Genomic DNA, 72,089 nt, shown 5'->3' with positions numbered 1-72,089 from the left:
TTTTCTTAAAGGGATGGCCATGGTTCTTTTTGATGATGGTGTTGGTTATGACAATGAAGGCGATGACGATGTCGAAGACGACGTCGAAGACCTCAATTACGACATAGCAGCGAACTTTTTTATATACCTCCAATTCAATTGATTAATTTGGGGGATAGATTCACAATGAAAGAAATTAAGAGGATTAATCTTCAGTTCTACTGGCATTCTATTTCTTTGCAATAAACCCATTTTTGCTTTAATAAAGGCTAATGACCTGAGTCAATACAAAAATAAGGACCTTCCAACCACATACTCAACACATGCCCTTCAAACGTCTGCAGAAGATTAGGAATAAAATGCTGCCACATTTTTCTTTAATTAAAGGTGGGTATTCATTAACATCCAGACACAATTTAAATACATTAATGAAGTTTTACTGATCACAGTATAATGAAAATTCAAATGTTTTTAATATGAGTAATCTTCCAATTATTTTTTGACTTTCAAGTTTATCGACCTCATTGCCAATTTCGTTGTAGATGACAACAATGATATGAAAGTCCATATTGCCACATTTTCAAAAGGAAATGGTAAAAAAAATCCAAATACTTAATCAATATCATCTGAGTGACATGAAAGCAATAGATAATCCAGAAATATCGCATGCCTCCGCCATTTATGCACGGGTTCTCCCAACAGGCCTATAGTAGGCCTACATCTTGACAATGTGTGACAACAGTTTCACATAACTGGCAAAATATCAAAATCACATGTTTGTCACAAATGTGTTGTCCTGAATGTGCACAGTGTACTGATAGTAATAATGTGTGGTTGCTCAAATGTGTGTATGTATACAGATTGACCAGATTAGTGGAGAAGTTTCTATTTAGTATATATAGCTACAAAGTACATGCACGTGAAATGAAAGAGCTCACCAAATACAGAATGTTCTAGGACGTGCCTATACTCAGTATTTGACTAAGTGATGCAATACCTAGACACTGTCCTTGTAGCCCTATGTGATCGGTAGTCATTTTAGGTATTGATGGTATGCACATAACTAAACAGGAAGTCAGAGTTTCTGGAAGGCTCTTTAAATCACAAGTACAATGTATGTAGCCCAAGGTTGGAGAGAATTACAGAACCTTCGAGAGAGGGTGAAGGGATCTGTATAAGCCACATAAATTCTGAAGTAGGCAGATTACCCAGCACCTCTGCGTTAAAGAGTTACGTCACTTCTGGCTCCGAAGCCACAGACTTGTTATGGCCCGTCCTGTGTTACCTGCTGACCTGTTATTTTTGTGGAGATAAGGCCTGGGAGACATACTGCCTGCGGAGAATCGATTCATCTACATTGGTGACAGACTCCATTCTTATGTCCATGGACATTGCTATACGTCGATGCTGTCACGGGCTGATTCTTAGTCGGATATTCTGCTGGATTATAACTCACCCATTTACTGGACACGGTCGTGACAAGATCGGGATTCTACACGTGTCACCGTGGATTTATATTTTGGATTACAGTAACCTGTCCCGTCGGGATTCTACACGTATCATCATGGATTTATACAGTTACCTGTGCCCATTGATTTACGTTGGAGGCTAACCAGAAATCATTCATTTGTGTATCGAACACCATCAATTCCAAGGGATTCGTCTTGGACCTTGTGATTTTACATTTGATTGTACAGTAATACACGTAGGTGATTACATTTTAATTGTACGCATATAAGTTGTTTTTATTGATCACTGTCTGTACACGACATAATCACAGTTAACAAACCGCCTGAACACTAGTTTATTAGTTCTTTTGTGTGATCATTCTCAGTGTAATTTTGGACGTAACATTGTTGACTGTTCGCTTTCCTTGAACTACTATGGTAGGCCCTAGGTTTAATTGGATGAATGGCTATCATTGTTTAAGAGAGCAGGTGGATTTGAGGATTTTTACTCGATCTTTAACCCTTTTATATTAAGATTATGCACTGCGTAATTCCCAAAGTGTGGAAAAAGGTGTAATTTCAGCATTAGATAGTAAATTTTTGCATCTTGACCTGGCCTTTAACCCTTGACCTTTGACGCCATGACTGCAAAATCCTAAGAGAATCAGGCAAAGATACATGCGTAAATATGTAGGCCTACTAAGTCTCATAATGATGCCTTGAGTAACTACTTTAATGATATAAATGAAGAAATGAAATTTAAAATTTCACTTGACCTTTATTGACCTTTAATCTCACGGCCCAAAACTTTCTCAAGAGCATCTTTATCAGGTAATACATGTATAAGCAAAATTTCAAGAAACTACATTCAGGCATTGCATAGATTTGGGGGAAATAGTGAAATTTTGAGCATTTGACCTTGACCTTCCACCCACTTCTATGTGCCCATTTGTTTTGGGATACTGGCTAAACACTTGACCGGCGCATTTCTTTGTGTTGACAGCCACTAAGGCAAAGCAGAGAATTCATTTATAAAATCTCATGACTACATGGTCTAAGAACTTTCTCCCTTACCAAATTTGGATTGTCCCTCTCATAAATATTCAGCATTGTACAGTGAATTGATGATAATCTCTTCTTTCATTTTGTGTAAAGTATAATAAATTCACATGGTTAAGTATAAATGTCCCTGTGAACATGTGTTCTTGGTTCTTGTTCAGCCCGAACACTGGTGCTACCAGACCTCTTGCTACCCGGCAGAGGGTATCCTCCTTCATACACTCCAGCCCCGATTGGGAACAGACTCGAGGGAGTGTCAAGTATACTCGTATCAATTATCGTTGTATTCTCCGACTGTACATCTACTATATACGCATTTCTATATTCACTGAATGAAATACACGATGGCTGAACTGGACTTCATTCTTGTTGCTTTTCATCATTTTGTCATTAAGAACTCCTTCACAACTGTCTTATATAGTAACACTCGCCGACTTAAGTCCACGCTATACATACTTAACGACAACAATTAATTAAAAGTGTTACAATATTTACAGAGGATACTGTGTGAAATTAAGTGCTTTGATTTCCTCCACCAAAGGTAGCCATGGAATCTATTAATGTTAATGTTTCATCGATCTTCTTAGAATATAAGCGGACACTTTAGGCAGTCCACCAGAAGCACAGAATTTCTCATTCACAGCAGTAGACCCACAGGCAATGCTTTAGGATTTTCCCATGGCAGGCATTTGTCATTTCAACATAGCAGTACTCTTGGAATATGCAGTAGGCCTATGAAGTTCACTGAGTGTTCAAACATGCATGATTTTGCAGTTAAAAGTCCTTACAACACCTCATATGGAATTAAGTACCATATACTCTGGCAGCCATCTTGAATTAGTAGGACAGCTGCCAATCCGAATGATCCCCTATTGCAAGATGTGTGTATTTTGTTAAAGAATATATGCCACGATAAACATCAATATACTCACAAGTTGCTTATAACTAACTACAGATATTAGTCATTTGAAGTATCTGTTAAACTATAGGAGCCATTTTGAACTTTAAGATGGCAGCCTGTGAAAATGATCTACAAGAAAAAGACATGAGCACGCTTTAAGTCCGAAATTTGGACATTCTGCAGATATGGGTCAAAATGAACATTTTGCTATGGCGACCATTTTGAATTTCAAGATGTTCACCCAAATTATATCAAATGAAAAAAGGGATGTTTCAAAATATCTGTCATTATAAGCATGCTTTTTTGCCCCAAATCTGAACCGCAAGCAATGAATACAACAAATACTATGAATAACGCTGAAATAATTAATCAAACACACGGAATCCGTCATAGCAATTTACGGCGTAATAAAAAGGTATAGGCCCTATGTGTATGGACGTAGGACCTACGTATGATTTTTCCTGGTCTACTTCCATATACATTTCGTATAAATATATACAGTGCAACAACGGATTAAATTCAATCATTGTATAATGATGTTTAAAATTATCAATAATCGTACACCCATGTATTTAAAGAAACTAATTTCCAACAGACCGATATATTATTATACAAGATATGCTGCAAACAATCCTCTTTTTGTTCCGAAACCACGTACAGAATATATGAGGTCAACATTTTCGTATCAAGGCACATTGTATTTTCATATATTACCTATTCAAGTCCAAACTTCTGTGTCGTTTGAAAATTTTAAGAAACAGTGTAAATGTTTAAGTTTTGACTTTTGATTTTTAATTTTTATACATTTTTGCCATCTGAGTTTTTACCCAAACCAAACAGTGACTATTTATCCAGGGCTGCACACTAGCGCCGGTCCGACGGTCAAAGACCGGTAAAAGTCACTGTCGGACCGGTAACTTTTCAGGAAATCCACAAGTTACCGGTCCGACATGACCAGTAAAAAAAAAAAAAAAAAAAAAACATTGGTGGGGTCAGTAGAAAGAAAAAGAGCAGCCCCGATCAGGGAGAAACAGAATGCAAGATATCGCACTGTTCAACAAGTTTTACGCAATTTAAGTTTTCGTTTATGTCTACCGGTGCAATTTGTACAGTAAACGGGATTAGTTTTGAGCACTATAATTTGCAGTCGACCAGTTATTCGCGCTCGTTTGCGCATTTGGCGCTGCTCACGCACTGCATGCAATGCAATACATGCAAAGCATGTACAGTGTACTTGAGTAACTGCTTTTCGTTTGCTTGCGATCGGCGGTCATGCCAGACAAGAAGCACTGATAGAAGCGCACGCATTTCTGGGTCATTTTACTCATGATTTTTAACGCAAGATCGATCCGATCCCGGCTTCGCTGCAGCGTGGCAGTTATGTTAGAACTAATTTACTAGTGTCGATTTTCAGAAAAAGTAAAAACACATTCGATATTCAGCGATGCAGTAAATGGATTTGATTGCGTTTATTTTCATTTTACACAGTCATTTCACAAATGAATATTTTCATTCGCTCAGAATGGTCTCATAATGAAGATAGGCGCAAAAAAAGGATCACGAAATCGGCCCTTCCGTGAACTTTTTAAGAACGCATGCACAAAAAATGTGAAGAGATAATACTAGGGAGAAAAAAAATCATGAAATCATGGCAGTCCCGCTTACATATTTGGGGTAGAAATTGTCCCAAAAAGGATCATGAATTCGACCGGCCGCGTCGTATCTTTCAAAAGCTTATGATGTACGAAATGCGAAGAGATTGTAGAGGAGAAAAAAAAAATAAAGGGAACATTTTGGTGAGTGCATCATAAAAGATTACAGCCGAATAACAATTCATGAAATCGACGCAATCCCGTTGAAATTTGAGGAAATAATAGGCGCAAAAAGGATCTTGAATTCAGTCCTGCATGCCGTGTTGTTCATCAAAAACGCATGCACAAATGCGACGAGATTGTCGGGAGAAAAATAAAAAACACATTTTTACCCTTCTGGTGCGTGCATTACAAAAGATTACATCCGAAGTAATTCATGAAATCGCCACAATCCCGCTGATATTTGAGGTAGAAATAGGCGCAAAAAGGATCTTTTTTTTTTTAAGAACGCATGTACGAAATGGGAAAAGATTAGCGGGAGAAAAATAAAGGACACATTTTCACCCCTTTTGGCGATTGCATCATATAGATTACAGCCGAATAGTAATTCATGAAAATTTCGCAATCCCGTTGGAATTTGAGTAAACAATAATAGGCGCAAAAAGAATATCGAATTCGGCCCTGCATGCAATGAATAATTTTGAAAACGCATGCACAAATGCGAAGAAATTATCGGGAGAAAAATAAAGAACGTATTTTCAACCCTTCTGGTGAATGTATCACAAAAGATAACAGCCGAAATAATTAATGACATATCGCAATCCCGCTGATATTTGATGTAGAAATAGGCGCTAAAAGGATCGTGAATTCAGCCGTGACGTATAAGCATGTACGCAATGCGAAGACTTTAGTGATTATTGGGTGAAAAATACGGGACACATTTTCAACCCCTTTTGGCAAGTGCATCATAAAGATTAGAGCCCAATAATAATTCATAAAATCATCGAGATCCCGTTGAAGTTTGAGGAAACGATAGGCGCAAAAGAATCATGATTTTTGGCCGTGTCTTGTATATCTTTTAAGAACGCATTTACGAAATGCGAAGAGTTTATCGGGGAAAAATAAAGGACACATTTTCAACCCCTTTTGGCGCGTGTATCATAAAAGATTGCATCCGAAGTTATACATGTAATCATCGCAATCCCGCTGATATTTGAGGTAGAAATAGACGCAAAAAGGATCGTGAATTCGACCGTGCCGTACCTTTCAAGAACGCATGTATAGAATGCGAAGAGATTATGGGGGAGAAAAATAAAGAACGCATTTTCAACCATTCTAGTTGGTGCGCGCATCACAAAAGATTACATCTGAAGTAATTCATGAAATTGCCACAATTCGGCTAATATTCAATGTAGAAATAGGCGATAAAATGATCGTGAATTCGGCCGTGTCGTATAAAACCAAAGTACGAAATGCGAAGAGATTATTGGGAGAAAATAAAGGACACATTTTCAACCCCTTTTGGCCCGTGCATCATAAAGATTACAGCCGAATGATAATTCATGAAATCATCGCAATCCCATTGAAGTTTGAGGAAACAATAGGCGCAAAGAGAATCATGATTTTTGGCCGTGTCGTATATCTTTTAAGAACGCATTTACGAAATGCGAAGAGTTTATCCGGGAAAAATAAAGGACACATTTTCAACCCATTTTGGTGCGTTATCATAAAAGATTAAAGCCGAAGTTATTCATAAAATCATCGCAATCCCGCTGATATTTGGGGTAGAAATAGGCGCAAAAAGGATCGTGAATTCGGCCGTGTCGTACACCTTTCAAGAACGCATGTACGGAATGCGAAGAGATTATGGGGAGAAAAATAAAGATCGCATTTTCAACCATTCTAGCCGGTGCGTGCATCACAAAAAGTTACATCCGAAGTAATTCATGAAATTGCCACAATTCCGCTGATATTTGAGGTAGAAATAGGCGCAAAAAGTATCATAAATTCGGCTGTGTGGAACATCTTTAAGTTGAACGCACTTACGAAATTCGAAGAGCTTATCGGGAAAAAGTAAAGGACACATTTTCAACCCCTTTTGGCGCGTGCATCATAAAAGATTACAGCCGAAGTAATTTATGAAATCGTCACAATCCCGCTGATTATATGAGGTAGAAATAGGGACAAAAAGTATCATGAATTCGGCCATGTGGTGCATCTTTTTAAGAACGCACTTACGAAATTCGAAGAGTTTATCGGGAAAAATAAAGGACACATTTTCAACCTCTTTTGGCGCTTGCATCAGAAAATATTACAGCCGAAGTAATTATTTTATGAAATCGTCACAATCCCGCTAATATTTGAGGTGGAAATAGGCGCAAAAAGTATCATGAATTCGGCCATGTGGTGCATCTTTTTAAGAACGCACTTACGAAATTCGAAGAGTTTATCGGGAAAAAATAAAGGACACATTTTCAACCCATTTTGGCGCGTTATCATAAAAGATTACAGTCGAAGTAATTTATGAAATGGGCGCAAAAAGGATTGCAAATTCGGCCCTGTATGTCGTGTGCCTTTCAAGAACGCATGCACAAATGCGAATAGATTATCGGGAGAAAAATAAAGAACTCCTTGGAGCCCGTGCATCAGAAAATTTCACAGCTAAAATAATTCATTAAATCGTCGCAATCCAACTGACCACCAAGAGCAGGTTACGCAGCAAGTTCGTGCGCCGATGTTTAGAAAAAGTCACAAACGCATTTGATACAATCTAATTTTGTTCATTATCATTTTACACTGTAATTCACAAACAAACATTCTAGTTTTTCCTATCTTTTTTTTTATTTCTTGTGCAATAGATAATGCAAGTTTTTTTTTTTTAAATATTAATCTGTAAAATGTACATGGGTGGGGGGGGGGTACGTCCATAAAAAACAAGAAAATAAGTTTATTTTTTAGGTTGTCGTTGTTGACCGGTAAATTTTCTGTTCAGACCGGTAAAAAATGTTAAAACGGGGCATTTACCGGTCCGACAGAGACAGGTTGGACCGGCAGAAAAAATGGGTTAGTGTGCAGCCCTGATTTATCTATGTACAAATTTATGTGTAGTTTGAATATTTAAAGAAATTATGTAAATATGAGAGTTTGATTTTTGTTTTCATTTTAGCTGAATATATTCTTGCCGACCATAAAAATACACCTTTTTTTTAAACAAAAACATTTTGCCGCAGCAGCTACACTGTATTATCCGGAAAAGGGGGCGGGTGGGGAGGGGATAGGGGATAATGGATAGATCGCATTTGTTTGTTTGTTTTTTCAATCATGTGTGATATTTTACTGGTTATAATAAATGTATACTGTTATCCTGAATGTAAGACGTATTTCAATTTTACATTGTTTTTTTAACTTATATCATATTCAATTTTATACTTTGATTGCCTTTTTAACTTATCATATTTTGTATTGTATTTTATGTAATATATTGATATAGATTGTAACACTGAATTGTTTGAAATTTGTTTGAAATTGTAAATTGTATTTGAATGTTTTTATGTAATACAGGGCTCTCTTGTAAAGCACTTTTATTTACTGAAGAGACTACCCTGTATAAAGAACACAGAAAAAATAAATAAATAAATAAATAAAATTTTGTTGCTCGACTATAAAATCCAACTTATTTCTAGGCACTTGACCGTAGACATATAATCATCCTATTATATATATATATATATATATATATATATATATATATATATACATACATACATATATGTGTGTAATATGTATTATATTATATTATATACATATACATATATATATATATATATATATATATATAATATACACATACATACATACTACATTCATACGCTAGTCGTGGGACCTACATCGTCAAATGAATAATAATGGAGGGGGCGCCCTCTTTGTCCTTTAACGGGAATGTCGCGTGTCACAGTATACATCAAAATGTGTATTTGAAATCTGTGCAGCGAGATGTTTCGTGCGATTGATTAGCATACCATACAGTACTCCATAGATATAGTACCAGACTGGATAGTACACATACTCTAAGGATGTTAAGGCATATTTTTTTTTTTCAAACGTGCTTTGCAAAAAATAATAATTTTCCCTTTTGAAAGTTATGAGGAGGTAGACAAAAAATAAGATTCATGAAGTTATACAGGCAAGATTTTAAGGGATAGTACAGTATAGGTGGAGATGAGAATTGGGCTTTTAATTTTTTGCAAGATACCAAGAAAACACTTATGAAATAGTACAGAGCATACCGTTTTAAGAGGAATTCAAAGTTTATTTGATGAAATTCAGGTTCGGAATGACTGAAACATAAAAAAAAATAAAGTAAAACAAAGCGATTGTAATAAAGTGTGGGACCCACACTTTCTTGGAATCACTCTGTTTTGGATATCTCAGCCATTTCAAAACAAATTCTCGTCAAATAAACGTTGAATTCCTTATGGAATTATATGCTCTTTCATATTTCATAAGAGGTTTCGCCTCAACTAAAACTATACGATCACTTTAACACACACACACACACACACAAAAAAGGTAATGCTTGCGTATCCAATTTTTAACGATCATCCAACCCTGGGCCTCCAACACCCATGGTCCAAACACCTCAACTCCTGCCCTGGAGTATGGCCTACACGAAGATCGTAGTCATTACAGTAACGCGGTACACCCTTCTCGGCAATCCACACGTTTTTTCTCGCTGCCCCCATTTGCTGTCCAGCTTTTCCCTTAAAAAAAAAAAAGAAAAAAGGTATAAAACCTGCTGTGGTATAAATTTCCACAGGATAGGTTTCACAGGATATACCAAAGGGATATTCCTGTGGTATTTTGGGACATTACCACAGGACAGTTGCCATAGGTTTACCACACACTTTACACCACAGGATTACCACACAATATTACTACAAAAATACCATAGGAAAATCCATACACTACACTGTAAGTATACCTCAGGAGCATTATCACTTACCATGTACCCAGCTTTTAAAAAAAAAAAATGGTGACAATTAATCATGCGTAGTAAAGTAATACGTATTAAAGTCACTTTTTGTTTACATAGAGTAAAGAAGGATTTTTATTTGAAGAAGTTTGACTTCAAAAACAATTCAAAAGAGACATGGAAATTGAGCAATACTATTTTGGGGGAAAAAAGATTGCCAACAATAAAGAACAAACTTCGGGTTTTTGAGTTTCTTCAGTTTGTCTCCCTCTACAAATGAAAATGTGGTAAGATCGCAACTGCTGATCTGTAAATTAACAAACATATCGGAAAAAAAACCCCGAGCCTTCACCCCTCTGAATAATATCTTTCTGTCATATATGCCATGTCCGCCTTGGACTACTTAACATAGCAATGTCGGAATCTCGGAGCTTGGGTATTTGTTCCATGTTCATCGTGTCACTGCCGGCAACCAGGGACAGCCTGGTGGTAGTGTCGCTGCCCGGAAAGCAGTAGATGACAGGTTCGAGTCCCGATGGTTCCTTTTTTCCGACATGCTTGTTAATTTACAGATCAGCAGTTGCGATCTTAACAAATTTTCATTTGTAGAGGGAGACAAACTGAAGAAACTCAAAAACCCGAGCCTTCACCCCTCTGAATAATATCTTTCTTTCAAGAACAAACTTGTTCGTATAACGGAACTGATATTGATGATGCCGGTGAAATTGCTGAAATCTTTAATAAATATTTCGTTAATATTGGGGATCGAACATATCCGCTGATTATATGACTGATGCTAACAATGGAGAATTTCTTATTTATATGAATAAACCTGTAACAAATAATTTATTTTTTAAACCAGCCACAGTAGATGCATTTTTAGATACAGTGTATTGGAAAGGCATTAAAATCTGGAAAAAGCTTGTTTTACCTTTTATTGTTGAACCTTTTTTGTAATATATATAACACTTCGTATATGTAACTCTTCGTCAAGTACTGGTATTGTACCGTCTAAAATTAAAGCATCACAAGTTACACCAGTTGTTAAAAAAAGATGATCCTATAATATTTACAACTTACCGTACGATATTTCCTTTGCCTTGTTTTTCAAAAATATTAGAAAAAGTAGTTTTTACTCGTTTTAATGATTTCCTGCTTCAATATGATTTATTATATGATAGTCAGTATGGGATTCGGCAAAATTTGTCTACAGATATGGCATTTATAGAAATACAGGACAGAATAATTCAAGAAATTAAAGGTCCAGTTTACCTTGGGGAGCAGTGATTTCAAAAATGTTCAAGATATCACATTTGATGCATATGTGTAGGTTTGTTGTATCACAAAACATCCTGCATATAAAATTTTCGCAATAAAGCCTAAAATATAAGGAGATATCAGTGTTTTTCTCAATAAACCGTAACTGTAGACGGTTTAGTCTGGAAACATTTCTATTATAACTATTGTTCACATTTTGTGTATTTAACAACACTTAACATTGATTATACGGATTCAAATTTTTACACTGGTTGTTTCTATCAATAACTCACATATTAGAATAATTTTGAAGCATTAATGCTGGGTTTTTATTTCATCTGCAAATGGTAAATTATGCCTTTTGTGGTAAAGATGTTTTAGCAGTATTCATGGATCTTTCTAAAGCTTTTGACTGTCTTTCTCATGAAATTTTATCACAAAAACTACAATAACTGGTGTTCGAGGTGTATGTTTTAAATGGATTAGATCTTATTTATGAGGAAGAAAACAATTTACTGTGTATAATTCCTTTAATTCGTCTTTAAAAAAAAAATATTGATACGGGTGTGCCTCAAGGATCCATCCTTGGCCCTTTACTGTCTTTGATTCATACAAATGACATTGTAAACTCTTGCCATGAATCTTATTTTATTTCATATGCAGATGACACCTCACTTCTTGCCTCTCATTACGATATCAATTTTTTGATTGAATCTTTAAATAGATATCTTTTTCAACCATGATTGATTCAAGTGCAGTATGCTCACTTTGAATGTAATTAAAACGCAATGTGTATTTTTTTATATAATATGATACTGATGATAATGATTTTGAAAATAATTGGTGAAACACCTCTGAAATTTTATGAATCTGTAAATCTTTTGAGAGTCGTGTTAAATAGTAAGTTGAGTTGGAATGGTCATATTGATTTTGTTTGTACAAGTATTTCTCGTTTTATTGGAATTTTAAATCGACTGAAATATTATTTGCCAAGTTACATTTTGTTAGCTCTTCATAATGCTTATATTTTATCTGTTTTATCTTACTATAATTCTGTCAGGAGAAATACGTATTCTTGAAAAACTCAAAGACTTTTCTTATACTTCAAAAGAAAGCAATTCGAATTTGTACAAAATCAGATTACAGAGCATCAGCATCTAAACTTTTTAAACCATTATACGGCCTTAAGATGCAAATATGTCAGTGGCGGATCCAGAGGGGGGCGCAGCCGGCGCACGCCCTCCCCCCTTTATTTTTCGTTAAAAACAAAAGAAATAAAAAGAAAAAAAAAGAAATGAAAACCGGAAGTGGAACCAGAAATATTAGTTTCGCCCCCCCCCCCCCCCAGAATCCCTGGATCCGCCCCTGTATGTTCTTTTATGCAACGTTATCATGCTAAAACTCTCTCATCTTATTTGCAAAATATGTTTTCTGTGAACTCTGATGTACATAATCGTTATACAAGATCGTCAAATCATTTCATCGATGGCGTTTTTAACTGACAAATCTGAATATTCGTTACGTCATATAACTGATCCCGGGTTTGGTTTTTTTTTTTTTCTACTACTTTTTTTTAGCAAACTTAATATATAATTTGATAACACATATCATTTTCTGATCAACTACACACACAATGATAATAAGCTTGTGTTCTTTATGTATCTGTTTCCCCCTGTTTTGTTTTGTTTTTCATAATCTTCCCTTGTTTTGTCAATGTTTTCATTGTTTTATATCTACAGTTTTGTACAATTTGTTCATATTCAAATGTATTTAATATCTATATACTGAACTGGAAAAAAAAAAGATTGAATTGAATTAAATTGCTAATGAAAAATTCATGAGTTATGTTAAAACTTTCTACCACAGGAATGCCACAGGAGTACCACAGATATACAGGAAATATTCCATTACTATTATTCACAGCATAACTCACATGTATTTTTTTTAATTCTCAAATAATGTGGATGACTGTGTGTGTGGGTGTGTGTGTGCGTGTGCGCGTGGGGGACATGTGTGTGGCTTCTTTTTTTTTAATTCCTGCTGGTACTGCCGTGTGTTATTACTGCGTTGTGTGGTACTGCCCTGTGATACTTTGTGGTTTTGCTGTGTGGTACTGCTGTGTGGTAATTTGTCCTGTGATATATGTCCCAAAAACAAAACAAGACAAAACAAAACAAAGCACAGGAATATCCAGCGGTAGTTTTCTGTGGTACCTACTGCCCGGACCTTCTGTTGTATTTTCTGTGGTTTTGTTGTGTGGTACTGCTGCGTGGTATTGCTGTGTGATACGTGTTTTGTTGTGTGGTTAGGTATTGTCTTGTTATTTCTGTGGTAGGTGCTATATGTCCACACACAAAAAACAAAACAAAACACAGGAATATCTTGTGGCATTTTCCTGTGGTACTTTCTATTGTATTTTCTGTGGTACTGCTGTGTGGTATTACTACACAAGTAATTCTTCCTACAGGACAGGTAGGTTAGGTATTGTCCTGTTATTTCTGTGGTAGGTGCTATATGTCCGCAAAAACACACACACAAAAAAAAAAAAACCCACAGGAATATCCTGTGGCATTTTCCTGTGGTACTTTCTATTGCATTTTCTGTGGTACTGCTGTGTGGTATTACTACACAAGTAATTACCCCTACTTTTTTGTACTGGAGATACCAAAGCCAGCAGCTATGCACATTACCACATAAGCCTGTGGAGCTTATAGGCCTACATTACCACACAGTACCTGGTGCTGTAACATAGTATTCTTGCGGTATATTGTGTGGTACCACCACATACCGCAGGGAATATACCACAGGACATAAACACAGGTCACACAGGGTTACCCGCTTACATATTACCACTGTAATATATCAAATGTAGGAGCGTTGTCGCTGCAAAACCAAGCTTCAACCACTACAGACATGAGGGAAAACTCCTTCATTGCTATTCCCAGAATTTTGTCCACCCCGACTGGTCATCACATCCTGTGGTCAGTCTACACACCCTACCTCCCTAGGAGCCTAACCTCTCCCATAAACATTTCTGGATAACTTGTCTCCCCATTGTCTACCAGTGCTAAGTTTCTCCCCCATCATCCCCATCATGTAAAATGTGAGTCACTGGTGTCAGTGACCCATGGATTGACAGTGGTCATTACTAACCTACTCCTTTGTTTTATTATAATCTGAATCCCTCTATTTTGAATATTTGAATATTGTAGATTAAGCCCCTCCTTCGAGTATAGATGTATTATAAAAGTGACCATGTGCTTTGGTCAAGAGTTCTCTCTTTCACCCTCTTCGGGTAAAGACACAAGCGTTGGTCTCCCTTGCCATCCCTCTTTAGGGGCAATATATGGCCGTTTGATGGGGAGTACCTATTAATATATCATATTCCTGTAAAGCGTTATATCCTCTTGTGACTAAATAAAGAGCCTGGATTTGGATGCTTATATGAACTGGTCTCTTGGTCTCTTCTGTGTGCTGTCGAGAAACATTACCAATGTAACACCGCCGATACGCCATCGAATAACATCAACTATATACAAAATAAAGGTGTTACATTCTGGTGGCAGCGGTGGGATTAGACGAGCCCATCCCCACATTATACCGCTCTGGATTTTGCTGTTTCTGGACTGTTTTATATCATTTGTTTCCTTCGAGTGGATCATCTTGCGACAGCGACTTATCTCTTCTGCGGAACTGAATTCGAGCCTTTGTGCAGTATAGGGCTCCTGCTGACACAATATATATATATATTTTTTTGCACTGTGAGATTGCAGTTTCACACTGTAAACAGCTGTGAACTATCACATCTGCAGAATTACCTATCCCTCATCACTTTCCTGGATTTTGGAGCAGTGGATTGATATCCGTGTTATACTTCAAGCGACGTGATATTGTGCTCCTTAGCGGATTGTATCCTGTCGTCATTGTGGCATCATCATCTATATGCTGGAGTGTTCTGTATTTTAATGTAAGCTGTTCGCCACTGCTGGAGAACCAACCTTTGCTGTTTTACAGTGCTGAGCTGTTCTTCATCCTGGATCTTTTTTCATCGCTGACTTGTGCTGTGTAATGCTGTTTAATGTTAACGTGAGTCTACCTGTGCTGTACCTGGCTGTGCCTCCTGTTCAGTCGTCATCAACCAGTGACGTCATACATGGGCTGTACAGCGCTACCGGTCATCTACGAGGGATCTGGATGAGTTCTTCTTATTCATATTCATTTTTTCCTTTTTCACTGAACATTAATTACTTAATTCGGACAGACTCTTTTACGAATCGTATTTTCTTTTGTCTTAATCCTGTCCTCTTTTTTATGAGATTTGTTTTTATGTGCTGAGTGTTGGTACGTAGCTTCATTATACTCCGTTGTTTTAACAATTTATTTTTGCTTTCATTTTATATGCATGTTGATATACGTATTTAATTGTAATTGTGTGACGTGCGTATGTTTGTTGATGACATTACTTTTTTTTTACATTGATTACGGTTCATGATATATTGCTAGTTTTGTATGTCAGTTTATGCTTGATTGAGCATAAGTTTGTTTGCTGATTTTTTCCTTTATGTTTGCATAGGGTGAATTATTCACATCTTCATATTTTTGTTCTCTTCATCTCTCTTTTTCTTCTCTCTTCTCTCTCTCTCTCTCTCTCTGTCTCCTGCGTAATCAATACTAGTTATTTGGTTTTTTAAGTTGGTTCTTTCTCATTCTTGACTTGGTTAAACCATTTAACTTCTAACAATGGCCACGGTACACCCCACTCCTACTGCATCGCAGTTTTCTTCCACCACCCCTTTCACCCCCGCCCCCTCTGTCGATGATTTGAGCAGAGTAGTAGAGTCGCTTGCACACCTTCAGGCTCAAGTTGGTGATTTGGCGAATACTGTCACCAGTCGTTCGCACCACAACCACCATCACAATACAGCCGCTCGACATCGTTCCCCCTCCCCATACTCTCGCTCATTGTCACGTACACACCCTTCCCGTTCATCTACATCTCGTTGGGAGGATACGTCATATCGTTCCCGTTCCCGTTCCCCATACTTCTGTTCTGACTCCCCTACTCGATCACTTCCTTCATCCTCCTATTACCATCATCCACGTACTCGCTCCCCATCCCCATATCATCCTAACAATTCACGACAGTATTCCCGTCGGGAATATCGTTCTCCTGATCGGTCTTCCAGTTATGGTGGACCTGACGTGCGATTTTCACGCCGAGATTACACGCGATACAGGACTGATAGTCCCGCTCGCCCCCCTCCATCTCACTCCCCGTATCGTTCCCATGACTACCGCACCCCCACTTCCTCTCGCCATGTTTCATTTGTAGACATTCAAAATGGCGGCCCCCATGGATCTCAGCATGCCTTTTCTCAGCCGGGAAACAGGTATTAGCTGGTACTGCGGGTCGACTACCAGCACCCATCTCTCCTGATAGACCCACTGATTCTCCTCACTCCGATTGCCTTCCTCGTATCTTGGTCAGAATTGACAACATGCAAATTCCTGCCCTTATAGATACTGGTACATCTGTCTCTCTTGTTAGTGATAAATTGCGTTCAGCCATTCCTAGTTTGCGTACACGCCCTGTCCACTCATTACCTGTTAAGGTTAATTCTGTATCTGGTGACCCCCTTGACACGTTGGGTTCAATTAACATGAATTTTTCTACGACCTCTCATTGCTTCACATTTCCATTTCAGGTGGCCCGTGACATTGATCCCCCCTTAATCATTGGCTGGGATTTCTTGCTTCACTATCAGGCACAGCTCGACTTCACTTCAGGTGTCATCATTATTGGCAATGTCACTATCCCTCTCATGCGCCAACATGAGTTCACACCACTGGTGTGTAATGCTGTTGTTAAAGAGCAAATTGTAGTGCCTGCATGGAGTGAAATGACAATACCACTGTCTCTTCCTAATGCAACATTCTCTACCCTCCCTGACAGCTATGATGGCGCTCTAGAACCACCTACAGATGGCCCCATTCCTCTTCCTCCACCTTTTCCACCACCTCCTCCTCCACCTCAAACTCTACCACCGCCCCCTCCACCTCCCCAACCTCATCCTCCACCCCCGCCCCCTTCATCTCCTCCACCTCCTCATCCACCTCCTCCTACTTTCCCCCACACTTCATCATTATCTGACAATGATCGTACCCCTCCTTTTTCACCTGTGTCTACCTGTGATGCCCATGACACAGATGTCCATACCCCGAAAGATAGTAATGACCTCTGTTTCTTGTTAGTTAATGAAGGCTTCAGATTACATCAAGCACAACACCAGGACCCCATCATTCGTGAAGTTCGGTCCTGGGTGAGATATGGAAAGTTTCCCCACAAATCATCTATCCCTCGTTATGAGACTGCTCTTCGCAAATTTCACTCAGAACGTGATCGCCTAGTGCTCCATGATGGCTTACTTTGTAGATTAAGACGTGCTTCAAATGGTTCCCTCGATCGTCAGGTTGTCATACCGCATTCCCTCGTTCCTAATGTGTTGGCTATTTTGCATGGTTCCCCATTTTCTGGACATTTTGGTGCTGCTAAAATTATCCAGAAAGCTGACAAGGTTTGCTATTGGCGGTCCATGCGCCGAGACATTACAGATTTCTGTCTCCGCTGTGCCCCGTGCCAAGCACGTCGCAATCCAGTTCCCGCACTCCGTGCCCCCCTTCAACCCATTACCTCTTCTCGTCCCTTTGAACACACTGCCGCTGACCTGACTGAGCTACCCCCACCTCACGAGATGACAAAGGCGTTCAATGCCTTCTCATTGACCCATCCTCCCCTTCTTCACAGCCGAAAGTAATTCACTACAATCGGCTAAAGCCCTATCTCGACACTTCCCTGCCTCTGTCATCCCCGACAAGTCCACCATCTTCCCCCGATGTTCTCCCCCCACCAGTACCCCCACCGTCACTCTCTACTAATATATGGCTTGTCCCAACTCCCTCCCGACCTAGCCCTCCTGTTGCATCTCCTCCCAGTCACCCCAACTTGCCTCCCCATCCTCCTTCACCATCCCATGATGCCCATGCACGTAACCATGATCCTCCGAACCGCACTCGAAGCGGCCGGATTGTACACCCTCCTGATTATTATGGTAACCCCATTTCCTCCGACTTCGCCTCTCTTTCTCGTTAGGCCTTGGTAAACTTGACTTTCAGACAACCTTAATTAAGGATTGTTGCTATTTTGAAGTTTATCACATCATTTGTTTTATGTTCACCTATGTTTCTATTGTCTGACTTTTGAATGCAAAGTAAGGAGGTATTGCCTCCTATAATGCCATTCCTTTGTATATATTTTTTTTCATGACCATCAGACGGTTAAAGCAGGTCATGATTTATGTTTATGGACAAGCGTAGTTCCTATCGACTACTGCCTTAACATTGTATTTGTTTGCTATCATTTCATGTGTGATCATCTTTTATGCCAATGATATCTTGCTCATATCCCACATGAGTGTTGTGTGGTTTAAGTTTTAATAATAGCCTTCCAATTGCTTTGACTTTTCCTTTGCTCTGCCTGTTTTCTGATTACTCAGCTTTTGAATCTCCTTCTTTTATTTCCTTTCACATGATGCTTCCAAGATATTTCTGCCTGTCCACAGCCTCATGTGGACCAATTACTAAACTTCCTTTGCACATTTTTGTAAGATCTCTATAGTTCACACATGTCTCTATATGACCTTGTCGCCATACCTAGATTGGCCTATTTTTTATATCTGTTTGAATGTGTTTTTTAGGTGATCCGAGTATCCTCTCGGATCACCTTCTGTATCTGTACTGATTCTTTGTTCTTCATATTTAGGTGATCCGAGTATCCTCTCGGATCACCTTCTGTATCTGTACTGATTCTTTATTCTTCTTTCTTTGTTTCTTTCTTTATTTCTCCTCAAAAGTTGTGCAGAGGTTAGCTCAGAAAGTGCATTGCTTCTCAATGTCAAACTTATACCATATATGTGTCATGTCGCAAAGACGACAGCGCAAGTAAAATCATAGTGATCAGTCGACCGTGACGTCACTATGACGTCATTATATGAAAACACATTTTCATGCATATCTCATTAATGGAGTGGAATATTTCAATGAAATTTACGTCACATATATTTCAAGTCAAGCGGATTCTACTCATATTCTCAAAATTCATTTTCATGTCAAAACGCGCGCGTACGCGCGCGTTGAAAAATTTGTATGCTCAAATCGAGCTCAAATTTTTTTTGCACACGTTTCAGACCATTTTGAGCATTTTTTGAAAAATTGAAAAAATCGGACGGACGCGTACGCGCGCGCACATATTCGCACGCAGAGCTAATATGAAATAGAAATTTTCCATTTTTTCACACGGATCGGATGTCCAAAATGTCAAGGATTATTTCTACCAAGTTTCAAGTCGATCCGACTCAATATGACGTCATACGGGCCCGTCAAATTCAAAATTCCGCGCGTGCGTCAATGGGGATACACAGTGCAACTATGCCAAAAAACCGCCAATTTTAAATCCGATTTTACTCGTCAGGATGGACGGTGACCCCCCATTTTCTTGACACATTCTGAAAGCTGATGAGTTGTACATGTCATTTCATGGGTTGGCTATGCTGACAAAATGATTAAAAGATATCAAATTTCTTAATAAAGTAAAAAAAGTAAATTTTCAAAATGACGTCATCAAATTTCAAGTTTACTCGAGCGTATCTCACTTTTCCTTTGCCAATTTTCACCCAAATTTCAATATGTTGTAGCTTATGAAATGCTCTTTCATAAATGTCATTACGCAATTTTGATTAGATGACTACATCACCTCGAAAAAATGGATTGAAAGTAACCTTGTCAAATTTGACCAGTTTACGTGTAATCTCTATGGGAGTGCAATTTTTATGGAAATGAAAATTGACATGACTATCTTTATCGAGCACTAGCTCACTTATGCTTCAGTAAATTTCTCTGAGATTTTAATATGTTGTAGCTGAGAGGTAGGGCTATCGTAAGTGTGCCCTTCGTTTTTTCATACGATGTCGGGATCACGTCAAAAAACTTACTTGAAATTAAAGTTTATCTTCGATGTATTGAAATATTTCTTTCTTTTTGCAACTTTATGTGCAATAACTCAAGAAAAACATACCCTATCACCACCACATTTTGCACATGTTTAGTTCATGTCACGAACATTATTTCATAAAATAACAACTACTTGATCAGACGCCATCTTGGACATGTAAATTAGGGTCAAAGGTCATAGATGTTTCATCCTGTATCTTGGTGAATACATGTCCTATCTTTCCCATATTTGGCACACGTAAAGACCATGTTACAGGGATCATTTCATAAAATAACTACTTTTTGCTCAGATGCCATCTTGTCTGTGCAAAGTGGGGTCAAAGGTCATATGTACTTCTTTTTCTATCTTCGCTATGACGTGTTATCTCTATGGGAGGGAATTTTTTAGATGAGAAAATCGACATGACTCTCTTTATCGAGCACTATCTTACTTATGCTTTGGTGAATTTTTCTCAGATTTTAATATGTTGTAGCTGAGACTTTGCAGTATCTTTGCAGAATTTGACCAGTTTACGTGTAATCTCTATGGGAGTGCAGTTTTTATGGAAATGAAAATTGACATTCCTATCTTTATCGAGCACTAGCTCACTTATACTTCGGTGAATTTCTCCAAGATTTTGATATGTGGTAGCTGAGACTTTGGGCTATCGTGAATGTGCCCTTCGTTTTTTCATTCGATGTCGGAATCACGTCAAAAAACTTACTTGAAATTAGAGTTTATCTTCGATGTATTGAAATATTTCTTTCTTTTTGCAACTTTATGTGCAATAACTCAAGAAAAACATACCCTATCACCACCATATTTTGTACATATTTAGTTCATGTCACGTACATTATTTCATAAAATAACAACTACTTGATCAGACGCCATCTTGGGTATGTAAATTAGGGTCAAAGGTCATAGATGTTTCATCCTGTATCTTGGTGAATATATGTCTTTTCTCTTCCATATTTTGCACACGTAAAGACCATGTTACAGGGATCATTTCATAAAATAACCACTTTTTGCTCAGATGCCATCTTGTCTGTGCAAAGTAGGGTCAAAGGTCATAATGTACTTCTCTTTCTATCTTCGCTATGACGTGTTATCTCTATGGGAGGGAATTTTTTAGATGTGAAAATTGACATGACTCTCTTTATCGAGCACTATGCTTCGGTGAATTTCTCTCAAATTTTTAATATGTTGTAGCTGAGACGTTGCACTATCAGAACTCGAATCATTGATTAAAAAAAAAATCGGATCACCTTAATTTGTCAGTGATGACAAATTACAATCTCTAGTTTTTTTATTCTTCTTTATTTCTGGGCAAAATTTGTGCAGCGGTTAGCTCAGAAAGTGCATTACCTTTCAATGTCAAACTTATACCATATATGTATGATGTCCCAAAGACGACAGATCAAGTAAAATCATAGTGATCAGTCGACCGTGACGTCACTATGACGTCATTATATGAAAACACATTTTCAATCATATCTCATTAATGGAATAGAATTCTTCAATGAAATTTACGTCACATACATTTCAAGTTATGCGCATTTTACTCATATTCTCAAAATTCATATTTTCATTTAAAACGTGCGCGTACGCGCGCGTTTAAATATTTGTATGCTCAAATCGAGCTCAAATTTTTTTTGCACACGTTTCAGACCATTTGGAGCATTTTTTGAAAAATTGAAAAAATTGGACGGACGCGTACGCGCGCGCACATATTCGCCCACACAGCTCATATGGAATGGAAATTTCCCGTTTTTTTACACTTATCGGATGCCTAAAATGTCAAAGAATATTTCTACCAAGTTTCAAGTCAATCCAACTCAATATGACGTCATACGGGTCCGTCAAAGTTGAAATTCCGCGCGCGCGTCAATGGCGATATACAGTGCAACGATGCCAAAAAAACGCCAATTTTAAATCCGATTTTACTCGTCAGGATGGACGGTAACCCCCCATTTTCTGTACATATTCTGAAAGCTGATGAGTTGGACATGTTATTTCATGGGTTGGCGATGCTGGCAAAATGATTAAAAGATATCAAATTTCTTAATAAAGTAAAAAAAGTAAATTTTCAAAATGACGTCATCAAATTTCAAGTTTACTCGAGCGTATCTCACTTATCCTTTGCCAATTTACACCCAGATTTCAGTATGTTGTAGCTTATTAAATGATCTTTCATTAATATAAAAACAACATTTTGATTGGATATCGGCATCACCTCGTAAAAATGGATTGAATGTAATATTGTCAAATTTGACCAGTTTACGTGTTATCTCTATGGGAGAGCAGTTTTTTCTGGCAGTGAAAATTGACATGACTCTCTTTTTCGAGCAGTAGCTCACTTATGCTTCGGTGAATTTCTCCCAGATTTTAGTATGTTGTAGCTGAGACTTTGGGCTATCGTGACTGTGCCCTTCATTTTTTCATACGACGTCGGCATCACGTCAAAAAACTTGGTTAAAAATGGCACGAGGCTTCGATGCAGCGTCATTTTGCTTAATACACAGGGCCTATGGAGAATGAAATAGGTCATTGCGTAGCGCATCCGACTCGTAACCCTAAGGTCCCTGGTTCGAGGCTCACCCCTGCCAATATTTTTTTTAATTTTTTTAAACACCTTTTTTCTTCTTTTTCTTTAGTTAATCTTAATCTCCCTTTCCTTACTTTATCTTTTTCTGATTTTTTTATGCTTCTCCTTCAAATTTCTATAAAATAACATAATTTTTTCTTTATTTTTCTTTCTTTCTACTACTTTCTGTGCAATAGATGAACAACAACAATGGCTATCAGTCCCATATTTTGCACATGTTTAGTACATGTCACGTACATTATTTCATAAAATAACAACTACTTGATCAGACACCATCTTGGGTATGTAAATTAGGGTCAAAGGTCATAAATGTTTCATCCTGTATCTTGGTGAATACATGTCCTATCTTTCCCATATTTTGCACACGCAAAAGACCATGTTACAAGAATCATTTCATAAAGTAATCACTTTTTGCTTAGACGCCATCTTGGGTGTGCAAAGTGAGGTCAAAGGTCAAATATACTTCATTCTGTATTTCCGTTAGTGTATACGGAATTCGGTACCAAAGATGGCAGGTCTCACTCCCTTTTCTAAATGAGAATCCAAACATCACACGGCCAATGTCCCGTCAACACAGATGAAACCTCTATGGTCACGAATATTTGGATCAGGACTCAAATCATTGATTTTCAAAGAGATCGGATCACCTAATTTGTCAGTGTTGACAAATTCCGAGTCTAGTTTAACTAGAGATTGTAATTTGTCATCACTGACAAATTAAGGTGATCCGATTTTTTTTTTTTTTACTCAATGATTCAAGTCCTGATCGCAATAGGCATGACCATGCAGGTTTCTTCTGTGTTCAGAGACATTGGCCGTGTGATGTTTGGATTCTCATTTAGAAAAGGGAGTCGTATCTGCCATCTTTGGTACCAAATCTGTATACACTATAACGAAGATACAGCAACAAGTACATATGACCTTTGACCCCACTTTGCACAACCTAGATGGCATCTGAGCAAAAAGTGGTTATTTTGTGAAATGATTCTTGTAACATGATCTTTGCGTGTGCAAAATATGGGAAAGATAAGACATGTATTCACCAAGATTCAGGATGAAACATTTGTGACCTTTGACCCTAATTTACATACCCAAGATGTTGTCCGATCAAGTAGTTGTTATTTTATGAAATAATCTACGTGACATGAACTAAACATGTGCAAAATATGGGGGTGATAGGGGCTGTTTTTCTTGAGTTATGCAAAGAAAGTTGCAGAAACATAGAAATATCTCAGTACATCGAAGATAAGCTTTAATTTCAACCAAGTATTTTAACATGATCCCGACGTCATATGAAAAAAAGCAAAGGGGACGTAACGATAGCGCAAAGTCTGAGTTACAACATATTAAAATCTGAGAAAAATTCACTGAAGGGTAAGTGAGCTATAGTGCTCGATAAAGACAATCGTGTCAATATTAACATCTAGAAAAATTCCCTCCCATAGAGATAACACGTCATAACGAAGATACAGAAAAAAGTACATATGACCTTTCACCCCACTTTGCACAGACAAGATGGCATCTGAGCAAAAAGTGGTTATTTAGTGAAATGATTCTTGTAACATGGTCTTTACGTGTGCAAAATATGGGAAAGAGAGGACATGTATTCACCAAGATACAGGATGATACATTTATGACCTTTGACCCTAATTTACATACCCAAGATGGCGTCTGATCAAGTAGTTGTTATTTTATGAAATAATGTTCGTGACATGAACTAAACATGTGCAAAATATGGTGGTGATAGGGTATGTTTTTCTTGAGTTATTGCACATAAAGTTGTAAAAAGAAAGAAATATTACAATACATCGAAGATAAGCTTTAATTTCAACCAATTTTTTTGACGTGATCCCGACAACGCATGAAAAAACGAATGGCACACTAACGATAGCCCTTTGTCTCAGCTACAACATATTAAAATCTTAGAGAAATTCACCGAAGCATAAGTGAGCTAGTGCTCGATAAAGATAGTCATGTCAATTTTCATTTCCATAAAAATTGCACTTCCATAGAGATTACACGTAAACTGGTCAAATTTGACAAGGTTACCTTCAATCCATTTTTTCGAGGTGATGTCGTTATCTAATCAAAATTGTGTAATTACATTTATGAAAGAGCATTTCATAAGCTACAACATATTGGAATTTAGGTGAAAATTGGCAAAGGATAAGTGAGATACGCTCGAGCAAACTTGAAATTTGATGACGTCATTTTGAAAATTTACTTTTTTTACTTTATTAAGAAATTTGATGTCTTTTAATCATTTTGTCAGCATAGCCAGCCCATGAAATGACATGTACAACTCATCAGCTTTCAGAATATGTCAAGAAAATGGGAGGTCACCGTCCATCCTGACGAGTAAAATCCGATTTAAAATTGGCGTTTTTTGGGCATAGTTGCACTGTGTATCCCCATTGACGCACGCGCGGAATTTTGAATTTGACGGGCCCGTATGACGTCATATTGAATCGGATCGACTTGAAACTTGGCATAAATATTCCTTGACATTTCGGACATCCGATCCATGTGAAAAAATTGAAAATTTCTATTTCATATGAGCTGTGCGTGCGAATATGTGCGCGCGCGTACGCGTCCGTCCAATTTTTTCAATTTTTCAAAAAATGCTCCAAATGGTCTGAAACGTGTGCAAAAAAATTTTGAGCTCGATTTGAGCATACAAATATTTCAACGCGCGCGTACGCGCACGTTTTGAGATAAAAATGAATTTTGAGAATATGAGTAGAATTCGCATGACTTGAAATATATGTGACGTAAATTTCATTGAAATATTCTATTCCATTAATGAGATATGCATAAAAATGTGTTTTCATATAATGACGTCATAGTGACGTCACGGTCGACTGATCACTATGATTTTACTTGCGCTGTCGTCTTTGCGACATGATACATATATGGTATAAGTTTGACATTGAGAGGCAATGCACTTTCTGAGCTAACCTCTGCACAACTTTTGAGGAGAAATAAAGAAAGAAACAAAGAAAGAAGAAAGATTCAGTACAGATACAGAAGGTGATCCGAGAGGATACTCGGATCACCTAATTATGTTACGCTAACAATATCCTGGTTTCAGGTTTTCCATTCCATAAATGCAAGATTATTATATTTTTATTCCATTATTAGGTGATCCGAGTATCCTCTCGGATCACCTTCTGTATCTGTACTGATTCTTTCTTCTTTGTTTCTTTATTTCTCCTCAAAAGTTGTGCAGAGGTTAGCTCAGAAAGTCCTCTGCCTATCAATTTCAAAATCATACCATGTATGTATCATGTCACAAAGATGACAGATCTAATGTATCATAGTGATCAGTCGACCGTGACGTCACGATGACGTCATTATAGGAAAACACATTTTCATTCATATCTCATTAATGGAATGCAAATTTTCAATGAAATTCACGTCACATATATTTCAAGTCAAGCGCATTCTACTGATATTATCAAAATTCATATTTATTATTAAAACGTGCGCGTACGCGCGCGTTGAAATATTTGTATGTTCCAATCGAGCTCAAAATCTTTTTGCACACGTTTCAGACCATTTGGAGCATTTTTTGAAAAATTGAAAAAATCGGACGGACGCGTACGCGCGCGCACATATACGCACGCACAGCTCATATGCAATAGACATTTCCCGTTTTTTTACACGGATCAGATGCCTGAAATGTCAAGGAATATTTCTACCAAGTTTCAAGTCAATCCGACTCAATATGACGTCATACGGGCCCGTCAAAGTTGAAATTCCGCGCGCGCGTCAATGGCGATATACAGTGCAACTATGCAAAAAAACCGCCAATTTTAAATCCAATTTTACTCGTCAGGATGGACGGTGACCCCCCATTTTCTTTACATATTCTGAAAGCTGATGAGTTGTACATGTCATTTCATGAGCTGGCTATGCTGACAAAATGATTAAAAGATATCAAATTTCTTAAAAAAGTAAAAAAAGTAAATTTTCAAAATGACGTCATCAAATTTCAAGTTTACTCGAGCGTATCTCACTTATCCTTTGCCAATTTTCACCCAGATTTCAATATGTTGTAGCTTATGAACTGTTCTTTCATAAATGTAATTACACAATTTTGATTAGATGACGACATCACCTCGAAAAAATGGATTGAAGGTAACCTTGTCAAATTTGACCAGTTTACGTGTAATCTCTATGGGAGTGCAATTTTTATGGAAATGAAAATTGACATGACTATCTTTATCGAGCACTAGCTCACTTATGCTTTGGTGAATTTCTCTAAGATTTTAATATGTTGTAGCTGAGACGTAGGGCTATTGTAAGTGTGCCCTTTGTTTTTTCATACGTTGTCGGGATCACGTGAAAAAACTTGGTTGAAATTAAAGCTTATCTTCGATGTACTGAAATATTTCTTTCTTTCTCCAACTTTCTGTGCAATAACTCAAGAAAAACATACCCTATCACCACCATATTTTGCATATGTTTAGTTCATGTCACGAACATTATTTCACGAAATAACAACTACTTGATCAGACGCCATCTTGGATATGTAAATTAGGGTCAAAGGTCATAAATGTTTCATCCTGTATCTTGGTAAATATATGTCCTATCTTTCTCATATTTTGCACACGTAAAGAACATGTTACAAGGATCATTTCACAAAATAACCACTAATTGCTCAGATGCCATCTTTGGTGTGCAAAATGGGGTCAAAGGTCATATGTACTTCTTTCTCAATCTTCGCTATTGCGTGTTATCTCTATGGGAGGGAGTTTTTCTAGATGTGAAAATTGACATGACTATCTTTATCAAGCACTATCTCATGCTTCAGTGAATTTCTCCTAGATTTTAATATGTTGTAGCTGAAACTTTGTGCTATCATATAAGTGCCCTTTGTTTTTTCACACGATGTCGATATCACGTCAAAATACCTGGTTGAAATTAAAGCTCATCAACGATGTATTGAAATATTTCTTTCTTTGCGCAACTTTCTTTGCAAAAACTCAAGAAAAACATGCTCTATCACCACCATATTTTGCACATGTTTAGTTCATGTCACCTACATTATTTCATAAAATAACGACTTCTTGATCAGACGCCATCTTGGGTATGTAAATAAGGGTCAAAGGTCATAACTGTTTCATCTTGTATCTTGGTGAATACCTGTCCTATCTTTCCCATATTTTGCACACTTATAGACGATGTCGCAAGAATCATTTCACAAATTAACCACTTTTTCCTCAGGTGCCATCTTGGGAGTGTAAAGGTGGGTCAAAGGTCGTATGTATTTGTTGCTGTATCTTCGTTATCTAGTGTATACAGAATTTAGTACCAAGGATGGCAGATATGACTCCCTTTTCTAAATGAGAATCCAAACATCACACGGCCAATGTCTCTAAACACAGATGAAACCTGTATGGTCATCCGTATTGCGATCAGGACTCGAATCATTGATAAAAAAAAAATCGGATCACCTTAATTTGTCAGTAATGACAAATTACAATCTCTAGTTTCAAATTGGCTTTATTTTTCCTGCTTATTCGAGACATGGACCTAATTATATTTATACCAAGATGTGTTTATTTTATTGACCTTTTTATTCGCTGAATTTGAGTTATCAATGCAATCATTTTTTTTTTTCCTGGTTATTATCCAATTTTGTTGGAATTAGGTGATCCGAGTATCCTCTCGGATCACCTTCTGTATCTGTACTGATTAGGTGATCCGAGTATCCTCTCGGATCACCTTCTGTATCTGTACTGATTCTTTGTTCTTCTTTTTAATTAGGTGATCCGAGTATCCTCTCGGATCACCTTCTGTATCTGTACTGATTCTTTGTTCTTCTTTTTAATTAGGTGATCCGAGTATCCTCTCGGATCACCTTCTGTATCTGTACGGAATCTTTCTTTCTTTGTTTCTGGACAAAATTTGTGCAGAGGTTAGCTCAGAAAGTGCATTGCCTTTCAATGTCAAACTTATACCATATATGTATCGTCTCCCAAAGACGGCAATCGAACTAAAATCATGGTGATCAGTCGACCGTGACGTCACTATGACGTCATTATATGAAAACACATTCTCAATCATATCTCATTAATGGAATGGAGTTTTTCAATGAAATTTACGTCACATATATTTCAGGTCAAGTGCATTCTACTCATATTCTCAAAATTCATCTATACCTTAAAACGTGCGCGTACGCGCGCGTTGAAATATTTGTATGCTCAAATCGAGCTCAAATTTTTTTTGCACACGTTTCAGACCATTTGGAGCATTTTTTGAAAAATTGAAAAATTTGGACGGACGCGTACGCGCGCGCACATATACGCACGCACAGCTCATATGCAATAGAAATTTCCCGGTTTTTCACACTTATCGGCTGCCTGAAATGTCAAGGAATATGTCTACCAAGTTTCAAGTCAATCCGACGCAATATGACGTCATACGGGCCCGTCAAAGTTGAAATTCCGCGCGCGCGTCAATGGCGATATACAGTGCAACTATGCCAAAAAAATGACAATTTTAAATCCGATTTTACTCGTCAGGATGGACGGTGACCCCCCATTTTCTGTACACATTTTGAAAGCTGATGAGTTGTACATGTCATTTCATGGGGTGGCAATGCTGACAAAATGATTAAAAGATATCAAATTTCTTAATAAAGTAAAAAAAGTAAATTTTCAAAATGACGTCATCATATTTCAAGTTCATTCGGGCGTATCTCACGAGTCTTCTGTCAATTTTCACCCAGATTTCAGTATGATGTAGCTTATTTAATGTTCTTTCAAACATAAAATTACAACATTTTGATTGGATAACGGTATCACTTCGTAAAAATGGATTGAAAGTAATCTTGTCAAATTTGACCAGTTTACGTGTTATCTCTATGGGAGTGCAGTTTTTCTGGAAATGAAAATTGACATGACTATCTTTATCGAGCACTAGCTCACTTACCCTTTGGTAAATTTCTCCCAGATTTTAATATGTTGTAGCTGAGACTTTACGCTACCGTAAGTGTGCCATTTGTTTTTTCATACGATGTCGGAATCACGTCGAAAGTTTTGGTTGAAATTCAGGCTTATCTTCGATGTATTGAGATATTTCGTTCTTTCTGCAACTTTCTGTGCAATAACTCAAGAAAGACGGCCTCTATCACTTCCATATTTTGCACATTTTTAGTTCATGTCACGTCAATTATTTCATAAAATAACAAGCACTTGATCAGACACCATCTTGGATATGTAAATTAGGGTCAAAGGTCATAGGTGTTTCATGCTGTATCTTAGTGAATACATGTCCTATCATTCCCATATTTTGCACACGCAAAGACCATGTTACAAGGATCATTTCACAAGATAACCACTTTTTACTCAGATGCCATCTTGTCTGTGCAAATTGAGGTCAAAGGTCATATGTACTTCCCTTTGTATCTTCGTTATGACGTGTTATCTCTATGGGAGAGAATTTTTTAAATGTGAAAATTGACATAGTTGTCTTTATCGAGCACTAGCTCACTTACCCTTCCGTGAATTTCTCCCAGATTTTAATATGTTGTAGCTGAGACTTTGCGCTATCGGTAAGTTTCATTTTGTTTTTTCATACGATGTCGGGATCACTATAAAGAACTTGGTTGAAATTAAAGCTTATCTTCGCTGTATTGAGATTTTTCTTTCTCTCTGCAACTTTCTTTGCAATAACTCAAGATAAACACGCCCTATCACCCCCATATTTTGCACATGTTTAGTTCATGTCACGTACATTATTTCATAAAATAACAACTACTAGATCGGACAACATCTTGGGTATGTAAATAAGGGTCAAAGGTCATAAATGTTTCATCTTGTATCTTGGTGAATACCTGTCCTGTCTTTCCCATATTTTTCACACGTATAGACGATGTCGCGAGAATCATTTCACAAAATACCCACTATTTCATCAGATGCAATCTTGGGAGTGCAAAGGTGGGTCAAAGGTCATATGTATTTGTTGCTGTTTCTTCGTTATAGTGTAGGGGGCCTATACAGAATTTGGTACCAAACATGGCAGATATGACTCCCTTTGCTAAATGAGAATGCAAACATCACACGGCCAATGTCTCTAAACACAGATGAAACTTGTATGGTCATGCCTATTGCGATCATGACTCGAATCATTGATTAAAAAAAAATCGGATCACCTTAATTTGTCAGTGATGACAAATTACAATCTCTAGTCTTCTTTATTTCTGGACAAAATTTGTGCAGAGGTTAGCTCAGAAAGTGCATTGCCTCTCAATGTCAAACTTATACCATATATGTATCATGTCGCAAAGACGACAGCGCAAGTAAAATCATAGTGATCAGTCGACCGTGACGTCACTATGACGTCATTATATGAAAACACATTTTCATGCATATCTCATTAATAGAATGGAATTCTTCAATGAAATTTACGTCACACATATTTCAAGTTAAGTGAATTCTACTCATATTCTCAAAATTAATTTTTATCTCAAAACGCGCGCGTACGCGCGCGTTGAAATATTTGTATGCTCAAATCGAGCTCAAATTTTTTTTGCACACGTTTCAGACCATTTGGAGCATTTTTTGGAAAATTGAAAAAATTGGACGGACGCGTACGCGCGCGCACATATTCGCACACACAGCTCATATGCAATGGAAATTTCCCGTTTTTTTACATTTATCGGATGCCTGAAATGTCAAGGAATATTTCTACCAAGTTTCAAGTCAATCCGACTTAATATGACGTCATACGGGCCCGTCAAAGTTGAAATTCCGCGCGTGCGTCAATGGCGATATACAGTCCAACGATGCCAAAAAAACGCCAATTTTAAATCCGATTTTACTCGTCAGGATGGACGGTGACCCCCCATTTTCTTTACATATTCTGAAAGCTGATGAGTTGAATATGTTATTTCATGGGTTGGCGATGCTGGAAAAATGATTAAAAGATATCAAATATCTTAATAAAGTAAAAAAAGTAAATTTTCAAAATGACGTCATCAAATTTCAAGTTCACTCAAGCGTATCTCACTTATCCTTTGCCAATTTACACCCAGATTTCAGTATGTTGTAGCTTATTATATGATCTTTCATTAATATAATTACAACATTTTGATTGGATGACGGCATCACCTCGTAAAAATGGATTGAATGTAATATTGTCAAATTTGACCAGTGTACGTGTTATCTCTGTGGGAGAGCAGTTTTTCTGGCAGTGAAAATTGACATGACTCTCTTTTTCGAGCACTAGCTCACTTATGCTTCGGTGAATTTCTCCCAGATTTTAGTATGTTGTAGCTGAGACTTTGGGCTATCGTAAGTGTGCCCTCCATTTTTTCATACGATGTCGGCATCACGTCGAAAAACTTGGTTGAAAATGGCACGAGGCTTCGATGCAGCGTCATTTTGCTTAATACACAGGGCCTATGGAGAATGAAATAGGTCATTGCGTAGCGCATCCGACTCGTAATCCTAAGGTCCCTGGTTCGAGGCTCACCCCTGCCAATATTTTTTTACATTTTTTAAACACTTTTTTTCTTCTTTTTCTTTAGTTAATCTTAATCTCCCTTTCCTTGCTTTATCTTTTCCTGATTTTTCTATGCTTCTCCTTCAAATTTCTATAAAATAACATAATTAGGTGATCCGAGTATCCTCTCGGATCACCTTCTGTATCTGTACGGATTCTTTATTCTTCTTCTTTGTTTGTTTCTTTATTTCTCCCCAAAAGTTGTGCAGAGGTTAGCTCAGAAAGTCCTCTGCCTATCAATTTCAAAATTATACCATGTATGCATCATGTCCTAAAGACAACAAATCTAATGCATCATTGTGATCAGTTGACCGTGACGTCACTATGACGTCATTATATGAAAACACATTTTGAATCATATCTCATTAATGGAATGCAAATTTTCAATGAAATTTACGTCACATATATTTCAAGTTATGCGCATTCTACTCATATTCTCAAAATTCATCTTTACCCTTAAAACGTGCGCGTACGCGCGCGTTGAAATATTTGTATACTCCAATCGAGCTCAAAACTTTTTTGCACACGTTTCAGAGCATTTGGAGCATTTTTTGAAAAATTGAAAAAATTGGACGGACGCGTACGCGCGCGCACATATGCGCACGCACAGCGCATATGTCATACAAATTTCCCGTTTTTTCTATCGGATCGGATGTCCGAAATGTCAAGGAATATTTATACCAAGTTTCAATTCAATCCGACTCAATATGACGTCATAAGGGCCCGTCAAAGTTGAAATTCCGCGCGCGCGTCAATGCCGATATACAGTTCAACTATGCCAAAAAACCGCCAATTTTCAATCTGATTTTACTCGTCAGGATGGACGATGACCCCCCATTTTCTTTACGTATTCTGAGAGCTCATGAATTGCACATGTCATCTCATGGGTTGTCGACACTGGCAAAATGATTAAAAGGTATCAAATTTCACAATGAAATAAAAAAACTAGAATTTGAAATTGACGTCATCAAATTTCAAGTTCACTCGAGCGTATCTCCCTTATCCTTTGCCGATTTACCCCTAGATTTCAGTATGTTGTAGCTTATTAAATGTACTTTCAAAGTTGTGTTAACAATATTTTAATTGGATGATGGCATCACTTTGTAAAAATGGATTGAAAGTAATTTTGTCAAATTTGACCAGTTTACGTGTTATCTCTATGGGAGTGCAGTTTTTCTGGAAATGAAGACTCGACATGACTATCTTTATGGAGCACTAGCTCACTTACGCTTCGGTAAATTTCTTCTAGATTTTAATATGTTATAGCTGAGACTTGGGGCTATCGTGAGTGTGCCCTTCGTTTTTTCGTTCGATGTCGGGATCATGACAAAAAATTTGGTTGAAATTAAAGCTTATCTTCGATGTATTGGGATATTTCTTTCTTTCTGCAACTTTCTTTGCAATAACTCAAGAAAAGCAGCCCCTATCACCCCCATATTTCGTACATGTTTAGTTCATGTCACGAACATTGTTTCATAAAATAACAACTACTTGATTAGACACCATCTTGGGTATGTAAATTAAGGTCAAAGGTCATAAATGTTTCTTTCTGTATCTTGGTGAATACATGTCTTATCTTTCCCATATTTTGCACACGCAAAGACCATGTTACAAGGATCATTTCACATAATAACCACTTTTTGCTCAGATGCCATCTTGTCTGTGCAAAGTGGGGTCAAAGGTCATATGTACTTCTTTGTATATCTACGGTATGACGTGTTATCTCTATGGGAGGGAATTTTTCTAGATGTGAAAATTGACATGATTGTCTTTATCGAGAACTAGCTCACATACCCTTCGGTGAATTTTTCTCAGATTTTAATATGTTGTAGCTAAGACTTTGCACTATTGTGTGTAACCCTTCGTTTTTTCATACAATGTCAGGATCACGTTAAAAAAACTTGGTTGAAATTAAAGCTTATCTTCGATGTATTGAGATATTTCTTCCTTTCTGCAACTTTCTTTGCAATAACTCAAGAAAAACAGCCCCTATCACCCCCATATTTTGCACATGTTTAGTTCATGTCAAGCACATTATTTCATAAAATAACAACTACTTGATCAGACGCCATCTTGGGTATGTAAATTAGGATCAAAGGTCATAAATGTTTCATCCTGTATCTTAGTGAATACATGTCTTATCTTTCCCATATTTTGCACACGCAAAGACCATGTTACAAGGATCATTTCACAAAATAACCAATTTTTGCTCAGATGCCATCTTGTTTGTGCAAAGTGGGGTCAAAGGTCATATGTACTTCTTTCTGTATCTTCGTTATGACGTGTTATCTCTATGGGAGGGATTTTACACGTAAAGACCATGTTACAAGAACCATTTTACCAAATAATTACTTTTTGCTCAGATGCCATCTTGTCTGTGCAAAGTGGGGTCAAAGGTCATATGTTCTTCTTCCTGTATCTTCGTTATGACGCGTTATCTCTATGGGAGGGATTTTTTTTTTCTATTTATTATGTGAAAATAGATATGATTGTTTTTATCGATGACTAGCTCACTTACCCTTCCGCGAATTTCTCCCAGATTTTAGCATGTTGTAGCTGAGACTTGGGGTTATCGTGATTGTGCCCTTCTTATTTTCTTAAAGTGTCGGGATTACGTCAAAAAACTTGGTTGAAATTAAAGGTTATCTGCGATGTACTATGATATTTCTTTCTTTTTTGCAACTTTCTTTGCAATAACTCAAGAAAAACAGCCCCTATCAATCACCCCCGTATTTTGCACATGTTTAGGTCATGTCACGTACATTATTTCATAAAATATCAACTACTTGATCGGACACCATCTTGGGTATGTAAATTAGGGTCAAAGGTCATAAATGTTTCATCCTGTATCTTGATGAATAAATGTCCTATCTTTCCCATATTTTGCACATGCAAAGACCATGTTACAAGAATCATTTCACAAAATAACCACTTTTTGCTCAGTTGCCATCTTGTCTGTGCAAAGTGGGGTCAAAGGTCATATATTCTTCCTTGTGTATCTTCGTTATGAGGTGTTATCTCTATGGGAAGGAATTTCTCTAGATGTGAAATTGACATGATTGTCTTTACCGAGCACTAGCTCACTTACTCTTTGGTGATTTTCCCCTTGATTTTAATGAGTTGTAGTGTTGAGACTTTGCGCTATCGTGTGAGCGTCCTCCGTTTTTTTCATACAGTGTCGGGATTACGTCAAAAAACCTGGTTGAAATTAAAGCTTATCTTCGATGTATTGAGATATTTCTTTCTTTCTGCAAATTTCTTTGCAATAACTCAAGAAAAACAGCCCCTATCACCTTCATATTTGGCACATGTTTAATTCATATCACGTACATTATTTCATAAAATAACTATTTGATTGGACACTATTTTGGGTATGTTAATTAGGGTCAAAGGTCATAAATGTTTCATCCTGTAGGCCCTATATTGGTGAACACCTGTCCTATCTTCCCCATATTTTGCACATGTACTGACGATGTCGCAAGAATCATTTCACAAAATAACCACTTTTTGCTTAGATGCCATCTTGGGTGTGTAAAGGTGGGTCAAAGGTCATATGTACTAGTTGCTGTATCTTCGTTATGGTGTATACAGAATTTGGTACCAAAGATGGCATATATGACTCCATTTATCTAAATGAGAATCCAAACATCACACGCCCAATGTCTCTAAATACAGATGAAATCTGTATGGTCATGCCTACTCTGATCAGGACTTGAATAATTGATTAAAAAAAAAATGTTTTAATACTGTAGAAGAATTTTGCTCCACAAAGCTTCTGGAGAATTGTGATTACCAAAGCAACATCTTTTGTGACAAATACACAGACACAGACACACACACACACACACACTCTCCAAAAAATCCACAAAAGCAACATGTCTTGCACATCTACGCCTATGAATGGTTTAAGAAGAAAGTAGTTTCTTTTCAAAATTTGATTGTTGTGATAATGTTCATTTATTGCATTATTAAAAGGTTCATCAAAGGTCAACTATTCTGGTTACCCTCATGGTCATGGTCACGATTAATTTAATCTGTGTGGGTGAACAACAGAAATATGCACATTCCATAAATAAATGTTGCTTTCGTGAGTACAGTTTCTGTTTTGCGCATATTCTTTGAACACTTGCCTGTACAACAATATATAGCTCATATATCTGTACTTTGCTATTGCACATACAGTGTATTCCTTTTAATCCATCCACATACCTGTAGTTAGCACAATCACCATTGTATGCTTAATGCATGCTCTTATTATGAATGATATTGAACCAGCTACTCTTATCATCTGAAAATTGTCTTACAATTCCTATTTGATACACCAGATATTTGTCACATAAAAAAGGCAGTTTGCTTTGTAACCACACATTCCACCTCTTATGCGCACTGTAAGCTTTCTTGCTCCTACACTTAATGAGTGCATGCACTGACTCATTAAAATGATTGTACAGTAATATTTTCTTGAGACCTATTTTCAGGTTTTCTAACATTTTTTGGTGAGATAATGAGAACCCTTTTATGAAATATGAAAGAACATGTAAATCCATGAGAAATTCAATGTTTATTTGATGAAAATTGGTTTTGAAATGGCTAAAATATCCAAAATGGCGATTCTAATAAGTGTAAGACCCACACTTTATTACAATCGCTTTGTTTTACTTTATTTAAGGATGTTTCAGTCATTCCAAACCTGATTTTCTTCAATTAAACTTTGAATTTCTCTTAAAATGGTGTGCTACATACTATTTCATAAGTTACTAGGTATCTTGCAAAAAGTTAAAGCACAATCCTCATCTCCACCAATACTGCACCATCCCTTCACACTGTCACATACAACGGTTGGGGATTAATAGCCAATGCACTTTTTGTGTGTATTGTTGTATCTCTACGTCAAATTGGCGCATGTACAGGTATATATTACTCAGCTGTTAAATCACTGCCTGCCTTGCATGCAATGAACAAAATGAACTAATCAAGTATTTGATCTCAAGACTTAAAATATCAGTTACAGCTTGTTATTCCAAAGGTTCATTATTTTGGGGGTTCTTTAGTCCAAAGATTTGTTATTCCTTAGGTTCATTGTTCCGAATTTTATTTTCGGATTAACGAATCTTCGGAATAAAGAACCTGAGGAATAACGCCACAAATGTTCAGATTAACGAACCCTTTTTCATTTTCGGATTAACGAACCTCCCGTATAGGGAATTTGCATGTTTCGGTTTAACGACCCTTCGGAATAACAACCCTTCGAAATAGCAAACCTTCAGAACAATGACCAGCACCCAAAATATTAACACTAAATACATAATTTATGCACTGTGTCTGTCCTCAAATCATAAAACTAATCCAATTTTTATCAAAATAAGACTGCAAGTGTGCAATTACATTGTACGGTAACTGTAACCTTTGCATACATGTATTAATAATTTTACCACATTCTGAAGTGCATGTCAGCTTCAAACTGATTCATAGTTTGTGTGTTACAGTTTCATTGACATAACACCTTCAGTCTTGCTCAAGGGAAATATTTATCCATAATTTTCACCACTGTATGAATTAGCCTAGAACTCTGAAATCTGAACTAAAATGACACAATACGGCTGTATCAACTACAACAGTGCTTTAAATTGATTTCTGCAGTTGTACTCAACTTTCATCAATGAATCATTATCTATGGCTGCATCACAGGAAGTCTCATTTTTTCTTTTCCATGTCTACAAAACACAATGTTCATGCCCTATTTTCTGTGCCATGTAGCTTGACATTCTTTCATGTCAGTTGCAAACATGGTCAATTTGCAAAAACCCAACTGTGACATTTATGTTTACATGTACAAACTCCAGCAATTATGGGTTTATACATGTGTCTTTAAAGGGACTGCACAGTACTGGTTGAGGTAAGGGATTCATGTTTTGAACATTTCTAAGTGAGATAATGAAAAGCCTCTTATGAAATATGAAAGAGCATGTGATTTTAAGAAGGATTCAACGTTTATTTGATGAAAATCGGTTTTCAAATGGCCGAGATATCCAAAAAAGTGCTAATAATAAAAGGCGACATGCCCCAACTTTATTAGGATCTCTTTGTTTCACCTTGTTTTTGGATATCTGAGCCATTTCAAAACCGATTTTCATCGAATAAACTTTTGATACCCCTTAGAACTGCATGCTCTTTGACATCTCATAGAGTGGTTTCTGAATATCTCGCAAAATGTTAAAAGCTAAATCTACACCTCGACCAGAACTGTACACACCCTTTAAACCATGTATGTATGTAACATAAAATTGTACTCTAAATCGCAATTGTATGGCCATATAAATAAATGAATTAATAAATAAATAAGTAAATGAATGAAACAAATAAATATAACACAAATAGTAATAATAACAATAATAATATCTGTAGAATTACAGTCTATAAAGCACATTCACTGACAGACATTTTTAGAATTGCATGTTTTGCTCACACAACATTCCATCGTTGCATACCTCATCATTACTAACGTTTGTGCAATTCTACATCTAACATTTACATATCAATATCGAACAACAGACCCTTGATTTATCACTTCCTTTCGCATATTTGGGGAATTTCCTTCTGTGACATGGACTTTCAACTTTCTTTTTCATCTGGACTGACCCACATCCATCATACTTGTCTGTTGAAAATGATAAGGGCATTAAGTTGTCTTGAACATATGGATTTAGTGGCAACTTAAAGCCCTTATCATTCTCAACCGACAATATGTGGCAGATTCCTATAAAATAAAAAAAGGGCTGAAAAAAAAACCCATCAGCTTTCCCACAGACAAGAACACTTGATGTTTTCCAATAAAGCATACATTTTTGCCCAATTATCATTAACCTCTATTGTATTTCTCAATAAGTGAAAAACACAGCAAATAGTAACAAGAAAATTATGACACCCTTCCGGTTTTGCTCAGCCAAGCAGCCTCAATTTCATGATGTATCCCAATTTCCATAAAAATTGCTTAGAAACAGTAAGAATTCTCTACGCAACATTTGCATCAAACAGTCCAACAGATCACACACCGATTTCTACTGTATAATACCCTGTTAATACACTTCATGTGATGTTCTCATTTGCGAAATTACACTACATGAAAATACTACCTTAGATAAAGATAAAGAGCTAGGCAAACTTGATTTGACAAAAATGGTGACCATTATAAAAAGGGCTATATATCTTTATTAAAAAGTTGTTCGTATTAGAGATTAAATACATTCTTGGGTGCAAATGTTTTCCTGTGGTATTTTCAATCAAACATCAGTAAGTTTACTGTGTGCATAACATCTCAGATTTGACCTGTGACAAAAATAGCTACCTTTAAAGATGCTCGCCAGCACTTTTTTTGGTGGGTATGAAACTTTTTTTCCCCAATTTCCCCTGTACACTTGTACTAAAAAACAAAAAGACAAAAAAAAAATTAACAAACAAACAAACAAAATAAGGAGTTGTACACTGCAAAGTCACATTCTGGCATTGTCAACTTCCTCTGCGTCTATTCTTTTCTTTCAGCCACACTCCAACAAATTACAAATTGCTCCATTAGCTGCATCTACTCCTTAATAGTACATCAGTCTGCATAGCACAGAAGGCACTGAATACAGTTGTGATTTTTCATAGGTGGTCCAGGTACCCATGCAATCTTTCTGCCTTGCTACAAAAGCAAGACGCTACGTCACAACCACTAAAAATATGAAACATTGGCATGGCAACACATCAGCCAGGTCCAAAAGCTTTGGTGATCCCATAAGAAGCAATGAAGCTGAAGCTCTTCCTAGCTCCAAAGGCAATCCACTGTTTACAGATATTCTGGTGATGGCTGATGCTAGGATAAACTTGAAGAGTACAATACACCATACTTGCATCAATGGTGCGTATTGACACTTTGCTAATCTGCTATTGTACGGCATCCCATAGGTGCACAAGCGTACACTGTACCAGTGTCTGCCTCCTCACATGTGCATGGTGCTTTATCATCTGACATGTCCTCACAATCGGAGCAAAGAATGCCACTACCATGCGTGGTGATAAGAGCTTTGTTGGTGTTAATGTCTCTTCCATTAGAAACCAAGAAGAACAGCAGAGTCGTCTGGTTTTAATTATGTAATGCAAAAAATGTTGCCATTTTTTAATAATCACAATTGATAGCTCAAAATTGTCTCCTGCTCAGTTTCCTCTCATGCTGCAGGTATCTGTCTGCAACCTGTCTGCTATGCTTAGATCTGACACAATCTGTTGTGAGCCAGGATATCCTCACAATGTATAGTCAACCAAAAATCACAGTGACTATGGAACGATCCTGGAATAAGTTCTAGGGCTGCTCCATTGGATCTCCTTTGCCAGAGTGTAGAGTGCTTGATCACATGTAAGGACTGCAATTTGACCAGGGTTCAGGACATCAACTACAGTCTTCATGATGTCCATCACATGGCGGATCATGGCTAAAAAAATTGTCTTCTCACAATATTAACTCAATTATTCGCCATTTTAACTGAAATATGGACAATGAAATCCCTGAATTATACACACACACACACACACACAAACAAACAAACTGTCCCAACCCTTAAATTGATTTGACAATGTCAAACAATTTCAAACAATGGTAATTATTTTGACAATGGCTGCCTTTTTTTGTCACAGACCAATGCTAAGCTGAATATAAAAACAGTGAAAACTGCTGATCTGTGATTTATAACACAAAAGAGAAAAATTTCTTCCCTTCAACTTGTTTTAACCTTTATACACCATATCAAAGATTATCAAGTAGAAATGGCTGGTTTCTTGAAGATAGCAAGCAGCTAAAAAAAATGGCACCACTTTTGTCACAGGTCATATCTGATATGTAGACAATAAATATCTATTAAAACATATAACTAAAACATCAATACCACTGGAATTGATTACACTAACAATGAAACAAAATATCGAATAAGCGATGAGAGCTACCTTCAACATGGCCATCATTTTCTTTCAAGTCACATTGACAATATGTTATATGGACACGACATTTCCTAATGTCCAATTTATAATACAAAAAATTTTCCATCATTTGCGGCCAATTCTAATCTGGCTTTCAAACTTTCTACTTGTACTATTTCGCTATTCAGGATATTAACCCCCTCACCGTCAAAACTAGTATAATTTTGGGTGATTTTGTCCTGCAAAGGATTTTTTCCTTCGGAAAAGGCCTTTGCCTGAACGGCCATTCGGCGATTTCGTCGCCATGAAATTCAGTTGGCAAAGGGTCTGAAAACCAGACAAAACCGAATTCCCTTTGTTTACAAGCAGAGCGCCATTGCGAAAAATATTGAAAGGTTTGAATCAAAAGCACCGCCGAAAACAAAGTTGCGGAGCTCAGCCTCGTAATTGAGGTTAGGCTCAACCGTGGCTTGGCCATGGCTTGGTCCAGCCCAACACTGTAAACAGGGTCATAGACCTTGTTTACAGTGCGAGGCTTGGCCGTAGCTCGACTGCGGCGGAGCCCACCTTCATTTCAGTGTAAACGCGCAAAAGGCCAAATGCAAGGCCAAAAATTGGCCTCGCATTTGCCCTCGCTCTGGAGGTGGTCTCAGCGGCCACGTCCCAGCCCGGCCTTTTCTTGGTGTAAACGCAAACTGGGCCAAATGCACGGCCAAATGCGCGGCCAATTTTAGTCTTTTCCAAACCTTCTGCCTGTATCTTTCGCTGTTCAGGATATTAACCCCCTTAACGTCGAAAACTAGCATAGTTTAAGGTGGTTTTTTCCTGCAAAGGATTTTTCCTTCGACAAACGCCTTTGCCTGAACGACAACTTTGTCGCCACAGAATTCATTTGGCAAAGGGTCTGAAAACCAGACAATACCAAATTGCGTTTGTTTACAAGCAGAGCCCCACTACGACAGAATATTAAAAGGTTTGAATCAAAAGCGCAACCGAGCCTGGCAGTGTAAACGGACAAAATTGCGGAGTCCGGCCTAGCAATTGAGGCTGGGCTCAGCCGCAACTCGGCCCAGCCCCGCACTGCACACGGGGTCATAGAGTCTTGCTCAACCCCAGACATAGCATTACTGAAGGTTTATATATGTGTGCATACACAAAATATATGCATCAATTACAGACTAACCAAGTCACATGCATTATGCGTGAAACTCATGCATTTAGAGTCTGTCTCACGATTTCACACAAAATATCCATTTTTCTCAGACGTCAAGTGAAACTGCGACTTGAGGCAAAAATGAGGAGCATAGTTTAAAGGATTGAAGTGATGCTTGCAATTGAAGGTATGTTTCCCTTTATCATGCCAAATTAGTAAACAACAGTCACTAAGTTATGCACCAAATCCTTTATTAACAGGTACAAATTAAAAGCAGCTCCCTACTTTGGGAGGGGGAATACCCCTCTTGTTTGCGCGAGCGCTGAGACGCCAAGTCATGAAAATCTTGCTGTTAAATTTTTTTTAACGTTGCATCTTTGCAATTATTCAAAAGGATAAAACTGAAAAAAAAAGACCCACACCTGCTTCTCACAATCACCATCTAATATCTGTCATAGCTTTGATCCACAATGGAAAAATGTTAAAATACTGCATATTTGCATTTCACACATTTCTACTTTTATGGTCTACATTTTGGTTTCGCCCTTCATCAAAGAAGTTTCTGTGTCGATCTGGAAACCAATATAGTGATGTAAATGATTATGCTATCGGTCATTAACACGTTACCACGTGTGTCTCCAGGGATGGTGGCTTAACGTGCCCCTATGGTTAACTTACTGTACCTTCCAGTACTACACATGATCTGTTTACTACCACATAAACATGTAATGAATAATTATTCAGGTATTTTATATCGCATAAATTATTCCACAATACTTCAAATAGATTTACACCCTTTGCTTTTGCATTTATCATCCATACTGTTCACTGTGCTTAGAATTATTGTAGGTGGAAGGGAGTGGAAGTCCTGAGAAACTATGATGTTGCTCATCTGTTATCATCTGATATGATGTGTCTTGCATGCCAACCAAGTTTGATCCAAGATTGACAGTTGTCCACACAGTTGAAATAGACGAGATCCACATCTGGTCCAATTGACTGGTTTTGAGCCGTTAACCAGTAGAGTTCTACTCCCTGTGCTATACCAACACTGCAAAGCAAAGCTGGTGTGTCCCCTCTGTTGGGCAAGACCCTGCTTTAAAAGACATAAACAATATGCTGTTACAAATGAGGTACACTGCATGTCTTTTAACATCGCTAAAATGAAAGGAGTAAAATATGTGTTGTTATAATGGGAGAACATACATATCATTATCACAAATGTTACAGAGAAAGTTACATAATGTTCTACATATTTTAGACAAATACAACCAATTTCTTGTAGTCATAATATGAACACAACTGCACTGAAACATTTACAACTTCACATAACGTCACATCACCTATTATGTTAACCTTTCATTTCATGAATACATATACCTATTTCTCTTACAGGAGTACAGCGTATGCATTATTGTTCTCTGGATGTATATCATGTTTAGCCACAATGTAAATTGGACGGAACAAAAACTACACTTGAACAGTCACGTTTATAAGAATAAGGAATATGTAAATAAAATTTCATATATGCAGTATGGAATTAACAAACTGTTTCAGATCAAAGACTTTAAATGATAGAACATATATGATAACAAACATTTCAGGGAAAAAAATTAATTTTGAGGAAACACCTGTGTATACATAATTCTACAGGTTATGCTAAACTTGGAGAGATTATTATGAGTGTTTCATTTGTCAACTGAGCATGATTAAGCCTGATTTAGTCAAAAAGTTGCATGAAAAGTTACATGTAAGTGCATATAAACCAGACAAAATGTGCAAAAAAAAAAAAAAGAAAAGGAAAGAAGAAATGGAAACTTACCAGTGAAAACACTTGGTTACAAGGATGGACACGTTTGGGGCACAAGCACAGACCAGTTCATCATCCACCAGGCAAATGTAAAGACATAAAGATGTTAGACATAAACACCTACATGCAACACACGTAATTGATACTTCTTCTTTTTTTGCCAGTGCCTTACTCTCACTACCATGGCTGCTAACAAGAAATAAATGATAGCAATCAGTGAAAGCAAATGTTTGAGAAACAGGGGTCTGAAAACTTAAAACATTTTTCATAAATTTGCACGAAATCAATCAAAACTCTTGCTATATAGCTCCAAATGCATAGATAATATTAAATGCAATTCCTGCACCATATACATGATCCCTCATGAATTTCACTCCCATCTTGTCTGGTGAAAATTCATTTCTATCAATTAGAACACATGCCTATCGATCAGGTGTAGCACATATAGGTGCTACTCCTGTTTATCCCATTTATTTTAAAGCACTTTCATAACCATTTACACTTTGATTTTCTTCTGCTCTAAACATTCATCACACAGTAAAACAAACTTATCATTATCAGCGTTTAATTACAAATATTTTTCAAAATGATTATTTTGCCAAATCTACCTTTATACACTGTCATTTTCTGGGCTATAATTATATTTTATTTCTGTTGTGCCTCTTTTGTTTTTATTCTTTGTGTATTCTATTTCAATTCCATTTTCTGTCTCTAGTTTTATTTCTGTTCTACACTGTACTTGTGTTTTCCTTTTTCAGTTACATTTCCAAACGCTGATATTTAGAGAAGAGCAACTGCCAGCAGCTACTGCTTTGTGAAAAGGGTTGATAATTCTCATCACTATTGCTGACATACATGTAACATTATAATTACAGTCCTTTAAATCATTTTTGCAATTACACAATTTATTAGTTTTTCCTTCCTCTTGACATGCATGCCCACATTTCTTTCAACAAGCAATCAAAGATCATTGTTTGTGTTGTATCCTCTTGTCGTTGCAGTTATTTTTTTTTATTTATAATTGATTATAGTATTGATTATAGTGCATCACTTTTACTAATTTGTTTTTTATTGCTGTATGCTCTCTCCTATTCACACTTTTCTACTCACCTAATTCTGTTTTATAAAAGGAAATATGATGACAAATGAAAATAAATATTAATTGATTTGAGTATACACATTACTTTGCATAAACTCACGATATCACTCATCAAAACTGTATTCTAATAGCCTCATGGTAACTGTAGTAAATTGGAATAACTTCAACATAAAATGAATCCATACCTGTGCTATATACATGATCAATCAATGTATTACCTTCTGTTGTAGCATCAAGCACATGTTGTTGATATCCATAAGAACACATCAATTTATGCACACATGAATCACTTGAACCTTGTTTGAGATTTTCATTAAAGTCCCCAATAAGTACACATTTTGCACTTCTTTGCTGCAATTCTATGAGTAGTCTCTTCAGTTTCTCACAAAATTGTTTCTTGTCATATCTAGGAGGTCTATATATCACTGAAATGAGACATGAAGGACAAGTTACAGCAAATGTAATATATTCAAGATTATTGACATGTAAATCCAGCCTACTAATAGATTTGATTTTACTGTACACTGCAACTCCACCATGTGCTTGATTTTTCAGTGCAGAAAATAAGGGACTTTCATCTGAATAAGATTTTGACCGAGGTTGATTGTACATTTTAAACTGATCTAAACTCACATCAAAAATGTCATCATTAAGCCAAGTTTCAGTCAAACAAATAATATCAGAATTTCTAAATAGGAGGTTTGATTGGATATCTTTGAAATGTGCTTTAAGACCTTGAATGTTATGTAACATTATACTCAGAGTCACAATGGAGACATCATTATCAATGCTCTTTTCATCAACAAATGTTGGCATGTTTTCTAAACTTTCTTTAACAGTTGGATTGCAATATATAACTTTGGGATCCAAATCTTCAATAGTTAGTCCAAGTAATGATGTAACACGGCTCAGAGCTACATATGCTTGTCCAGGCAAAAATATATTTTTCAGAGAAACAACAGCTTTTTCCATTGTCATGCCTTGTACTTTATGTATTGTGCATGCGTATGCTAATTTCAAGGGAAATTGTTTCCTAGTATATTTTTTCCCAATTGATTCCTGTTGCATTTCTATTGACTGAGTTCCTACTTTTTCATTGTCAAATTTTACCAGCACACTTGTTGGTCTTCCATTTTCATTTACTCTTACTATGTCAGTTACAGTGCCAATGCAGCCATTTGATAAACCTTTGGTCACATTCACATTTTTGATCAGCATCACTCTAGAATTTTCAGCAATCCAAAGATATGCTGGCAAAGAAGCTTTAGTACATCTCCGTGGTTTGTCACATGCTTTGTTTTTACCCTTATCACCCAGTTCAAAATCTTCTGCATCAATACAGATGATATTTGTGCATTTCTTGTGAAGCATTATTTTATTCCAGTCATTTACTTGTTTGTTTGAAGAATATATATGCAATGCATCCTCACATTGTTCTCCAGTTTGGCATGATTGAAGAACTGCTATATCATCACAAGATAATTCATCTTTCTTTTCTTTTATCCTTAATTTGTTCAAAAGAACGGCAAACTCTGCATCATCCTTTTGTCTCATTATTTCATCCAAGTTAATCATAGAGAAATTGTCCGTCCATAAAGAACTTTGCAATGTATCTTTATACAAAGGAGCACCTTTTACTGGGGGTAACTGATAAAAATCTCCAACTGCAATAACTGAAACCTTTCCAAATGGAGCATCATCACGTGTCTGCTTTATTTGCCTTAAACGTCCATGTATATACCACAACAGCTTCTGATCAACCATGGATATTTCATCAATTATTAGTATCTGTAATTGACCCAGCTGATTACGTAAATGACTTATCTTTTCTTCTCCAAGGGGTTGATAAGGTAATGAAGCAGAAATGGGTATGGACAGAGCATTATGAATAGTACTACCATCAATATTGTAGGCTGCAATTCCAGTTGGAGCTACTTTCATAATTGAAAAATCATCTGGATTATGCATCATTTTGCTAAGAATTCTTGTCCCTTCATTACATATGCATTTCACTAGATGACTTTTTCCTGTTCCAGCACCACCTGTCACAAATATCTGAAATGGCGTAGGTTCTTTCCCATTAACTCTGTCAAGACACCATTGTCGTATTTTGTAGAACACTTTTTGCTGCTTGCTATTTAAAGTTCTTAATAAGACATTACTGTCTTCTCTCGAAATGCTACATGATCGAAATTCTAAGCCATATGACTCTTTCTCCTGAGATTTAGACTCAAGATCTGGGATTTTAAACTCATTGTCAGCATCTTCAACTTCTACATGGATTTTAGCGGTTTCGTGTCTTTCAATTTCTGTTTCTGGACAGAGTAAACCCCACGCATCTTCTTGTGGACCAAATTTCTCAAGATGTTCTTGAGCCTGATCAATTGTATCAGCATTTTTCTCATACTGCGTGAGATTTTCATTGACAATACTTTTGACACTTTCCAGATTCTTATTAAACATTTGTACAGATCCATTTTGATAAAATTCCTGATATGTCAAAAATTGGTCAGGTTTTAACTGTTTATCAGTACGAAATGGCAAAAATAGTTGCAGTATACTCTGATAATATTTTTCTGGGGTTACAGTTGGTGAAAAACGAGGATATCTCACTACAGCATCATTGGTTCTTGTTCGTTTTTGTACATACCCCAGCTGATCTCTCAATTTAAACACATTCTGCTTCTGTTTCTTACCCTTTATATCAGATTCACTGAGTAGTCTATACTTTGAACAAAATGTGGCTAAACACATATTTTCAAATTCAAAACCATCGGGTCGGGCTTTATATTTATCAATTCTGTTTGGCATCCATGGACTCCTATCATCATCGTCTCGTCTGTTTTGAATAACACTCAGTGGTAAACTCATTCTCACAGGGTTTGGTCCAACAGGTATAAACTCTACTTTTCTCGAGCACTCTTTCAATCTCAGGCTACAAACACGATACACACTTTCTTGGGCTGAAACTTCACGGTTTTGCATATACACATGTCCTATTTCTTTCATACTCTTTCGAGCATCTTCATTGCCCTCTTTCATTTCACTTTCTGCATTTTTCAAGAGCAAACTCATTTCCCTTTCTGCTTTTGACATGTATGACACAACGTAAACAATGCAGGCATACTCATTTGTTATGTACTGCAAATCCATATTGGCATTCCAAGCTCTGAGTAAGAATGGATTGTATTGATTCACCCATATGTCTTTTGGATCTCTTCTCATGACGATATCTTCTTTTGTAGCTACAGCATTATAGGCATCTTCAAATTCCTTTTGACAGACGCCAAGAACTTCAAAGAGCTGTCTAGCATTATCATATTTGCCTTCCACACATGATGAATTCTTTACTGCAGACAGAATATCTTGAGCTTCATCTGTAACTTCTGGATTATCATCAGGCTTCACAACAAATGTTTTCTCAGAAGGTGGTCTTGGAAAATTAAATCTACAGGAGGTCCCCTTTTTCTTGCATGATTTTGAGTGTTTCTTTGAGTGAAACTGAACATTCTTCACTATTTCATACAGTTCTTCATCTTTATCCTCACATGGAAGGTTGCATGAAATGTACTTATCAACAAAATCTATGACAGTTTCATCTTTTTCGACACCCAAATTAGGAGCATTTTCAACCCAAAATAAACAGTGTGTATGTGGAGATCCTCTCTGTTGAAATTCAATCCTGTAGAAGTAGTCAATTATCTTGCCAATAGGTTCTGCCTCAGAAAGAATCACTTTGTTCAAAAATGCATGAAAGCGTTTATCAAACATACGAGCTACAGTCACTGGATTTGACTTTAATAAATTACACTTATCTGTCCAATCCAGATCATTTGCTTTTCTTCTATCACCTTGTTGATTTAGCAATGTATCAATAACTTCAGGCCATCTCATTTCAGCTGAGGAAAATGATGCAAACCATGTAGGCTTTCCAAGTTGTCTAACCATTGCTAACACATCTTTCTGTGTGGATTGCCAGTATGGAGGTGTTCCTCGTATTTGTTTCAAAAATTTATATCCTTTATTCGAATCCAGAATCTCACGAAGTTTTCTTGCATCCTTTAGATCTGAACATCGCATGGATACGGAATTATCTATTTTCTCTGAGCTTTTTCTCACAGCTATAGAAACATTAGAAAGTATTTGTTGCAGTTCATAAATACACTGAGCATAGAAGATATATTCTGTATTTTTTGCAAATCTGTTGTCTACATGCATCAAACGATTATGTAAATAGCGACCAAGTGTTACTTCAATGTACCTGATATCATGAAATGTTGGCTGGCCTGTTGGAAACAGAGTAGGAAAACATTTTGCCTCATTACTCTTATCCATCAACAGCGATACAGGACTATTCTTTTCACAAGGTGCACAGCATATAATATCATCAAAAAACTGATCAAGCACTTCTTGTCTCATATCAACCTTCTGCAAACATGTGTCCAACTGAATGCCTTGTAATCGTCCATCTTGATCATCCTCTATATCATCATCATCATCATTAGTTTCACTTGAATCAAATAGTTTATCACAAGCTGTTTGATTATTTTTTTCTGATAAATCAGAGCTCCATTCATTATCTATAACAATATCAGAATACCACTTATTACTTTTTTTCAAATATTCCAATGCAGCTAGGACATTGTTTTTCTTGACAAACTGATACTCATAATGTCCTTTATAAGACAGTTTCCTCTTAAGCTTTACGCGAATTAATTGATCATCAGTCTCTGGTCGAGGTAAGATCTTTACTGTTTCATCTGTACGTGAAGGTACACAAACTGTTGGGCCATGCACTCCATATTGTCCTCCTTTAGGCAAATTCAAAATTTTCATAAATGGAATGTTTAGTGCAATCAAATGTGTTTCCAACTGATTCAGATTTCCAAGTTCTGCTGGAATAGCATGTAACTCTAAATTATTTCGGCTAGCTTCAGCGGGCATATTACCAGCTAATAATTTCCTGTGGCAAGTGTAACAAATCCACAAAAAATTTCTTGATGACTTTACTATTTGACAGTCAGTATCACAGTCATCATTGCATGTATGTAAATACTCCTCCTTTAAGCATTTTGAATCGTCATATTTTGCTTTTGTGCACTTCAATACTTGATTCTTGAATAATAATTTCAAACATACGCAACACACATATTCAGGGCCATGTGAAACAATTTCCCTAAACTTTTTCAAAACATGGTCACAACTTCTCATATTCATTTTTTCTTGCTTTTTTCGTTTCACATTTTTCATCACAACCTGCTGTCTGTGCGAAAAATTTGTCTTGTACTTAATTTTTGAAACTTTTCTCATAATTTTCTTAAGCCTCTCTCTGAATAAAGCATTGTTTTGATATCTAGCTTTCCTCATTTTCTTAAGCCTCTCTCTGAATAAAGCATTGTTTTGATATCTAGCTTTCCTCATTTTCTTTAGTCTTTCTCTATGTAGAACATTGCATCCATAGTTTACTTTCCTCATTGTCTTCAGCCTTTCTCTGAATGAAGCATTGTTTTGATACTTGGCTTTCATCTTTGTTCTCATCCTTTTCTTAATTTTTTCTCGAAATGAAGCATCATTTTGATATTTAGCTTTCCTCTTTGTCCTCACCCTTTTCTTGATCTTTTCTCGAAATGAAGCATTGTTTTGATATTTTGCTTTCCTCTTTGTTCTCATCCTTTTCCTGATTTTTTCTCTTAATAAAGCATTGCGTCGATACCTAGCTCTCATCTTTGTGCTCATTGCTCTCTTGACGTTTTCTCTGTAAGTAGGATCGAACAAGTACCTGTTTCTTTGTCTCTCCTTCATTTCTTTTCTCTTTTCTAACCTGTAAGGTTCATCTGTTTGATATTTTACTTTCTTTGCAGCCGCCTTTTTTAGTTTGCGGGATAGAAAAAGCTGATCATCTGACAAAAATGCTATTTCTAACTGCCTTTGCTCATTTTTCTTCTTTTCTCTCTGTGCTCTCATTCGATCTCTATTTTTTTGCCTGGTAAGATTAGCATTACTTTTTTTTCTTTGTTTCTTCCTTTTTGTACATTGCCTAGTAGTTTTAACTTCCTCAGATTTTTCAGTACGCCTACTCATTTTAACTGCACATTCAATGTCATCAACTAAAACTTCATTGTTCAACACATTGATTTGACAATCATTGACTTGTTTTGTAACTTTCCTCTTTGTTGTGGGTTTTCTTTTTCTTGTCACAGGTGTTTCCATATCAGTAATATTTTGTGATCTTGGCAGCTTTTGACATGAACTTGATGTTTGGATCGTTGGACATACAGATTCTATGACATCGTAATGATTGCCATTTGTGTGTTGCAAGTAAATACCTCTTTGTGATGTAGCAATTCCAAACTGAACTTTGCTTGCACCAAATAATTTCCATTTTGAACCATTATCTTCATACACATAAATATCGGTATCTAGTAAATTTGATAAGGCCATTATTTCCAATTCCGTAGCCCATGTGCCGTTGTTGAATACTCTTTCCTTTGCAATGTACTTTACAACATCTGTGTACCCTGATCTTAAAAGACTTACATAATCTCCCTTGTTTTGCAAAATATGCATAACTATTGCTTTTCGAACATCACGGTGTGAATCTTCCTTGCCACATGTGACATATGATATAGCTCTGTAAAAGCAATTTCCATCACCAGTAACTCTATAGATAGTCAATGGTTGTGACAGGACAGTAATATCATCGTTTTCTACCATATCTTTTGACCTATCAGTACTGCTATATTTATCATTAACCTTTATTCCTAATTTGCAACAAAACTTTTCTCTATCAGATTTATTCACAGGACTGTACTTGAGATAAATATTTTTTATTTCACCCACTTGTTTCACCTCAGATGCATCAATGTGGACATTTACAGTCTGTTCGTGTGTATTTTGTAATGGGATTTGTGTCTCTTGCAGGTTTGATACCATAGTTTGTTCTGATGTCATTCTCCTCATTTTAACACTGCATTTTTTTAATGTTTGGGTTTTAGTAATCTTAGCTGATAAATCATGGCTTTCCTTATTTTCTACACCTGCATCTGAATTCACATGAAACACAGGTAATTTCTCATCCAAAGTACTAGACTGAACAGTAGTTACACTTTCCACTGCGTCAAAATGATTGCCTCCAGTGAACAGAACATATATGCCTCTCTCAGTTGTTACTTTGTTGTAGTATCCAGGTTTCCTAGCAGACAGTATTTGCCAATTTTCTGTTCGATCATCATACACATATATATCACGATCTAGCATATGTGCCATTGAACTAATATCAGTGTGACCAGCCCATGTTCCTAAATCCATCAATTTCTCTTGAAGAACAAATTCCCTGACATTCTGATATTTCACTGTGTCTATTACATTTTTAAATAAATCACCTGTTTCCAGTAAATGTGCCACATTGAATTTCCTGAGCATAAAATGGTTTCCTTCACTGCCAGTAACTACATGAGCAATACTTCTGTAAAAGCAGTTGCCATCACCCATAACTCTCTTGATATTTACAGGTTTCCTTATACACAAACTTTCATTCCCATTGTCCACTGATTCACTGGAACAACCACTGTAACTGACATTTAATTTATTGCATAAACATTGCTTGTCTACGTACGTAATGGGAACAAATTTGAAATTTCGATCTCTTCTTTCTGTTGTCTTCTCAACTGAAACAAATTCAACTTCATTCTTATTTCCATAGTCATCACTATTTACATTTATTCTATTTTTCTTTGTTTCATTTTGAGCCTTAGACATATCACTGTTAATTCCTTTAACATGATCACAATGTTTTGAAATGTTGCTGTTTTGATCATTTGTATTCTTACGTGCAGTTTTTACTGAATTTGATCTCTTGGAGCCACTTGTTGTCAATGCATTTTTCTTAGAATTTGATTCTAATGCCAGACCAGTGAGTTCAAACTGAGTAGTACTTAAATCACACGCCATTGATTTAGCCAAATTCAAACAGTGTACCTGTACACCTTGCCATGATGAAATGCTAATCAAGACACTGCATCCATCTTGCACCAAGTATCCATCACGACTTCTGGAATGAGAATCAAATACATAATAACCCTTGTCATGTCTAATGATTGCAAATGTACTCTCAGCAAAATTCATAAGACATGCATCATATCTCAACAGTTCTTGTTCTAATGCTTGGCTCAAAGACAAAGCACCAAAATTTGACAAATTGTTTTGATTTCCATCCAACACTCCATATTTTGATTCAGCATATGTTATTTGAAAGTTTTCATCCAGAATATGAAGTTCCTTGGGTAATTCATCTATCATTACAAGCTCTTCATTCAATGGTGAATCCTTCTTTATGTAATAATACAACTCATTCCCGAGTGTCAGAATCTGATCAAGATCACGAGGTCTCATTTCGATTCCATTCTTTGTTTGGGTGTAGAGAACTGCCACAAGGGAATTACATGCACATTGTTTGCCAGCAGTATAACCAAATCGTTGATCACCTTGATTAAAATTTCCTCGTGCGATTGTTTTGGTCAAAGGATATGATTGCCTTCTACCACATTCAGAACTTGAGAGTGAAACAGGCTTACAGACACGTTCTTCAGTCTCTAAATCACTTGCAGCTGGTTCATCATCTAATATAAGTACTGTCGATTCCTGAACATCATATGAATAATGGTGGTCAACACTTTTGGCAGAATCATCATTCGTTACTATGCAATCAGATGGATTAGTAGTTTTTTCATGTTCAGGCAGGAATATTGATTCATTACAAACTTGAACACACATGTTTTGTGTACCTGAAACAGGTCTGTGACATGGAGAGTGAACATTTACATTTGTAGTAGAATTCATAGAGAACAATTCCCTCACTGATGTTTGACCGTCACCTTCAACACCTTTTGTTTCACTGTAACATTGGTTTACTTCATGCACATTGTGGATTCTGTCACATTTCACTTTGGACATATCATTCGAGCCTGTGTTATCTCTACTTGTGGAATTACTGTCCTCATGGTCAGATATTTCATTCTTACACATCTTTTCATTCTTTGCTGCAATTTCTCCTTCAGGAATGTCATGTTTCATCTTTTCATTATTATGCACCTGTGAGTCGGCATTTTTCATCGGTGGCACACTTTGTTTGTTGCGGATCTTCGTGAAACGACCTTTCTTTCTTGGTTGCCGTGCATTTCCACCTCCATAGAACCTGTTTACATCCCAAACTTCTTTTTCAATGTCTGTGGAAAGGACAGAGACACATGTAGCCTGATCACCATTCAGTATGAAACATTCATTAGTCATATTCGGAGTGCTTTTAGCCACATCAGCCCAACTTCTCTGCGTTTTTGCATAGATTTGCTCAGAGTATTTTGCCATAACATGAGGTGACTGAACACACTTTGAATATACATTCAACACAGATTCAGCATACACCTGCAGACTATCATTTCGTTCTGTGTCCAAGTTTGCATTCATATTTCGCTTCACGAGTTCACCATGTTCTTCTTGCCTTGTTTCTACTTTCGATTTTTTGCCTTTGCTGGTCTTGACTCTTCTCTGTTTTTCAAGATAGTAGGCTTTCATTGCTTTGCCAATGTAGGTCACACCAGGTTGGAGAATCACACCATTTACTGATCTCACTGAGCTCTTGTTACTGGTCTTGGTCTTAGGATTGTCAGTCATTGTTTGGGATGTTGTCAGTTTAGCCTTCTCAATCATTTTTGTCTTCCTTGATTTCACAGTTGTCCAACCATCATCAACTGCAGTTTCTAATGGTTGAAATTGCCTCCTAGTGAGATTTGTAGTGAATGTCGAATCTGATTCATCTCTGTCACAATTTGCTCTTTCTTCCACACACACATTTGTCATTTCTAGAACACCACGTTTGTTCTTTCTTCTCACATACCTCTTTTTCAGCCTCTTCGTTGGTTTCTTTCTCTGATTGCTCTTGCATGATGAAAGTGAAACGTCAACATGAAAATCGTCATCACCAAGGTCTTCAAGAAGCTCGTATCTATTGAAATGACAGGGAATGCCAATTTTGTCAAAGATGCGATGGGCAATATTATTGCTTCCACATGCTGAACATATCCAAATCAACCTTGCATCACACATTCTAGCCTCATGAGAAATAGCTCCTGTACACATCACATGAAACTGCTTGCCACAATCCTCACATGGTACTCTGCTTTCATTTTCATTGATCACACTGCAACATGCATCACATTCACTGACCTCTACATTTCTCATCAAGTCACAACTATGGAGGATATCTAGGATATCACCAATAACAATCTTGAATTCACTTGCTTCCATTGTCAAACTACAGGGCTTTCGAATCTTTGGAAGTATAATACCTATTACTAAATAAATGTATATCAACCAACTGTTCAATCAACACAGTTATATTCTTTGAATCACTATACTTTTAACAGAAATTTCAGCTTCAATTCTCTAACATTTAATTTGACCAAACTATGCCTTTATCTCAAGATTATGCTCTTTGCAATAAAGGTTTCAATTTTACCAATTATGCTTTTGCCTTAACTGCATGCACAATAATCAGTCTCCCTTATGTTTTTCTCTTAGGGTAGGGCTTTTTGCAACAAAAATTTCAATTTCACCAATTATTCTTTGTTTTCACTGACTTAAAGAAACAGTAATGTTTCTGTTTTGAGATGACTCCTTTTGCAATTAAGGTATATCTTTTACTATTTGTGCTTTTGTTTTCACAGCCCAATAATCATAAATAGCCCTTGAAGGTGCAATATTAATGTCTCTCCCTTCGTTTACTATGACTAGAATGCTTTTATCTGAAGATGGCGCTCTTCAATTATTCTTTTATCCTATTAACAAATAACGAAAATTCAAGACTCAAGATACCAAAAAATATTTTTACATGAAATTTTTTGTATACTTCTCGCCTCACCTCATAAATTTTTTCTCACACTTTTAACAATTCCTTCAGAATTTCAACTCCTAGCTATTAACTCTTTTCAACTGTAGTTGAATTATTTGCAGCAACTCTCAATGCAGAATATATCAAATATCAAATAGTCCTTGAAGGTGCAAATATTGTCTACCCTAATTACGTTTACGACACTATAATGCTTTTGTCTTAAGACGGCACTCTTTAATAATCTTTCAGTGTATTCTGGACTCTTAAACACCTTTTCTCAAATTAACTGTTTCTGTTTTCAAGTTTTCAGCAAACTTCTCGCCTTCTCTACAATTCTCTTTCCACAGTTTTTAACTATCCTTTTAAAGAATGAACTCTCTCATTCAAACACTCCTTAAAACTCTGTTATTCTGCTTAATTTTTACTCTTTTTTGTCAACTCTCACTCTTCCTCTCTTTGATTTCACTCTTTTTCTCTTTGACTCTTTCTGCCTCTGATTCTGAAACTTTCTCTCCTTCTGATACTGTCTTATTCTCATGCACTCAGAAGTTTTCTGTTCTCAGCTTTCTTCAAGTTCAAGTTAAGGTATTTCAGGTAAAGTTCAGGTATTTCATGTATATTTCAGATATTTCAGGGATGAGTTCGTGAATTCCAGGATGAATTTCCAGATGTAATCTCAGTGAATATTCAGTGAATATTCAAGGATGAAGGTGAAATGGTATGAGATGAAATGCAGGATGAAGATGATTCAACAAATAACAAACACAAACACAAACGTACATTCAACAAAGACCAACACAAATCTCCTTCCAAGGCAACCAGTACCTGCAGAAAGAAAAGAAAGGAAGAACACAAATATTACAATACCTCTACAGTGTACTCTCTAAAATTAGCACTGATGAAACGAAGTTCACTATAACAAGGTAATTTTTTGTGGTCCTAGATTGTAATTTTCATTTGTATTGTATTATTTTTGTAACCCTGATATAACAAGGTTTCATTATAACAAGCACATCTTTCTGGTCCTGAGGACCTTGTGTTAAGGAGAGACTAAGGTACACACATTCTGAAAATACATGCTTGAGAGGAATATGACGCACAACGCCCAAATTTTTTATACAAATTTTTGTAAAATTATTTTACTGTTCCTGCAATCTAAACAACTCTTTTAACAAAGGAGAACCATCTTTTAAATTTATAATCTTCATTAAAAACAAATTTTTCACTGTGCATACATATACAGGGAAACCCTATTGTTATAACACGGTCAGTAACTCAGTGCAATTAGCTCACAGTCAAGCTTTTGATGTGTAATTGTGGGACTGCATATTGGAAAATAAATGACTTTTCTTCAATTACATTTCATGATTAAACAGGAAAGATACTTTTGTATGACAAAACAAGGTCCAGGCTAAGTAACGTTATATTTCTTCCCCAGCATGCCCCCTAAAAAAAAGGTGAAATGAAAGGGGGACAGGAATCACCCCTACAAATAGCACTGTGAAATACGCCCTCTACTGGTCGTGGTGTTAGCTACGCATTAAAGCACATATGGCGTCCGCATCTCGCCTGTGATCTCGCCCACAAGCGAACCACGGGAGTAAGCCCCATCGGTAAGCCCTCTTAGCCAACGTCAACTCTTAACGAAGGTTCTTTGGAACTTACTTCCTAGTAATTACATAGCAAATCATGATATGGCTCACACCTTGTCCATTCAGGAAAAAACGCGGTCTAACGTTAAAAACTACGCAACTTCCTGATACTCCTGACACACACTGTACGCACTACAACACTCAACAGCTTAGTACACGCATAGGGCCTGAGCAGTGGTGGATACGATGGGCATGATGAGGCCAGACACTACTGAACACATGATACTGATTGATAGACTCTAACGTTTATAGTCTAGTCACTAACACTAAAAGTAACAGCACCACGACTACACATTTTTTGTTCGGCTAAAAACCAAAATATCTGTGTTTAGGCATGCCTGCGTTTACAGACTAATACCCACCTGGTACTCGAACTCCAAACTATTCAAACCGTCAGTCTCCAGCAAAGGTCGCATTTGTTTATGAGCCTGTGGTTGTGCTGCGCTCTGCTGTCGCTCACGTAATGTTTGACAGACACCATCTCCACGTACTAGCACTTGCACTAACCCCGTACTATGCGTGGTAAGGTACTGCGTGCGTGTGGAGAGCATAGAAGCGCACGCGTGCGCTTCTATCAAAGAGGTTCTAGAATCTCTTTGGCTTCTATACTCTTTGGTACGCACACTCCACGCATGCATGCACTGTGTGGATCATGGAGGGAGCACCGCGAGACGCGATTTGTACTACCATGGAAAGCCCAGCGCACACGCCCGAGAAGTCAAGGGTGTTTCATAAAGCTTGGGGGGGGGGGGGGGGGGCGTTTCATCAACGAATTTGCTATCAGCCAGTCAGACGCAAGGATTTCAGTAGCTTTTAACAGTTGTCAGAGTAAATCACTGACAAAAAGTTTCATGAAACGGCCCCCAGTTCTTGTGCTGAATTATTGAAATTCTGATAACTATAGCAATCCAGAACTGATCTGTGGGATCATTTCGAAACCGTCTACCGGTTGATCACAGTGGCTAGTTTTTTCGTCAACTATATGTGCTTGTAAATATCTGTAAATAAATTGTATTATAATGTAAATAGCACCAGTCTGCAAGAATCTTCAGACTATAGAAAAAGGCAGACTTAATCAGAAGAAGAAGAAGAAGAAGAAGAAGAAGATCACCAGTCGCTCGTATTAACAGCTTTATGAAACAAGTTACGCACAACTTTGTCTTCACATATAGTTTGAAAGTTTGAAAGTTTATTTACTCACAACCCAAACTCTGGGTATCGGAGTCCAATGAAAACATATAGCACATTATATCATCAATAAATAATAATTGCAAATAACTCTGAAAAGTGTACAAACAACTATAACAACAACAACAACAAATAAGAATGAAAAGCGATTGATGAAAAGAAAAAAAAATGTACAGAAATATACAATATATACACGATATACATATGGACACAAGACTGGTGAAAAAAAAGAAAGATATATCTCAATACATCGAAGTTAAGCTTTCAGTTTAACCAAGTTTTTAACGTGATTCCGACATCGTGTGGAAAAACCAAGGACGCTCATACGATAGCGTATAACTAGCGTTGAGGCTTTGCGCTATCGAATGTGTGCCCTTCGTTTTTTCATGCAATGTTGTGATCACGTTTGAAAACTTGGTTGAAATTAAAGCTTATCTTCGATGTACTGAGATATTTCTTTCTTTCTGCAACTTCCTTTGCAAAAACAAAAAAAGGCCCCTATCACAACCATATTTTGAACATGTTTACTTCATGACATGTACATTATTTTATAACATAACAACTTCTTGATCGGACACATCTTGGGTATGTAAAGTAGAGACAAACGTCATAAATGTTTCATCCTGCATCTTGGTGAACACCTGTCCTATCTTCCACATATTTCGCACACGTGTAGACAATGCCCAAGAATCGTTTCACAAAACGATAGAGATTGTAATTTGTCATGACTGACAAATTAAGGTGTTCCGATTTTTTTTTAATCAATGCTTAGATTCCTGATCACAATAGGATGACCATGCAGGTTTCAAATGTGTTTAGAGACATTGGCCGTGTGATGCTTGGATTCTCATTTAGAAAAAGGAGTCATATCTGCCATTTTTCGGTATGTATAAATTAGGGTTAAAGGTGATAGATGTTTCATCCTCCATCTTGAGAAATACATGACCAACCTTCCTCATATTTCACACACGCAAAGACCATGTTACCAGAATCATTTCACATAATAACCACTTTTTGCTCAGATGCCATCTTGTCTGTGCAAAGTGGGTTCAAAGGTGGTGTACTTCTTTCTAATACAGGTATCTTCGTTATGACGTACATACGGGAGGGAATATTTCTGGATGTGAAAGTTGACATGATTGACTTTATCGAGCACTGGCTAACTTACCCTCAGTGAATTTCTCTCAAATATTGATATGTTGTAGCTGAGGCTTTGCGCTATCATATGAGCGTCCTTCGTTTTTCCACACGATGTCGGAATCACGTTAAAAACTTGGTTAAACTGAAAGCTTAACTTCGATGTATTGAGATATATCTTTCTTTCTGCAACTTTCTTTGCAGTAACACAAGAAAAACAGCCCTATCACCACCATATTTTGCACATGTTTAGTTCATGTCACGTACATTATTTGATAAAATAACAACTACTTGATAAGACGCCATCTTGGGTATGTAAATTAGGGTCAAAGGTCATAAATGGTTCATCCTGTATCTAAGTGAATACATGTTCTATCTCTCCCATATTTTGCACACGTAAAGACCATGTTACAAGGATCATTTCACAAAATAACTACTTCTTGCTCAGATGCCATCTTGTCTATGCAAAGTTGGGTCAAAGGTCATATGTACTTCTTTCTTTATCTTCGTTATGACGTGGTATCTCTATGGGAGGGAATTTTTTTAAATGTGAAAATTGACATGATTGTCTTTATCGAGCACTAGCTCACTTACCCTTCGGTGAATTTCTCCTCGATTTTAATATGTTGTAGCTGAGACTGTGCGCTATCGAATGTGTGCCTTCCTTTCTTCATACAATGTCGGAATCATGTTAAAAAACTTGGTTGAAATTAAAGCTTATCTTCGATGTATTGAGATATTTCTATGTTTCTGCAACTTTCTTTGCAATAACTCAAGAAAAACAGCCCCTATCACTCCCATATTTTGCATATGTTTAGTTCATGTCACGTACATTATTTCATAAAATAACAACTACTTGATCGGACAACATCTTGGGTATGTAAATTAGGGTCAAAGGTCACAAATGTTTCATCCTGTATCTTGGTGAATACATGTCTTATCTTTCCCATATTTTGCACACGCAAAGATCATGTTACAAGAATCATTTCACAAAATAACCACTTTTTGCTCAGATGCCATCTAGGTTGTGCAAAGTGGGGTCAAAGGTCATATGTACTTGTTGTTGTATCTTCGTTATAGTGTATACAGATTTGGTACCAAAGATAGCAGATATGACTCCCTTTTCTAAATGAGAATCCAAACATCACACGGCCAATGTCTCTGACCACAGATGAAACCTGCATGGTCATGCCTATTGCGATCAGGACTTGAATCATTGATTAAAAAAAAGATCGGATCACCTTAATTTGTCAGTGATGACAAATTACAATTTCTTTATTTCTCCGCAAAAGTTGTGCAGAGGTTAGCTCAGAAAGTCCGCTGCCTATCAATTTCAAAATTATACCATGTATGCATCATGTCCCAAAGACGACACATCTAATGTATCATTGTGATCAGTGGACCGTGACGTCACTATGACGTCATTATATGGAAACACATTCTCAATCATATCTCATTAATGGAAAAGAATTTTTCAATGAAATTTACGTCACATATATTTCAAGTTATGCGCATTCTACTTATGTTCTCAAAATTCATATTTTCTCTTAAAACGTGGGCGTACGCGCGCGTTAAAATATTTGTATGCTCCAATCAGGCTCAAAATTTTTTTGCACACGTTTCAGACCATTTGGAGCATTTTTTGAAAAATTGAAAAAATCGGACGGACGCGTACGCGCGCGCGCATATACGCACGCCCAGCTCATATGCAATTGAAATTTCCAGTTTTTTTACTTTGATCGGATGTCTGAAATGTCAAGGAAAATTTCTACCAAGTTTCAAGTCAATCCGACTCAATATGACATCATACGGGCCCGTCAAAGTTGAAATTCCGCGCGCGCGTCAATGGCGATATACAGTGCAACTATGCCAAAAAACTGCCAATTTTAAATCCGATTTTACTCGTCAGGGTGGACGGTGACCCCCCATTTTTTTTACATATTTTAAAAGCTGATTAGCTTTACATGTCATTTCATGGGGTGGTGATGCTGACAAAATGATCAAAAGATATCAAATTTCTTAATAAAGTAAAAAAAGTGAATTTTCAAAATGACGTCATCAAATTTCAAGTTTATTCGAGCATACCTCACTAGTCCTTTGTCAATTTTCACCTAGATTTCAGTATGTTGTAGCTTATTTAATGTTCTTACAAACATAAAATTGCAAAGTTTTGATTGGATAACGGTATCACCTCGTAAAAATGGATTGAAAGTAATCTTGTCAAATTTGACCAGTTTACGTGTTATCTCTATGGGAGTGCAGTTTTTCTGGAAATGAAAATTGACATGACTATCTTTATCGAGCACTAGCTCATTTCCCCTTCGGTAAATTTCTCCCAAATTTTAATATGTTGTAGCTGAGACTTTACGCTACCGTGAGTGTCCCCTTCATTTTTTCATACGCTGTCGGGATCACGTCAAAAATTTTGGTTGAAATTCAAGCTTATCTTCGATGTACTGAGATATTTCTTTCTTTCTGCAACTTTCTTTGCAATAACTCAAGAAAAACGGCCTCTATCACTTCCATATTTTGGACATGTTAAGTTCATGTCACGTAAATTATTTCATAAAGTAACAACTACTTGATCAGACACCATCTTGGGTATGTAAATTAGGGTCAAAGGTCATAAGTGTTTCATCCTGTATCTTAGTGAATACATGTTCTATCTTTCCCATATTTTGCACACGCAAAGACCATATTACAAGGATCATTTCACAAAATAACTACTTTTTACTCAGATGCCATCTTGTCTTTGCAAATTGAGGTCAAAGGTCATATGTACTTCTTTTTGTATCTTCGTTATGACGTGTTATCTCTATGGGAGGGAATTTTTTTAATGTGAAAATTGACATGATTGTCTTTATCGAGCACTAGCTCACTTACCCTTCGGTGAATTTCTCCCAGATTTTAATATGTTGTAGCTGAGACTTTACGCTACCGTTAATGTGCCCTTCGTTTTTTCATACGTTGTCGGCATTACGATAAAAAAACTTGGTTGAAATTAACGCTTATCTTCTATGTATTGAGATATTTCTTTCTGCAACTTTCTTTGCAATAACTCAAGAAAAACACGCCCTGTCACCCCCATATTTTGCACATGTTTAGTTCATGTCACGTACATTTTTTTAATGAAATAACAACTACTACATCGGACAACATCTTGGATATGTAAATTAGGGTCAAAGGTCATAAATGTTTCATCTTGTATCTTGGTGAATACCTGTCCTATCTTTCCCATATTTTTCACACGTATAGACGATGTCGCGAGAATCATTTCACAAAATAACCACTATTTCATCAGATGCAATCTTGGAAGTGCAAAGGTGGGTCAAAGTTCATATGTACTTGTTGCTGTTTCTTCGTTATAGTGTATGCAGAATTTGGTACCAAACATGGCAGATATGACTCCCTTTGCTAAATGAGAATGCAAACATCACACGGCCAATGTCTCTAAACACAGATGGAACTTGTATGGTCATGCCTATTGCAATAAGGACTCGAATCATTGATAAAAAAAAAATCGGATCACCTTAATTTGTCAGTGATGACAAATTACAATCTCTAGTTTTTTCTTTATTTTTCTTTCTTTCTACTTTCTGTGCAATAGATGAACAACAACAATGGCTATCAATCCCATATTTTGCACATGTTTCGTACATGTCACGTACATTATTTCATAAAATAACAACTACTTGATCGGACACCATCTTGGGTATGTAAATTAGGGTCAAAGGTCATAAATGTTTCATCCAGTATCTTGGTGAATACATGTCCTATCTTTCCCATATTTTGCACACGCAAAGACCATGTTACAAGAATCATTTCATAAAATAATCACTTTTTGCTTAGACTCCATTTTGGGTGAGCAAAGTGAGGTCAAAGGTCAAATATACTTCATTCTGTATTTCCGTTAGTGTATACGGAATTCGGTACCAAAGATGGCAGGTCTCACTCCCTTTTCTAAATGAGAATCCAAATATCACACGGCCAATGTCTCTAAACAAGGATGAAACCTTATGGTCATGCCTATTGTGATCAGGACTCGAATCATTGATTAAAAAAAAAATCGGATCACCTAATTTGTCAGTCTTGACAAATTCCGGGTCTAGTCTTCTTTATTTCTGGACAAAATTTGTGCAGAGGTTAGCTCAGAAAGTGCACTGCCTCTCAATGTCAAACTTATACCATATATGTATCATGTCGCAAAGACGACAGCGCAAGTAAAATCATAGTGATCAGTCGACCGTGACGTCACTATGACGTCATTATATGAAAACACATTTTCATTCATATCTCATTATTGGAATGGAATTTTTCAATGAAATTTACGTCACATATATTTCAAGTCAAGCGCATTCTACTCATATTATCAAAATTCACATTTATTATTAAAAAGTGCGCGTACGCGCGCGTTGAAATATTTGTATGCTCAAATCGAGCTCAAATTTTTTTTGCACACGTTTCAGACCATTTGGAGCATTTTTTGAAAAATTGAAAAAATTGGACGGACGCGTACGCGCGCGGACATATACGCACGCACAGCTCATATGCAATAGAAATTTCCCATTTTTTCACACGGATCGGATGTCTGAAATGTCAAGGAATGTTTCTACCAAGTTTCAAGTCAATCCGACTCAATATGACGTCATACGGGCCCGTCAAAGTTGAAATTCCGCGCGCGCGTCAATGGCGATATACAGTGCAACTATGCCAAAAAACCGCCAATTTTAAATCCGATTTTACTCGTCAGGATGGACGGTGACCCCCCATTTTCTTTACATATTTTGAAAGCTGATGAGTTGTACATATCATTTCATGGGTTGGCGATACTGAAAAGATGATTAAAAGATATCAAATTTCTTAATAAAGTAAAAAAAGTAAATTTTCAAAATGACGTCATCAAATTTCAAGTTCACTCGAGCGTATCTCACTTATCCTTTGCCAATTTTCACACAAATTTCAGTATGTTGTAGCTTATTAAATGCTTTTTCATTGATATAATAACAGCATTTTGATTGGATGACGGCATCACATCGTAAAAATGGATTCAAAGTAATCTTGTCAAATTTGACCAGTTTACGTGTTATCTCTATGGGAGTGCAGTTTTTCTGGAAATGAAAATTGACATGACTATCTTCATCGAGCACTATCTCACTTATGCTTCGGTGAATTTCTCCCAAATTTTAGTATGTTGTAGCTGAGACTTTGGGCTATCTTAAGTGTGCCCTTTGTTTTTTCATACGATGTCGGCATCACGTCAAAAAATTTGGTTGAAATTAAAGCTTATCTTCGATGTATTGAGATATTTCTTCCTTTCTGCAACTTTCTTTGCAATAACTCAAGAAAGACAGCCCCTATCACCCCCATATTTTGCACATGTTTAGTTCATGTTACGTACATTATTTGATAAAATAACAACTACTTGATCGGACACCATCTTGGGTATGTAAATTAGGGTCAGAGGTCACAAATATTTCATCCTGTATCTTAATAAATACATGTCCTTTCTTTCCCATATTTTGCACACGTAAAGACCATGTTACAAGGATCATTTCACAAAATAACCACTTTTTGCTCAGATGCCATCTTGTCTGTGCAAAGTGGGGTCAAAGGTCATATGTACTTTTTTCTGTATCTTCGTTATGACGTGTTATCTCTATGGGAGGGAATTTTTCTAGATGTGAAAGTTGACATGATCGTCTTTATCGAGCACTAGCTCACTTACCCTTCGGTGAATATCTCCCAGATTTTAATATGTTGTAGCTGAGACTTTGCGCTATCGTTACGTGCCTTTTGTTTTTTCATACAATGTCTGGATCATGCTAAAAAACTTGGTTGAAATTAAAGCTTATCTTCGATGTATTGAGATATTTCTTTCTTTCTGCAACTTTCTTTGCAATAACTCAAGAAAAACAGCCTCTATTACCCCCATATTTTGCACATGTTTAGTTCATGTCACGTACATTATTTCATAAAATAACTACTTGATCGGACACCATCTTGGGTATGTAAATTAGGGTCAAAGGTCATAAATGTTTCATCCTGTATCTTGGTGAATACTTGTCCTATCTTTCCCATATTTTGCACACGCAAGGACCATTTTACAAGAATCATTTCACAAAATAACTACTTTTTGCTCAGATGCCATCTTTGGTGTGCAAAATGGGGTCAAAGGTCAAATATACTTCATTCTGTATCTTCGTTAGTGCATACGGAATTCGGTACCAAAGATGGCAGGTCTGACTCCCTTTTCTAAATGAGACTCCAAACATCACATGGCCAATGTCCTCTCAACACAGATGAAACCTGTATGGTCATGCCTATTGGGATCAGGACTCAAATCATTGATTTCCAAATAGATCGGATCACCTAATTTGTCAGTGTTGACAAATTCCGAGTCTAGTTCTTTATTCTTCTTTCTTTATTTCTTTATTTCTCCGCAAAAGTTGTGCAAGAGTTAGCTCAGAAAGTGCATTGCCTTTCAATGTCAAACTTATACCATATATGTATCATGTCGCAAAGACGACAGCGCAAGTAAAATCATAGTGATCAGTCGACCGTGACGTCACTATGACGTCATTATATGAAAACACATTTTCAGTCATATCTCATTAATGGAATGGAATTTTTCAATGAAATTTACGTCACATATATTTCAAGTCAAGCGGGTTCTACTCATATTCTCAAAAATTCATATTTATCTTAAAACGCGCGCGTACGCGCGCGTTGAAATATTTGTATGCTCAAATCGAGCTCAAAATTTTTTTGCACACGTTTCAGATCATTTGGAGCATTTTTTGAAAAATTGAAAAAATTGGACGGACGCGTACGCGCGCGCACATATTCGCACGCACAGCTAGTATGCAATAGAAATTTTCAGTTTTTTCACACGGATCGGATATCCAAAATGTCAAGGAATATTTCTACCAAGTTTCAAGTCAATCCGACTCAATATGACGTCATACGGGCCCGTCAAACTCAAAATTCCGCGCGTGCGTCAATGGGGATACACAGTGCAACTATGCCAAAAAACCGTCAATTTTAAATCGGATTTTACTCGTCAGGATGAACGGTGACCCCCCTTTTTCTTGGCATATTCTGAAAGCTGATGAGTTGTACATGTCATTTCATGGGTTTGCTATGCTGACAAAATGATTAAAAGATATCAAATTTCTTAATAAAGTAAAAAAAAGTAAATTTTCAAAATGACGTCATCAAATTTCAAGTTTACTCGAGCGTATCTCACTTATCCTTTGCCAATTTTCACCCAAATTTCAGTATGTTGTAGCTTATTTAATCATCTTTCATTCATATGGTAACATAATTTTGATTGAATGACGGCATCACCTCGTAAAAATGGATTGAAGGTAACCTTGTCAAATTTGGCCAGTTTACGTGTAATCTCTATGGGAGTGCAATTTTTATGGAAATGAAAATTGACATGACTATCTTTATCGAGCACTAGCTCACTTATGCTTCGGTGAATTTCTCCAAGATTTTAATATGTTGTAACTGAGACTTTGGGCTATCGTATGTGTGCCCTTCGTTTTTTCATACCATGTCGGGATCACGTCAAAAAACTTGCTTGAAATTAAAGCTTATCTTCGATGTATTGAAATATTTCTTTCTTTCTGCTACTTTCTGTGCAATAACTCAAGAAAAACATACCCTATCACCACCAAATTTTGCACATGATTAGTTCATGTCACGAACATTATTTCATAAAATAACAACTACTTGATCAGACGCCATCTTGGGTATGTAAATTAGGGTCAAAGTCATAAATGTTTCACTTTGTATCTTGGTAAATACATGTCTTTTCTTTCCCATATTTTGCACACGTAAAGACCACGTTACAAGGATCATTTCACAAAATAACCACTAATTGCTCAGATGCCATCTTGGGTGTGCAAAGTGGGGTCAAAGGTCATATGTACTTCTTTCTCTATTCTTCGCTATTACGTGTTATCTCTATGGGAGGGAATTTTTCTAGATGTGAAAATTGACATGACTATCTTTATCAAGCACTAGCTCACTTATGCTTGATTTTCTCACAGATTTTAATATGATGTAGCTGAGACTTTGTGCTATCGTGGATGAGCCCTTTGTTTTTTCACACGATGTCGGTATCACGTCAAAATACTTGGTTGAAATTAAAGCTCATCAACGATGTATTGAAATATTTCTTTCTTTGTGCAACCTTCTTTGCAATAACTCAAGAAAAACATGCCCTATCACCACCATATTTTGCACATGTTTAGTTCATGTCACCTACATTATTTGATCAGACGCCATCTTGAGTATGTAAATTACGGTCAAAGGTCATAAATGTTTCATCCTGTATCTTGGTGAATACCTGTACTATCTTTCCCATATTTTGCACACGTAAAAACCATGTTACAAGGATCATTTCACAAAATAACCACTAATTGCTCAGATGCCATCTTGGGTGTGCAAAGTGGGGTCAAAGGTCATATGTACTTGTTGCTGTTTCTTCGTTATAGTGTATACAGAATTTGGTACCAAAGATGGCAGATATGACTCCCTTTTCTAAATGAGAATCCAAACATCACACGGCCAATGTCTCTAAACACAGATAAAACCTGTATTGCCATGCCTATTGCGATCAGGACTGAAATCATTGATTTTAAAAAAAAAAATCGGATCACCTTAATTTGTCAGTAATGACAAATTACAATCTCTAGTTTTTTTTATTCCTGTTCGTGTACTACACCCTATTACACATGGAGTTAGTTGTTTTGGATTAATGTCAATATTGTAGTTTTCGTATATTGTTCAGATGAAGTTGGTTTTTGTTTAGTTGTTTAAATTCACTGTGCACACATTTTTTTCCTCAAAGTTTGAATCAGTATTTATGCGATTCTTTGATTTTTGCCTCGGTTTTACAACCTTCAGTAATGCAACACGGAAACAGGAAAATGTTTCATGATTTTTCCCATGTGCTCATTGCCTTTTAACTATGATTTCACTTGATGTTTTTGTCGTACTGTTAACACTATGTTGAATTTGATATTTCTATGTTCTTTTGTTTCCTTCTACCTCTTTCCACTTTCTTTCATCCCTTTAGTCATGCTGTAGTATTCTGTATGTTTTATCATTTTGTACACATAAGTTACATTTTGTATCCAGTCCCCTCTCTCATTTTCTCACTGGAGAATACTCTCAATTGTTTTTTAGGTCACCTGTCCCACTGTAATAAACCTCCTTGAAACGAGGACGTTTCATTTTGAAAGATGGAAGTAATGTAATATATCAAATGTAGGAGCGTTGTCGCTGCAAAACCAAGCTTCAACCACTACAGACATGAGGGAAAACTCCTTCATTGCTATTCCCAGAATTTTGTCCACCCCGACTGGTCATCACATCCTGTGGTCAGTCTACACACCCTACCTCCCTAGGAGCCTAACCTCTCCCATAAACATTTCTGGATAACTTGTCTCCCCATTGTCTACCAGTAAGTTTCTCCCCCATCATCCCCATCATGTAAAATGTGAGTCACTGGTGTCAGTGACCCATGGATTGACAGTGGTCATTACTAACCTACTCCTTTGTTTTATTATAATCTGAATCCCTCTATTTTGAATATTTGAATATTGTAGATTAAGCCCCTCCTTCGAGTATAGATGTATTATAAAAGTGACCATGTGCTTTGGTCAAGAGTTCTCTCTTTCACCCTCTTCGGGTAAAGACACAAGCGTTGGTCTCCCTTGCCATCCCTCTTTAGGGGCAATATATGGCCGTTTGATGGGGAGTACCTATTAATATATCATATTCCTGTAAAGCGTTATATCCTCTTGTGACTAAATAAAGAGCCTGGATTTGGATGCTTATATGAACTGGTCTCTTGGTCTCTTCTGTGTGCTGTCGAGAAACATTACCAATGTAACACCGCCGATACGCCATCGAATAACATCAACTACAAAATAAAGGTGTTACACCACATTGCACATGGATCATACCACAGCCGGCTATTCGCATTACTATACGGCTGCAGGCTCATGTGTACATTGCCCATCATGTCCTGTGGTGTGGTAAACTTGTGTGGTAACAATAACATCTAGTACCACAGGGTACATTGCATTACTTCATAGATACCACAGCCAGTTAGTCACATTACCACACAAGCCTGTTGTACATTACCACACAGTACCTGTTGTAACATATTCAGCGTATTTTGTCTGGTATATTGTGTGGTACCGACAGGTACCACAGGGACGAATACAACAGGACCCTTTTTGTCAGGGTTTATTTGCGTGAATAATTTTCTCTCCATTTCGCCGTCTTTAAACCAAAGGCAACTTGCTTGAATAATGTCAATGCCAAATGGCATTTTTAAGTAATGATTCCGAAAAGGTAATGTATTCTCCAGCAAACTGCAGTCATCGAAATATTAAATTTGTATGTCTAGTACTGTTGCAGTTACTGCCAGTCAATGTAAACTTACCTTTTGTCGTTGGTAGAGTGTAGATAATCAAACCCTTCGGGGAAATAGACTTCTTGACTGCGGAAACTGAAGAAGAGACTGTGTTATGTATCAACAAGGAGTAGATCTAACGTTAACGTTAGTACGTTAGATCTTTATCAATCATTCAGCGAAGTTTATTGGGTAGACAGAATATACACTACACGCGCGCGCCAAAATTTGAGATTACGTATATGGAACGCCATGTGTTGCAAAAGTAGGGAGGACCACTACTGATCAGAGACTTTAAACCGTTTTTCTTTGCTCGTGCAAGCAAAACTACTGATCAGAGGTTTCCAAATCTGCACGAGCAAAGTAAAGTCTCTGATCAGTAGTTTTAACCATGGACATACTACACATGGACATTCATCATTTTTTTTCTTACTTCTCGGACATCGTTAAGACCATAATCTGACGGGGTTTTTTTTTTTTTTTTCACATCATTTCTATATACCAGACTGATGTACTAGTATTTTAACGTCATAAACTTTTCATAAACTGGTCAACTCTGCATAACAGAATAACACCTATTTTTAGTGCAATTTTTCTATTCTTACGTTTTTGTTTTTGAGTCCAAAATAAGTGTCATATTTTCATAACGTGAATTTCTATATAACAGGATGCAGAGAGAAAAAAAAATCTCAGATTTTTTTTTTAATCTCTCTTTTTTTTTTTCATTTGGCATGATTTTTTATGACCAAAATATGAAGTGAGATTTGCGTTAAAGCCTAAACTGATTAATTTCCTCTACTAAATAAAAAGATATATTTTCCACTCCTAAGACCTTTTAACGATAGCAGGATAATCAACGTCCTAAGAGATGATCTAAAATGCAAAACTAGTGGAAATAAGTAAAAACATTAATAAAGTATCTATGTTGAATTTAAGCTTAAAATGTGGTAGAAATCGTACACTTTTAGTGTCATACTCATTATTCAAACTTCAACCTGTGTTTCATATTTTAATGTCTTTTCATATTTTAACTAGTTTGATAAGATTGGGATGTAATAATTAAGTAACCATTCCTTAAACCATTACAACTTTCTCGTATGTTAGATACACGTCTTACACTGTTTTTCCAGTTTGAAATAGGACGTAGATATAGGAGCTAGAATATAGGATATTATAAATGTATGGTAAGTCATTTACATATTCATCATGCTTGTACTTGTAATGACGTGAAACTTACCAGTCCACCATTTTTTTTCATAGGGATGTATAAAGAAAAAGACATAAAAATATGAAATATATAACGTCTTACTTCATGTCCTATTGCGCTGGTGGAAACTGACGTCATAAAGACGTAAATATAATTAGTGGTGTGATTTTTACCAGTCTGTATACCCGTTTTCTTGGCCAAA

General features: G+C 36.7%; 1 protein-coding gene across 1 annotated transcript; it reads right to left on the bottom strand.

The window, feature by feature from the left end:
• Window positions 1–16,530: 16,530 nt before the first annotated feature.
• On the bottom strand, window positions 16,531–55,685 carry LOC140244359 (uncharacterized). Its single transcript, XM_072324000.1, has 3 exons — window positions 54,474–55,685; window positions 17,189–17,328; window positions 16,531–16,687 (listed from the first exon to the last, which is right to left on the bottom strand). Exons 1-3 carry the CDS (start codon window positions 55,683–55,685, stop codon window positions 16,531–16,533), a joined length of 1,509 nt encoding a protein of 502 aa, XP_072180101.1.
• Window positions 55,686–72,089: the final 16,404 nt, after the last annotated feature.

This window comes from Diadema setosum, chromosome 21 (genome assembly GCF_964275005.1).
Source record: "Diadema setosum chromosome 21, eeDiaSeto1, whole genome shotgun sequence".
Taxonomy (NCBI): Eukaryota; Metazoa; Echinodermata; class Echinoidea; order Diadematoida; family Diadematidae; genus Diadema; species Diadema setosum.
The sequence above is the reverse complement of the archived record's forward strand: the minus strand, read 5'-3'. Positions and strand labels throughout refer to the sequence as shown.

Coding starts and splice junctions, on each gene's coding strand:
- LOC140244359 (XM_072324000.1), bottom strand. CDS start 55,685: ATGGAAGCAAGTGAATTCAAGATTGTTATTGGTGATATCCTAGATATC. Junction 17,329..54,473: donor TGAAAAATGCCGACTCACAG/GTGCATAATAAT, acceptor GGGGGAAAGTAG/GAGGAGGTGGATGAGGAGGT. Junction 16,688..17,188: donor GAAGAGGAATGGGGCCATCT/GTAGGTGGTTCT, acceptor ATTCTGACCAAG/ATACGAGGAAGGCAATCGGA.